This window comes from Euleptes europaea, chromosome 12 (genome assembly GCF_029931775.1).
Source record: "Euleptes europaea isolate rEulEur1 chromosome 12, rEulEur1.hap1, whole genome shotgun sequence".
NCBI lineage: Eukaryota > Metazoa > Chordata > Lepidosauria > Squamata > Sphaerodactylidae > Euleptes > Euleptes europaea.
Window position 1 is genome coordinate 43,984,580 of NC_079323.1, and position 72,089 is coordinate 44,056,668.

Below are 72,089 nucleotides of genomic sequence, written 5' to 3' on the forward strand. Positions count from 1 at the left end.
GATAGTGAGTTAGTACTGTTGTTTGTGATGTAGACAATGTTGTGTTGTTATATATGTGTAGCATTGATAAGATTTTTGCAATTTTGAATTATTTTTTCCTGTGCTGATTTTCTAACCTCCAGGTAACAGCTGGAGATCTCCTGCTATTACAACTGATCTCCAGCTGATAGAGATCAGATCACCTGGAGAAAATGGCTGCTTTGGCCATTGGACTCTATGGCATTGGAGTCCCTCCCCTCCCCAAACCCCTCCCTCCTCAGGATCTGCCCCAAAAACCTCCCACCAGTGGTGAAGAGGGACCTGGCAACCCTAAATGCTGGTCAAATGACCGTAATAAATGATTGAAATGATTGAGACCTGGCAACCCTATTGCTGAGGTGTGGGGGGCAGTGCATGCCAATGTTTCTATGCTACCATATTAGCACTGGTTGAAGAAGGCATCTCATTCTGTATAAGCAGAGGTGCTGAGAGCTTGGTGCCTGGGAGGATTCTGCGCTCCTGTACTATCCATAGCTGTGTAGACCTATCAGAAATGCTCCATATGTACATTCCCTTCCATTAGAAGAACATTTTCTCATGGGGACTGTTATTGTTGATGTTAATTTTAATGAATTAAACATTACTCTACATTCATTTAAACATTATACAGATTTAAACCTAAAAAGAATACATGTAGAAACACTCTGAGGCTAAACCATAAGTGAGACTGAAGTTCCATAACTGGATTTCCTAGCATGTTGTTGTTGATGTTATTTTCATTTATAGTCCACCTTTCTCACTGGGTCTCAAGGCAGATTATAGGTATGATTTAAAAAATTCAGTAGAACCTTGCATTGAACCCAGTGACTGATCAGTAACCAATGGAGTGTCTGCAGAAAGAGACTAATAGGCAATGACAATGACAATGACAATGAAACCTTTAATGGCATAATTATTATTACAGTTGTTACAAAATAATCATAAAACCTAATATCAATAGAATGAACTCAAAATCAAAGTTTGCAAGCTTTTGAATTTTCATCACATCCATCAGGAGACTGATAGGCAAATCTCACTTAATCTGGGCTTCATCCAAATTTTCAGTAATATTTCTGGCTCTTTTTAAGACCCAAAATACAGCCACAGGGGGATATGAATTTTTGAGATGAGGACATGGTTCTGGAGAATGAATGGTTTACTTCTCCCCATGGGATTTACCTGTATTGATTTTTTTCCCTGAAAAGGCAAACTCTCAGAAGCAATATGGGTGACAGTCATTTTCCTCTATTAGGTCTAAAGGTTGCTCAGAAAGGCCATTTTTTTAAATAATGGAACAGCACAAGGAAAGAGTTAACTCCTCCTTCCCTAGGTACTTGGGTCAACATTTATAATACCTCTTCCTCCCACATATACACACGCACACTGTAGCTTCTTGTTAGGGTCAAAATATAGATCTTGATACTCAGTCATATAATTTTGTGTCATGTGTTTACATGGATGAACCCTTGGTTCAGGAGAAATGACCAACAGCCCACAGTGTGCATCTTGCTTGAAAATTAAGACAGCAGAATAAAACCTGGTGTGTACATATTCAGATCACCATTCTCCATTTCAGGCTCAAAATCTAGCTTCAAAGAGAAGAATACAACCATAGTAATGTGAAATCTCAAGCAAAGCATATCAGAGAGTGACTAAAAGAGGTACTGGCATGCATTTTCTGGGAAAATAGCAGCAACAAGGCCTGATTCATATCGGGGCTATGGTGCAAAAAGAAATAGCTCTCTTTCCCCCTGCGCCGTTGTCCCAACTTCAAACAGCTCTCCAAAAAGCCCCATTGGAAGGAAAGGCATGGGCATGAATCGCTGTCAGGCCCTGCCTCTCGGACTTAGCCTGACATCGCTCCTCACAGGCTCTTGCTTTGAGCAGGCCAGGGTTTGGCTCGGAGTCAAGGCCCTAGTCACGTGCTCCTGGTTCTCATGCCTTTGTACAGTATCAGTATCCTGCATTCTATGCTCCGTATGGTATGCCTATCCTGTTTACCACATCACCCCAGCTGCATATCCATGTTATGTCCGCCTACCCTGAGAAAGTTTATCATGGATTGTAGCTGCCTGTGTACCTTTGCCTATCCATCTTTGAAGTCTGTCCTGCATTTTAACCATGTACCCATGCCTTGATTCCTCATTAGTAGCCTTGTATGCCCAGGAGGCAGCCAGCTTCTTACTTTGTCTAATGTTGCTCCTAATAAAGTCTAAACTGCTTCAGAGCCTTTGCCTGATGGGTTTTGCTTGAGGGATGCTAAGGACAAACACCTGAGTCTGACAATCGCCTGCCTGTTTCACCCAATGGGGCAAACAGCATCTCAAGTGACAACAGAGACTCCTTCCACATGCCTTAGAATGGACTGGGGGGCCGCCAACTTAAACGTACAAACAAACAAACAAAACCGGAGTCTACTCATGGATCTTCTAGATTTTTTTCCTGGTTGGACTCTCAAACACTGTGCTTTAATAATTTATTTGGTTTCCGTTTTTACGTTTTTCTCTTCTCTTGATTCTCCCCCATAAGCCTTTCTCCTGTGCTAATTTATATATAGGTTAAGTGGTTACTTTCTTTAAAAGCAAAGGTAGTACCACATAAACTCTGCCATCTTAATTTCAGGATAACAAGGAATAGATACATGCAAATCTTTTGGAGGCTTTTTTTTTTTTTTTTGCCTTTTATTCTTTAGGTTCCAACATGCAGCTTTGCCGTTAAAAACAAGGTCTGGAATTGGAGCTGCGCTCTGACAAGCCTTGGCTCAAATTAATCCTCCGTGTTGGGCAAAAGCTGGTCCTTTGTGATTTGGGAATAGAGCAGTAGTGCAATTGCTAAAGTCTCATTCTTTCAGTGGCCGGAGGTAGATGAGAGAGAATATAATAAATGCACAGAGCTCTTCAGCTACTGACTGCTGCATCTTTGCATCCATTCCATTTACTCTCAAGGGCTCCTCTCGTCTCTTCGTTAAAACACTCCCTATCTATACCACGGGCTAATGGAAAGAAGAAAATGAAGATTGTTTTAAGTACAGTTTTGGAAAACAGAAAGTGCATGCGCAACAAAGCGGTTCGGTCTGTAATCATTTCCTTCCTACTCAGGTTGGTAGAGTTCAGAAAGGGACTATGGGCGAAAACGCACGGTCGCTTTAGCCTCCTTTATTCCCTGTTTCAGCCAGGATTCAGCCAGGATCAAACGCACATTCGGTGAAAACGCATGTGTTCAATCCTGGCTGAATCCTGGCTGAAACAAGGAATAAAGGAGGCCAAAGCAACCATGCGTTTTCGCCCTTTGTTTAATGGGGTGGAATAGCCCCACCAACCCGCATACACTGCTCAGTCTGGCCCTCCAAGGTGTCTAGGCTCCCAACATCTGTCCCGAATCTCCATCTGGTGACAAACTGCTCTCCCTGCTCATCCAGCCCTCAGAAGGGTTTTCCTTTCCTCCCTTCTCTTTCGGTATGCTGCCACCAAGTGATCATTTTAGGAATAACTTCTGAGAGAGGCAATGCTCCCAGCTTCCCTTCCTACATTGCTGTACCAAGGCTCTGCCTAGAGTCAGGATCTCCTGCTATCCAGCGACCGCTTTTCATAGTGATGACTTACCACCCTTGTGATGACTTACCACATTCTGGAGAAATAGAAGTTTGACAAATAAATGCTTCCCTTCCCCAACTCTCATTTTAAATAGTGTGTTCAAACAGTGGAGGTCTATGCAGTATGGGGGAAACTTTTTTTTTTTTTGCTGTCAAGTCACATCTGACATATGGTGACCCCTGCTGGGGTTTTCAAGGCAACAGATATTCCGAGATGGTTTGCCATTGCCTGCCTCAGTGTCACGACCCTGGTATTCTTTGGAGGTCTCCCATCCAAATACTTGCCAGGGTCGATGCTGCTTAGCTTCTGAGATCTGTCAAGATCAGACTAGCCTGGGCTATCAAGATCAAGGCATGGAGAACAACTACCAGCATTCAAAATAGTAAAGAATTTATTAAAAATATAAATCCCCACATACTCTCTGCGTGGTGGACCTACATTTTTGGGACCCTGAAGCTTGAACTTTTATGGGGGGGGGGGTGCTTCGCAACCTGCAACAATAGGGCAACATCCAACAAGGTCCAAAGGGACTTGCTGCCCTTACAAGGACCTTCAGGCCCAAATCATGGATAACAGGGTGGTGGGGTGGAGTACTTGAAAATGGGCCATACAGTGAGCCCCTTCCCACCAGCAACGAGGTCTGAGTAACCACTGTTATCTTCTTCAGTGGGGTTGTTCTATGTCAGATGTATTGGTTCATGCTCTAATAAAGAGGTAGAAGGTAATCAGAGAAGGCTCATTAGGTTAAAAAGGTGAAAATCTGATTTTTGGTGTTAAAATGCACAAGCAAGATAAGTGCAGCCTGAATTGAGAATTCAGATGTCTTCTTTTTAGTTCCAATTGGCTGTAGCCTAAGGGCTGAGCTATAGAACTATTAACCCATGCACCAATGAAGGATTCGAGGATCCAGCTGCCAAAATGTAGGTTATGAATAGATTCTGGTGAGCTCAGTGAGCCCATACTGTAAGCAAACGGGTTGCCAATCTCCCGGACTGGTCATGGCAACCCCAACAGATGCGTGCCACCACCTTTCCAGACATGACGGCCAGCTCAAGCCTCCACTGGAAGGACTCATATCCCGTCCTGTGAAACAGACAGCCAAGGAACCATGGCCAGGTCAACCCCTCCTGTGAACCAGAGGGAACCCATTTTCCTGTGTGCCCGGTCCAGCAGAAGCCATCTCGCAGGGAATGGCCAGGCACACACGCAGTCCTTCCCCCCCTCCTTCTCCATATGCATGATTAATGGCCCATCGGAAGCCTCCGAGATATCAGCTCCAGAAAATCGCTCCTCTGGCTATGCAAAGCGACGTGCCCCGGACTCAGCTGTACGGGTCTTTGTTCCAGCTCGTTAATCCCATCAACGAATGACTCCCGGTTCTCCCGGAATTGCGCAAATCAATAGGAGTAGAATAGTGTGTCTCAATTGCCCTATTGCCCCACCCCGGCAGCCGACCATTAGTCTTTTTGTCACCTTTTGTTTCACACAGGAACCACGAAGGGGTAATCTAATCACCCCGCCCTCAGGAAAGGGTATAACTGGGGTCTCCTTTAGTCCATACTTTACCTTAGGTCTTCCCCTGGCATACTTGCTGTCACTCTGTTGGTTTGGGTTTTGCGCAGCCTGACCACGCTCCCCTCCCGCCTCGCTGGTTGAGTCTCGGGAACCCCTCTTCCTCTCCCTGCTTTCCTAGTATCTTAGCCCACGGAACCCCGGACGTCTCCGCTTCTGGAACAGGTGCACTATTGCCCATCTTCAAAGGGCCTGTCACATTGGCATATGTCTCTATACTCCTCTCTTTAATTCCTAGGCTCTATGTGCTGTTGTGCACATGCTATTTGAGTGACTGTGTACATACGAGTAACCAGTAAATTCCTTGAAACTAAAATCATTGACTCCGCTTTATTCTTTGAATCACGGTTTGGACTGCCGTAGACACAGGTTAGATCCTGCAGGTTATGCCCATTGCCGGTTACTGAATGCTAATTCTCCCATATAAATATTCATAACCGAGCATTTTGGCTAACAATACAGCTGGGGGGTCGGGTACTGCAAGCCCCCAAGAAAATTTTGAAATTTGATCAATTACAGGGACATTTTGAGGCCATATGAATTGGGTTTTAGAGCATAGTCTAAGGTCGAAATTAAGTACTTTACATTGGCTTATGATTCTATCACTAAAATAGTCTTATTTTAATAACAAACACTTTAAAAAACTCCATAAATTTTGTTGAAAAATTCACCCATTTTTTTTAAAAAAGTTGCTTCAGGGTCCCTCCAGGATTAGAGGCCCTGAAGCTTAAGCTTCATTAGTTTCATAGTGGATCCACCGCTGCTCTCTGCACAGCAATGGATTAAGCAAGGAATACAAAAGTAAGGTGCAAACATGCAGGTCCTCTGTCCATCACTTTATACCCACCCTAGCTAATTTTATTCTAAGGCAGTCTCTCTACTTTGGAAGTTACAGTTTTCTAAAAGCTTCACATTATGTTGGAGTCTTTGTTCAGCCAGCCAGACTCATTGCTGTTTCACATGGCAGTGGTGGCCATCAAAATGGAGCTCAGGCGTAAGAGCCCCTAGCTCCAGATATATTCAGCCACATAAGACCTGTAAAAATAGACCCTCTCTTTCTTTCATCACCTCATACTTACTCAATAATAGCTAATATTTCTTCTCAGGAGCCTTGCCCTGATATGTTAGGGTCATACTTGATGAGATACTAGTGGTTTCATGTTTGGTACCCCCAAGCATTTTTTACTTGGCATTAGTCAAGACTGCTGAAGAGGAGACACCAGGGATGTAAAATTCTGTGAATCCCTGGAGCATGACAAATCTTAGGATTCATTTACATATGACATTTTGGTTGGATCTGAAGGGAACACAGGGAACCCTTGACTGTAGACCTATGGTGGCTCTTAGGTGCCCTCTACACAGTTGCAGCTCCACTTTGGTTTGGACAATGGCATGGAAGTTGATGGAGGTGAATATTTTCTCTCTGCACCATTTCCCTGACCTGAAATGATCCTGGAGAGCTGCTATTTGCCCTGCTGAGGCAAAGTAACAAATAATACACAGAATGCCCATGCCAAGTCAGGCTCCACGGGGTTAGGGGGTTACCGTTATAAAAATCTGCCCCACGTCAGGCATGTTATACAAAAGCATACCCTAGGATAATAGTAGCAATAATAATAATAATAATAATAATAATAATAATAATAATAATAATAATAATATAGGTAAAGAATGTGCCAAACTGGAGATTTTATATATATATATAATCATTACCTTTATTAGGCATTTACATCAGTATACCATAAACAGAATTACAAAATCGGTTAAAACAGATTACATTAAAAGGACATTACTTAGAAGTACGTACAAACTGCTCGCGAATCCGTTGTGCAGACAGGAGAAAACTAGCTACTTGTTGGGTAACGGTAGGGTTTCTATCAGATAAAAGGTACATCACCGACTGCTGATCTGAAAGATTCTGTTCACTAGGCAGTAGGGGTTTAATATAAGTATTCCTCGGCCTCATGTAAAGCTGGCAGTACAACAGCATGTGAGTTAAGTGTTCAGGATCCCCAGTCTTACATGGACAATACCTATCAATAAAATACCTTTGTATCTTCCTTGTAGGATAGCTGAGGGAAGAATGTTAAGTCTAGCGAGCATGAAAGCTCTGCGAATGTCCGGTGACTCCAAATAAGACAAGTAGGAAGCTGCAGCTCCATAAGCCGGAGTAATACCATGAAACATGGGGGAACAGTGTCTATTAGCTAGGGAGGTTAGGGTCTGCATTTCTATGTCTAGTAGGTGCTGACGTATCAATCTAAATGCTTGCTCTTTCCCAAGCATCAAAAGAGAATCAAATGGGATACTGACAGACTTGATTTTCCTGATAATTAATTTTGACCACTGGCTTATGTAAGAATCTCCCAGCAATGCAGGAATATAGCCAGGATATTCAGTTAGAAAGTGCAGACATAACCAGAACTTAATGGTCTGAATCCAAGCTCTGGTCTCTAAAAAACCCTGTCCCGTCTCAAGGCACAGAGCTGCATACCCTACGCAATTGGGGACATCAAGAATGTGGCGTAAGAAGGTGGACTGAATCCTCTCAGTGCCCTGATTAAAGGCACTTACCCAAATAGGAACTCCATATAGGAGTTGGGACATGGATTTAGCCTTAAACACTCGTAAGGCAGCAGGAACTAATTGGCCACCATAAACATAATAGAAACAAATTGTGGCCTCGTTATTACGTTTAGCTGAGGACACAGCATAGTTCCTGTGGGTTGTCCAATTGCTGCTGTATTGGAGATTCAGGCCCAAGTATCTAAATTGTTTCACTTGTTCAATTTTGTGCCCTTTAATTGTCCAACTGTGACGTCTCCAAGATTTAGAGAAGACTAGGATCTTAGATTTCTTGTAATTGACAGATAATAAGTTGGCATTGCAATAGCTTACAAAAATGGACAGCAGCCGCCTTAGCCCCTTCTGTGTTAGTGATAATACCACAGTATCATCGGCATACAATAGTAAAGGGATGGAGGAAGGGCCCAGCTTGGGGAAATGGCCATCTACTGTTCTTAACATTGGGTCAAAGTCATTTATAAAGAGGTTAAAGAGATAGGGTCTGTCTGTCTGTCTGTCTATCTATCTATCTATCTATCTATCTATCTATCTATCTATCTATCTATCTATCTATCTATCTATCTGTCTTCGTGAGCTAAATATATATATATATATATATATATATATATATATATATATATATATATATATATATATATATATATATATATATATATTAGTAATAATAATAGTAATAGTAATAATAATATAGCTAAAGAATGTGCCAAACTGGAGATTTTATATATAGCTAAAGAATGTGCCAAACTGGAGATTTTATATATATATAAATCTCCAGTTTGGCACATTCTTTAGCTACCTTATTATTATTAATAAGAATATTAAGGAACATTGTATAAAGTAATTATAATTTCTCTGTGTGTGTGCCATCAAATCACAGCTAGTTTATGGCAACCCTGTAGGGTTTTCAAGGCAAGAGATGTTCGGAGGTGGTGTGCAATTGCCTGCCTCCATGTGGGCTGAGAGGGTTCTGAGAGAACTGTGACTGGCCCTAGGTCATCCAACAGGCTTCATGTGAAGGATCAGGGAATCAAACCCGCTTCTCCAGACTCTGCTCTTAACCACTACACCATGCTGTCTCATTTATAATCTACAAAGTGTAAATTAATTTGTAACAAACTATATCAATGTAAGTGCATTTTTCATTGAAATCTCTTCTCCCCATATAAAAAGTAAGATTTGCCTCCCCTAAATATTGTTTTAGAACATTTTCTTTCTGCTTTTATTCTTGATAAATAACCTTTCACTTTCGGCTCAAGTCAAGCAATAATTCTTGGGAAATAAGTTCCCATGAACTGTTCAAAATGGAAATGCTTTTAGGAGACATTACTCTGAAAAGCTCCATTCAAAACACTCAATATATATCTTCGTTAGCTAAAAATAGCACCCCCCCTTGTTATAAGTTTCTTTATGCTACAAACAGAAACCAGATGTGATCACGAAATTCAAGGCTGATGAGACTCACAGGGGCAGCTGTCAAAAGTCTATTCCGCATTGATGCTACAGAGTGCAGGGGCAAAGTGATATTGCCCCACCCCACCAGAACCTCTCCACCACCTGGCACTTCCTCCTGCTTGCACACCGGCTCCCAGGTTTGGGATGAGATGTAAAAGTGCAGTCTTTGGTGCCTGCTCTGGAACTAAGCTGGGGATGTACTAAAAGGAATGACAGGATTGCCCATTGGAAACAATGGGAGAGGCTTGTAGGCCCAATGGAGATAATGGGAGCCAGGAATGCCAATTTTGGTCACATTATGAGAAGACCTGAATGGCCCAGGCTAGCCTGATCTTGTCAGCTCTCAGAAGCTAAGCAGGGTCGGCCCTGGTTAGTATTTGGATGGGAGACCACCAAGGAAGACTAGGGTTGCTGTGCAGAGGAAGGCACTGGCAAACCACCTCTGTTAGTCTGTTGCCATGAAAACCCCAAAAGGGGTCGCCAAAGCTAAGCAGGGTTGGCCCTGGTTAGTATGTGGATGTGAGACCACCAAGGAAGACCAGGGTTGCTGTGAGGAGGAAGGCACTGGCAAACCACCTCTGTTCGTTTCCTGCCATGAAAACCCCAAAAGGGGTCGCCATAAGTCGGCTGCGTCTTGAAGGCACTATACCCACACACACACATGAGAAGACAAGAGTCACTAGTCGTGCCAGGAAAGGTTGAGGGCAGCAGGAAAAGAAGAAGACCCAACAAGAGATGAGTTGACTCAATAAAGGAAAATGACTAAACTGCGGCTATCGTATTTTGGTCCCATTCTGAGGAGACAAGAGTCACTAGAAAAGACAGTCATGCCAGGGAAAGTTGAGGGCAGCAGGAACAGAGGCAGCCCCAACAAGAGATGGACGGACTCAATAAAGGAAGCCACAGCCTTCAGTGTTACTGTCCTCCAGTGTGACTCCTCTGAAGATGCCTGCCACAGCTGCTGGCGAAACGTCAGGAAAGAAAATACCAAGACCACGGTCACGCAGCCCGGATAACCTACGAGAACCACCGCCTTCAGTTTGCAAGACCTGAGCGAGGCTGTCAAAGACAGGCCATCGTGGCGGGCTTTCATCCACAGGGTCGCCATGCGTGGGCAGCGGCCTGGCGGCGCTTCACCCCCGCCCATGCAGACGGGTCAGCGCCGGACGCGGACGCCGCCGCCCCCCCCCCGTCCAGACCCCCGGGGGCAGGGGCTCAAACTTCCCTCCAATCCGGAGGCAGGAGGGCGGGGCCGGCGGAGTCGGGACGCGGCCGCCCCGCGCTCGGGGCGCTGGCCATTGGAGCCCTCCTGGCGCGTATGGTAATCGGCGCGGCGGCGGCTCGCTGCCCGCAGCCCCTCCGCCCCGCGCAGCCCGCGCCGCCGCCGCCGCCGCCGCCGCCGCCGCCGCGCTTCTATATAAGCGGACTCCGGAGCGGCTCGGTGCGGCTGCTGAAGATGCCGGCGCCTCCGCCTCGCAGCGCTCCAGCCCCGCGCTCCGCCGCCGCCGCCGCCGCCGCCGCGCCCAGCTGGGAGGAGGCCCCCCGATGCCCGGGAAAAGCGGCCGCGCCTGCAAAGCCCCTTTCCGGACGGCGGCAGTCGCCGGCCCCGCCGCTGCCATGAGTTGCTCGGGGGTGGCCAGGCACTGCCCCGCGGGCCCCGGCCCCTGGCCTTTCGCGCACAGCCAACAGGTGAGAGCTGGGCGGAGGTGGGGGCGCGCGGGGCGAAGGCGGAGAGGGAGCCTCTTCGTGCCCGAAGCCGGCGGGGCGGGGCGGGGTGGGGCTCGGACCTCCGAGGGGCGCAGGACTGGGCAGCTTTGAGACCAGTGGGCTTCTCGGGAAAAACGCCACTGACAATTTATAGATATATATTTATTTATTTTAAGGTGAGTCTTAAAATTATATATATCTATAAATTGTCAGTGGCGTTTTTTCCAAGAAACCCATTGGTTTCAAAGCTGCCCAGTCCTGCAACTGACAATTTATATATATATTATTTTAAGACTCACCTTAAAATAAATAAATATATATCTATAAATTGTCAGTTGCGTTTTTTCCAAGAAACCCATTGGTTTCAAAGCTGCCCAGTCCTGCAACTGACAATTTATATATATATAACGCAACTGACAATTTATATATATATTATTTTAAGACTCACCTTAAAATAAATAAATAAATAAATATAAATTGTCAGTTGCGTTTTTTCCAAGAAACCCATTGGTTTCAAAGCTGCCCAGTCCTGCGCCCCTCGGAGGTCTGCGCGAGAGCTACATGAAACAATCAGGTGTACACTATACACATGGATTGTGCATGCATTCACTGTAAGTTGTGGATGGGACATCAGTCTGTCAGTTCTGAGGTTAGGCAAAGAAGGTGACACCTGCTTTGGGGTTTTTTTTTTTTTAAAGAAAGTTGGGAAATTAACAAGGCTCAGAGGATAGGTGCTGTGGATTTGGATCCCCCAGTAGTGGTGAACAAGTGAGCGCACACGGGTGACTTGTGCGTGCAAGTGTGTGTGACTGTTAGACACTAGTGGCACCATCCTAGGCAGAAGTCCATGAGCTTAGGAGCGTGCTTAGGGATGGCTTTATCAGGCCCGTAGAGTACAAAGCCCAAGTTTGTGGTGTGTGAGAAGACCCTCTCCAGTGGCTGTGTGACTGGGACACAGAGCGAATGTGCCTGGTGAGAAATTGGAGCAGCGACGACTCATGACATTTAGAACCGGGGAAATTCAGCCCCATCCCCAACTTGGTAAAACATCATCACCCTTGTCAACGTGTTGTCTTTTGGTGGTATCCCCAAACCCGCTGCCTTTTAGCCGGTGGCTTCACCTCCTTTTGGTAGGGTCCGCCTCGGGTATGTGGGAGGGCCTGCATTTGAAGAGAGGCCAGCCAAGTGGGGATGCGTAAAGCGTGCAGAGAATGCGCTGCTGCGGGCCTCCTGTGGCCATTTATGCATGGGAGGGTTTGCTTTGGATTTGCTGCTCTCAAAACTCAAAAATAAGCCCCCATGCAGAGTTTTGAGAATTCAGATGGGGGAAATGTGCAGTTAAGAAGCCGGCAAATCCAAGGCAAATCCTCCCATGCATAAATGGCCCAAGGGAAAGTGGCGTGAAGCAGCAAAGGAAGAATAGTGTTCACGGGTTTGGGGAAAGCGCGTTGACACGACGGCCTCCAGGAGCACTTATGAGGGCCAACTCCACACTGTCCCCTTGGCAATGACGAGCATGGGAGGGTTTTGCCTTGGATTTGCCCCTCTCTAGATGTACATTTCCCCCATCCAAATTCTCAAAACTCAAAAATAAGTTTTTTGAGAATTCAGATGGGAAAAATGTACATCAAGAGAGGGGCAAATCCAAGGAAAAACCTCCCATGCCTAAATGACCTCCGTCTCTCCTCTGGCGCCTGAAGGAGGGAAGGACGGGCCCACAGTGGGCTCAGTTGCGGCCCGAGGAAGGAGCCTGTCCGCATGGGGTCAGGCCGCTGCAGTTGTCCGCCGGACACAAAAAGGCGTTGCAAACGAGCTCAGATTAGGCTGAGAATGGGGAAAGGCATGATCTAGCCAAGGGTCAAGTATCAAAAAGGGATCCTTGGGCTGGAGACCAAGAGAGTCCTTACTTGAGTAAGGATTCCAGAAGGATATTCGTGTGTTGCAGGAAAAATATTTTTTTTAAAAAGCAATCTTGTGGCGCTTTAGAAATCTTTTGAGAGAAGTGTGACAAAAGTACGCATATTGTATTTAGGGGTGCATGCACTATCCCAGTCTAAATTCTGGTGTACCTGTTTGTGTGGGGGAAAGTCAGTCTTTCACAACACCCAGTATGTCTCATTACTAACTACTAACTTCTGGCTTTATTCCTTTTTAGCCCAAACGTTTATCTGTCTCCAGTAAGGTAAATGTTCACAAGTAAAGCCCAGTGTTTACGCCAACCTATAAGCAGCTTTAAAACTCTTCAGTGTCTCATTGAATCAGTTGCCCATTGCAAAAACTAACAGTACATTCCCCCCCCCCGCAATATCTTACATTGGCTGAGACAAAAGGACCCCATCCCCATGTCAAAATCTAGATTTTTGAGGGCTTGTTTTGTGACCCCAGGTACTTCTCTGTTTACAGAAAGAAACTTGTAAGTGCTTGTGCTTTGCAGGGACATCATTTACTAATGTGCATACACTAATGTCTAGGGGCAAAAATTTTAAGCCGCCTTTCTGTGCATTCTACCAAAAAGAGTACAACCGGGGTGACTTTCATCCAAATGATTTTGTTTTAAAGGTTTTGTTCCAGCATTTTTGTTGCGGGCTGGAGTCCAGTTGCCAGATACTCTAGTTCACAAACATTTAGGCTGGCATAAAATACCTTTGTCTTTAAGGTCCACTAGATTCCTATTTATTCTTAACTGGGGTAGCTGACACTGTGTTCATCCGTGTTGCCAAGAATTCCAAATGAATGCTGGGTATTTCCCTTAGTGAAGAAGAATTCATTTGTTAGTCGCTTGTATCCTGTTCCTTCACATATTTACTCACAAATTGTATTGGAACTTGTGTGTAAATATGCTTAGAATCAAATTGCCAAACTTATTAATTCAGAAGCAAAATTAATTGATTCCAATAGTGTCATATTTTAATGCCATTTAAATCAATAGACCTTACTGTTACTATTTACGATCATGGGGTGTAGAGGCATAATTCCAAATAAATGTACCTAGGACCAGTCCTTAAATTGCTAGCTGTCAGTTTTACATGTCTCCATAAATTCACTTTCAAAATGAGTTCCAATGAGTTCCTCTGTGCTTGATTAAAAACCATACTTTCTGTGCATGGACAATAGATTGTGTTTTTGGTATTTTTGTATAGCACACAGCACATAAACAATGGCATATTTAGGCCTTATCCATGTCTATATTAAGTCAGACTCTGTAGGATACCTTCCAATTAAAGCAAACCTCCCACCCCCCAATTCTAACCCTTAACTTTGTGCTTTCTCCAAAAGCTGCTTTATAGTACCGGCAATCAGGTTTTTTTAAGAAGCCCAAAGGCAGGGAAGGGCGGGTGGGGGTGGGAGCAAAAGTCTTGTTTTTCTTGAGATTGATCAAAAACTGTTTTACACTTTAACTTAAGTATCTGATATAATGAAGTAAACCAGAAAAATCTTATCAGGCTGACAGCATTTTGAGACTAAGCTGTGCGTGGGTGAAGTGGGACTAATATTGACTTGGCCCCAGTGTAGTCATCTGAGAATACTTTTTTTTTGCTGCATTCCATAAGGTTTTATCATTATTATCCATGAAAACTGTTTTCTCCGTACATGGGAAGAGACTCTTCATACCAGTTTGCCTGGGACACATAAATATGGCCTAAAATGCAAACCTTTCTATTTCTATTGTATTATTTCTTCTTTATCTGTTGTCAAAAACTTCCAGCAATATTTGGTTAAACTTTCAGGCCTATGGTACAGGAAAGTAAGATTTGTTCCTATTTAATTGTGTTAGCTTAGGTCTGAAAGAGAGCCAGCATGGTATAGAGGTTAAGAGCAGTGGACTCTGCTCTGGAGAACTGGGTTCGATTCTCCACCCCTCCACATGAAGCCTGCTGAGTGACCTTGGGCCAGTCACAGTTCTCTCAGAACTCTCTCAGCCCATGGGGAGGCAAGCAATGAGAAACCACCTCCGAAGGTCTCTTGCCTTGAAAACCCTACAGGGTTTCCATAAGTCAGCTGTGACTTGATGGCACTTTCTACCTACCAGGTCTGAAATTGCACTTTAACACAGTTTAGTGAGTCATGTTAGTGTTTATGCTTTGTTTGAACTTGATTCCAGCTTAGTTTTCAAATTTCTGCAAACCAAACCCTAATGCATTGTTTATTGGATGTCTCATTCCTGTTGGTTTAATTTTATTGTGCTGTGTGTTCCATCATGAGTCTCCACGAGAAAGGTAGATTATAAATGATATACATACATACATACATAAATACATACATGCAATCATAGAGTTGGAAGGGACCACCAGGGTCATCAAGTCCAATCCCCTGCACAATGCAGGAAATTCACAACTACCTCCCCCCCTACACCCCTAGTGACTAGAAGATGCCCAAGATGCCCTTGAACAGTACATGAACAGTATAAAAATGGAACTGTTGCAAACCAAAGGTTTTAAGCACTTTTAAGAATGTGTATCCATTTACTTTTTAATTTCACTTTGCACATTAGGAAGCAATCCTAAACAGGTCTACTCAGAATCCTACTCAGGTCTGTACTCCTAAGGAAAGTGTTCCCATGATTGTACTGTTAGGCTGGAAATATCTTCAAGTATCTACATTTTTTTTAAATAATTTATACTTCTATAACATTTGATAGATAGGAAAAAAAAACCTGTATCTTATATTCCTTGTCACCCTATCTATAAAACTTTTTGTTGATATTTCAGTCACACAGGGATTAAAAAGAAGTATGTTATTATTAACAATCTCAGTTGTCTTTGACAGCCTTAACAGAATTATCTGTAAGGAACTGTTTATTAGTTCTCTTTTCCTACTTTTTAAAAGCAGAAAGAACTATAAGACTGTACTTCCTTTTATTAAGAGAGTTTCAAAGTGTAGCTGCATTGGTCTGTTGGGAGCTTTGATTCTCAACAGCTTATACCCCAAAAATCTTGTTGGTCTCTAAGGTGCTACTGGTCTCTAATCTAGCATTATTTTATTAATAATCTTTAATGTTAATATATGTTGAATACTGTATTGCTAAACTAAACGTTAATGGAAACCTGAACAGCTCCTGCCATTGAAGGGCAATCTGTATGCAGCTTCCACATATTGTTTCCCTTGCTGAATTGGTTGATCATGCAGCATCTGCGGCTGAAAGTACGGTGCACATTAAGTAATGCCATTCTAAACAGGTGCACCCTTAAAGTCAATAGGATTAGAACAGCGTAACCCTGTTTAGGATTGCATTGTAATTCAGGTCCGTGTGGATATCCCTGGCTGTGGCAGTTGTAACAGATTTGAAAGCATTGATCACTTGTTGAGGAAGAATGGAATATAGACCCCCTCTCACCCCCTCAAGCAGATGTCAGTCACTCTCAAAAGTGATCTTGCCATCCACCTGTTTAACACGTATGCATGGTCAATTTTTCTCAGACATGGGAGTAAGCATGGGTACAAAATGGGACTTGTTGAATCAGGGCTGTTGCCATTGACTAAAATAAAACAGTAATAAAAGTTTCCTTATATTTACAAATTTTATTAGTTATGAACGGACCAAGATTCTAACATTTGAGGTAAATGTATTGCAAATTATTTTGAGAACTGAAATATACTTGTTTGAATGTGTAATGCTTTATAAGCTTGAAACGAGCAAACAAAATGGCTGTGTAAATCTTAATTAATAAACAGCATTTTAGACAGTTTGTTTTAATTAGCTTTGCCTTGTTTGTTATGCTTAGCCTATAGCTCATACCTGAGCCTTTCAGCGACCGGGGAACGGCGTAGCCGAGGTGCCACCGCGGTGCCTCTAAAGAGGTTCCCTGGCTACCACAAAGTTTAAAAAAGCCTTTTCTTTTGAAGAAAAAAAGAAAATGGGGCTCCCCCCCCATAGAAAACAGTGATGCTGCGGCAGGAAAAACTGGGTGCAGCAATGCTGTTGCTGGAGGGGGCATTCCCAGGTTGGAGGGGCTTTAGAAGCTGACTACCGTCAGCGCCGCCCACAGGAACATCCCCCCCCCCATGGTGGTGCTGCATTTCTCTTCCAGGATTTAGGTCCCAGAGGGACTGTGGCAATGGAGGAGCAGCTTGTAGCTCTGTGGCACCCAGGCACAAACGGAACTGCCCTCGCCGCCAGCGTAAGTGCCTCTTATTTCGTGATAAAAGGCTGCTTACGCTGGTGGCAGGGTTACGCCGCCTCCAGAGGACTTTCAGCCCCCCACCTCAGGAATGCACTGTTTGTCTGTTAATAGAATAATTTAAAATTTATTTTCTATTAATTATAATTTAACTACGTATTTGCCAAAAGGTTGATGATTTTGCTTATCTAAATTGAAATGTATACTAGATTATGAAACACTGAGGTATTTATCGATTACAAGTTAATTACTTTGAAGTCCCAAGTACTTGAAGTACTTTAAAGATTGTAAAGTACTTTACATTAAATAGAATGCTGTAGTTTCTTTTGCAAAAATAAACAAATTCACAGTATATATATTACATACTACTTATGCTACATGTCCACTGATGTTACTGTGGGATGGATGGCAATGGCCAATTTGTTGTTATTGTTTATATTAAGGGTAACAGCCTACACTTTCTTTCCTTTTCCTTTAATGTGGTATGTCCGGAATACCTCTTCATATATATGTATATAGTTGCCCATCCTTGCTTGATGAGGCTTTAAATTTCCAGCTAACGATTAATTGGTGTAAACAGGCAGAAAAAGAGCACCAGTAATCAGGAATGTAACAATGAGGTACAGAAAGGAAATGTGACCATACTAGTCAGGAGAAAAATGCTTAAAGAACTGGAATAAAGTTCAGGAGTCTAGCTACTCTCATACATGCATTTTAAAATTAATAAATACATAATTTCCCTTGTACTTTTTATACACAAGCAGGAGGTTGTCTGTCTTTGCTTCTTCCTGGGACTAATAGTGGTTTGTATCAGAGAAAATGCATGGATGCTTAGGGCGAAAACGCATGGTCGCTTTAGCCTCCTTTAATCCCGGTTTCAGCCAGGATCAAACGCACGTTGGGCGAAACACATGCGTTTGATCCTGGCTGAATCCTGGCTGAAACAAGGAATAAAGGAGGCTAAAGCGACCATGCGTTTTTGCCCTTAGTGTTCTTACATGAAGTTAGAGTTCAGAGTTGTCAGATTCTAAGCCAGCAGTTTTTGCTTGCCTGGAGGGATGATGTGATCCCTGATCTCTGACTTCTCTGGTTTGGTGAGGATTTATTTACTGTTGGAGAGGGTGAAAGCCTTGGCCTCTGTCTCCACCCCCTCTGTCTCCAAAGCAGGTGAGCTATTTGGCAAGGGAGAGTTTGTGCATTTGCTTGTGTTCCTGCTCCTAGTTTCCCTTGGCATCCCTAATACCTGTGAGGGTATGTCTCCCCTCTTGCTGCCTTGTGGAGCTGAAATATAAACAGCATAAGTGAGATGGCAGATAATATGCACAGGGTTACCAACTTCCTTCCTTATTCCTGAATGTAATTTTTTTCCTGTTCATATCAGTTAGCAGATTTCCAACTTTGTTGAGCTTGTGGGATATTTTGGAATTTTCAGATAGTATACTAAGAACCACCATAAAGTATTTGTCATGGGGTCAGACAGTCATAGAACGGCTCCTATGTGGGGCGAAGTTGGTTCTTTGTTAGGGAAAAGATATTGGCCATTACACACACATTTAGTTCACAGTCCCTGCTGGACTGCTCTGAGGCTTCCTTTGCATTATTCATGATTTTACTGACCTTCAGACGTGACTTTGCTCTGGCCTCGTTCTTCCCCTGCAGTACTAGGATCCTGTTGTAGAACGAATTTAAATACTGCTTCAAGGCAAGAGCACCACAAATTCCCCGCCAATTCCATGCATAGCTCTTAATTTCGGGTTTCTCTCCCTACGCCCATTTTGGCTTCTCCCTCCCACATGTCTGTCCCTCCCATCCAACCCCTTCCCACAAAGCAAAGCACAAAAGAGGGAGTTAAATCTTCATGAAATGTGCAGGAAGACACTGAAAAAGGCTGCAAAGGTTGGAAGGCAGCTCCCGGCAGAGAGCTGTTGAAGAAAAGTGGGGAGGAAGACCCAGCAAAAGCACACACAGTCCCTTTAAGAGCTGACCCGCCCCCTCCAAGTAAAGTGCAACAAGGCTGTGTTTTCAGGGGGAGGGACTCAGAAGCTCCGTGATCCACTGGGAATGCCTAATTAATCACAAGTTACTCCTGGAATAGGGGTGGGGGGGAACCCTCATGCATATGATGTTTGAGAATTCGGAGAAGAAAACTGCAGCAAACCAAACACAAATTTCCCCTGCATAAATGACCATTGTTTGGCTTTTGTTTCCATAGAAAGGGGAGAGCTTATATGACCACAGGGAGAGGTTGCCAGTCCTGGAGAAATAAGCAAATCTAAGGCAAGGACAAGGGTGCATGACTGATGCACATGCTCAGGAAGGGCTCATTGCTTTGACAGCTGTCAAGAAGTGACCCAAAACCCATTTCTTTACTCCTCCATTGAAGAACCTTTGGATTTTATTCCCAAAATTGAAGCTGCAAATGGGTGCTAAAGACTCATTGGCCAGCACTATGAAGCAAACGTACTCATATCATTATTTATAAAAACTGAAACTGTCACTGATAATTGTACATTTTCTAGCATTTTTTTGGTACAGGGTATTGGATATATAGCTTGGTAGTAAACTTCCTTTTCATGTATGATGAATCATAGAATCCTAGAGTTGGAAGGGACCACCAGGGTCATCTAGTCACAACTACCTTCCCCCCACACACCCAGTGATTCCTACTCCATGCCTAGAAGATGGCCAAGATGCCCTCCCTCCCTCCCTGAGATTACGGCCAAATAATCACACAACTGCATTTCCTTGATTTGTGCCTAGTGATTCTCGATTGATGTTTGGTACCATGAGAGGCTTGCATGCGAGGAGCTTATACTGGTGATACACCATGCGGGTCTAACAGTTGGGTTTCAAAGAAAACAGAATTCTATCTGTTGAGGATTTTTAAAAAAAGGTTTTGTAACCACTGATCTGATTAATAATTAGAATGTTCTTTTTGGAATATTGAAAAGATACCAGAGCAAAATCAATTTTTTCCTAAACATGATAGCATTTAGTACAGGGGGGAGAGAGAGAAACAGTGCAGAAAAAAACAACACATCCTTATAACCCATTACTTGAAAAAGGCTTGTGGTTGTCAATTCTTAGAAGCAGTATAAATGAATGCTGCTTAACTGACTTAATGGGTTTCCAGAGTTTGTGCAGTAGGCATATAATTATCTATCACTCTTTCTTATGAGGTCGTTCCTATCTTTTTATAAGGTTACTAATGTTTCTGATTTTTCTTTTTTTCTTTTAAACCTGAGCCAGAAGAAAGATGGGTACTTTTTTTTAAAGTGTGGTATTCACCATGTATGAGTTTGATAGCATTATAATTAATTTAAAAAGGTGTGCATCTGTGAGTTATACCTTTATCCTGCAGGTGTGTTCATATGTGATCATGAACAGATTTCTTTCACTGCCAGCGCTCAGTGGTTTTGTGTGAAACATTGAACGTGTACATCTAGTCATGCTGTCTCCGAGTCGTATACTTATAAAATATATTGCAGGATATCATTTCGAAAAATTGTGTAATTTTAACATTCTTCAGGGTATCATGGAACAACTCTTGTTTTCCTCTGTGCCTACTAGTTGCCTAGTGTTAGTTGCTACAGGGAGGATGAGAAACAAGAATGAATGAAATGCAAATGCTAACAGAATCGAAAAGAAGAACATTCCTCCATAGAGCAGCAGCTTTGGATACGAGCTTTAATTTCCTGAATTCCAGTGTCTGTATACAAACACTAAAGGACTTCCAGGCACCAGCATCTGGATCCCAGCAACAAGATTCCACATTCTCCTCTAATACTACCCTTCACCTGAGAATTTTCCCTATTCACCTTTCAGAAATGATCACAACTAGTTGAAGTTCCAGACTAGTTGCAGTAAATTGATCTTCAAGGAAGACAAAGTGAAACAATTAACTCAAAGGGGGCACAATAGTAAAACTGGGGGAGGTATAACAATAAAATGCTTCCCCCCTGTTTATTTTTAAAACTTCTTGATGTTATTGATATATTATTTGAAACCGCCATTTTAATGCACAGAATACTTCCTAGAAATGTAGGGTTGAAGCAGGAAGAGAGAGAGATGGAATAAATATAAATTCTTAAATTTAGGTAGAAAAATGATCAAAGTTACAGGTATAAGATGGGAGGGACCTGGCTTGGCAACAGTACATGTGAAAACGGATCTAGTTGTCTTAACTGATCACAACCTGAACATCAGCCAGCAGTGTGATGTGGCTGCTAAAAAAAAAAGCTAATGCAATCTTGGACTGCTTTACAGAAGAACCGTGTTCAAATCTTGAGAAGTAGTGATCCCTATTCTGACCTTTGTAATGGGAACATGTGCTACACAAAATTCTTCCATTATGCATAGTGACCATTTTGTGTGAATGGGAAATGTGCATACATGCAAAGGTAACTCAAAATTTTTGAGAGAACACATGTGTACCAAAGTTGTATGCATATTGAAAATATAGATGTTGTGTCATACACTCAAAATGTGAACTGTGTGTATAGGGACAGTTGCTCATAAAGTATGCTCCCACTACGCATGATTGGTACACTGGAATTTACTATCTGAAAAGGGCTATATTTCAGCCCTGTGTTGTTGAGGCCATCTAAAGTACTTTGTCAATTTCTGGACACTACATTTTAAGCAAAAGTCAACATATACATTTATTAATTAAAGGATTTATACCATTCCTTTCCTCTTGACATACTAGAGGAGGACAACCAGGGTGATGAAAAGCCCTATGAGGAAGGAACATTCCCCCCCCCCTCCACACTTTTTTAAATAATAAAATTTTTACTCAGTAAATTCAGGAAGGAATTTTTATTCAAGAAGGAAAATTTCAAATAGCTGGGTACATTTAGCCTGGAGGAGAGAAGACAAAGAGGGAACTTGATCACCACTGTCTTCAAATATCTCAAGGGCAGTCTCACAGCAGATGAAGCAGACTTGTTCACTCTTGCTCCAGTGGGCAGGACTAGAACTAATTGGTGGAAATTATAAGGAAGTAGATTTTGGTTAAATATTAGGAAAATCTTCTTAATGGCAAGAGCTGCAATAGTGGAACAGACTGGAGGAGGCGGGCTCTCCTTCACCTGAAGTCTTTATGCAGATGTAGGATGGCCATCTGTTGAATATATTCCTGCATTGAGCAGGAGGTTGGACTAGGTGACTTCCAATGTTCTTTTCATCTGTATGATTCTATGGACTAAGCTACCTATTACCTGTGGCACAGTGAGGCAGATATGGCCCCCCACAACCATATCACCTCAGGAGAACAGCACGGGAAAGAAGGCTGAAGCCTGCCATGTCACATTCCTGTGCCGAATTATGTCAATCATGCTCAGAAAGGTTAACTTTCCTATGTTACATCTTTGTGCAGAAAGGACACAGTAGAAATGGGTTCCCCCAAATCGAGTTGTGTCATAAGTAATGTAGTTTGGCCCTATGACTAGTTATTTATTTTTATACATGCCGTTCCCTTCCTCTGATCATGGTCAAAGTGGATAAAGGCAGATGAGAATTTGAACAGATGGTTAACCGATGCAGAAGAGGACAATATAGAATGATTAGGAGTGCAGGATTATGAGGATCAAATTCTGCAATATTCCCTAAAAGAAAACAACAAGCAAAAAGAAGCAGCCAAACCTTTCTCCCTATTTTAGTAGTTTTCTGTTTGCAAAGACTTCAGTGTAAAGTAAAGTTAAAATCCATCTATGAAGTGTTGCAGTCCATTCTATGAGGGACTACTCATTAAATTTGCAGATGACACCAAATTGGGAGAAGCAGCAAACACACCAGAAGATAGAGATAGAATTCAATGAGATCTGAACACACTGGAAAAGTGGGCGGATGTAAACAAGGTGCAGTTCAACAAGGATAAGTGCCGAGTTCTACATCTGGGTAACAAAAATGAGGGACAAGCATACTGGATGGGGGATACACTTCTGGGTAGCAGTGTGTGCGAACAAGATCTTGGGGTTTGGGTAGACCATAAGTTAAATATGAGTAGCCAGTGTGATGCAGCCGCAAAAAAAGGCTAACGTGATCTTGGGGTGTATTAACAGAGGCATAACATTCAAATCACAAGATGTCATAGTTCTGCTGTACACTTCATTGGTCAGGCCATGCCTGGAGTATTGTGTGCTGTTCTGGAGATCTCACTTCAAAAAGGATGTGGACAGAATGGAGTGGGTGCAGAGGAGAGCGACAAGGATGATCAGGGGCCTGGAGACCAAGCCCTATGAGGAAAGGCTGAGGAAGTTGGGAATGTTTAGTCTGGAGAAGAGGAGGTTGAGAAAGGACATGATTGCTCAAGTATTTGAAGGGCTGTCACTTAGAAGAGGGCAGTGAGTGGTTCTTGTTGACAGCAGAGGATAGGACTTGCAATAATGGGTTTAAATTGTGAGCAGAAAGGTACAGGCTGGATATTAGGAAAAATTGTTTACAGTAGGATTTGTTCAACGGTGGAATCAGCTGCCTAGGGAGGTGGTGAGCTCCCCCTCACGGGCAGCCTTCAAGCAGTGGCTGGACAAACACTTGTCAGGGATGCTCTAGGCTGATCCTGCATTAAGCAGGGGGTTGAACTAGATGGCCTGTATGGCCCCTTCCATCTCTATGATTCTGTGATCACATTAGACTCTGCCACATCCTTCTCACCTCATTCTTCTGCATGTGTGAATCTGGCCTGAGTTTTACTCAGAATTAAGTGAATGTGTGTTCAACCCTTCCCAGCACACTTTAGAATATCTGTTCGTCTTCACAGAGTCTTAAACATTATGGCATCAGTCACCAATCACCTTATGGGCAGTCAAGCAGTCTAATAGCTAGGCCCTTCTCTTGAACAGAGCACTGTATCTACAGTTCTAGGAATGGTGAAGTATTTCTAAGACTGTAAAAATATGAACATCTGAATATGAGTCATTGTGATATTGTTGAGATTCTGTACATTTAATGAATGATTTAAGAATATTTTATTTTTTAAAAAATCCTGTCCCTAACAAAATTCTGCCCCGACAATGATGCTCTTAAAAAAATAGAGATGTTTAGTTTGTTATGTATGACATCGTTTGGTTTAAGAAGGTTTGAAAGCACCATGTGTAAGAATTAATGACACAAAGAGCTTGTAGCTTGACCTATGGAACAGCCACCAGGTATTTGGCACCTCAGGGCTCAAATTAGGAAGTTTAGGAATGAGAAGCCAAGTTTTACTCAATACAGCACCAGGACGTGTGTGAGGAAGGGAAGCTGTAGATCTGTCAACTCCTCTGAGATCTGATTTGGGATCAGGAAAACTGGTTGCCAAGGAACTTCCGGTGCTGAGCTGGGCTGAGTGCTGCGTCTTCCCAGGGGCTCCTGGGGAGTATCCAAGTTTGCGTGTGATTTGGGGTGTTTTATTGCACCCCAACCCAGCCCTTGCAAGTGGGCTGAGAGGCAGGAATTCCCTGCAGCCATATATGCGGTTTGACCTCCTGAATACTCTGAGGTAGCTTTAATAAGCCCCCCGGAGTTTCAGACGTTTGGTCCCGTGGGCACGAAGGGATTGAAATCGCCAGCGCGCAACTTCGGCTTTAGACTCTACCCTCCAGCACCCTATAAACATCATAAGGACTACATTAAGATTAAAGCCTCACCTCCGGGCGCCCAAGTGAGTAGATAAGAATCCTTCGTCTTTCACTGGCGTCATCGAATAACAGGGGGTTGAAGAAAATATTCCTGGTAACCGTTTTTCTCCCTTAATTGAACTGGATGATTTTGTTGTATGAGATCCATCAGATAAAGCAGCAGGAGCCTTATCAAACTGATCAACTTAAATTAAAACAACGAGCTTGAATGATTGATGTAAGATCTGCCAATCCGACGCGTTCTTAAAGGAAGGGGAGGGAGGAACTTTTGAGAAGTTACATGAGGGAAAAAAAGGTCCTCCAGCCACGTGTACAACAAAGAGGATCCTTTGACCGGAAGACTCTGTGCTTTACCTCTCCACTGCTCTACAAATCAACAGGAAGAAGGTCGTAAGACCGGAAATTCGTCTTACTCGTGTTACACCAAAATCACTCCTGAAGGTAATAACCATAGAGAAGAGACGATAGAAGGTCTACGATTAGGTAATCCCTGGAATACTTCCTGGCTCAGCCGATCTAGAGCGTCTGGTAAAACTCGTTGGTATTTTTAATTTTAAAAAGTTTTTTTAAGTTTAAATACTTATTTTTTCAACCCGAAAAATATATTAAGTTGGACAATAAAGTATTTTCTATTAACTACATGCTGGACTCCTGCTAGATGACCATCAAATTTTTAATAAAGTTACATACTCTGGAGCCTCTCCCTGATCTGGCTAACATAGCCCTGCTCTTATGAAATCAAAGGGAATTCTACTGAATTCAATCATGGAAAAAAAAGTACAGGACATGTTTGCTAAATATTCTGAGGCGACAATTAAACAATTAAAACAGATTTCTACACAGATGGCTCAATTGATTTCAGTGATGACGACTCTTGACCAATCATCACTGGTATGTAATCAGAAGTTGAATCTGGTCACAGAAGACATAAAAGTCTTGAAAATTCAAATGATGACTACAAATATGGACTTACAAGCAATGGATTCTTCTGCCCAAAAAGTCACGGAAGAATATCAGGATATAAAGAAGAAGACAGAAGTCCAAGAAAGTAACCAGCCGGCGACAAAGAGACCAGACATACAAGAAATGGACTTTTCATTTAAAAAAGACATGGAAGGACGTGTGGATACAAGGAAGAAGAGAGCAGATCAAGGAACACAGATTGAAGCCACGATGGGGATTAAGCCCAGAAAGAATTATTTTTGGATATACACCTTGCCTGAGGAAATGAGAGAAAACAAAGAAATCTTGTTCCCATACCTGATTGACTTATTTCAGTTACAGAAGGAAGTATTAGACCATGGTTAAAGGATTGACTTAAATATGATTGCTGGATTGGAAGGCTTTGACAGTGTGGACGGGTGGCATGGCTATTTTAAATTTATGTTAAATGGAAAGGGACAAAGGTTTCAGAATAAAGGGATTAAATCATTTTAACGCTAGAACTGGTGGAGTTGGAGAAACTGGGGAAAAGGGGAGTATTGAAGGAATCATTGTGATAATGTACAAGATCTGGGAATAATGGAAGGCTACTTTTTATTTTGATCCAGAATGTAAAATTTTATAAAACATGAAACTTTAGAATGAAATTAATGTTAGGATCAGTATATGTTAACGAAGGCTAATAATACTTTATTAAGAGGTAGATGGAGGTGATGGGGAAGTTGTCATATTTTTTATGTTTAATGGTAATTAAGACAACAATCAATATAATTGCGATTGTGATATTATTTTTACGCTGTTGTCAAAATTATGGAGAATTTATAGCTTTAAAAAATCAATAAAAATTTATAAAAAAAAAAAAGGAAAACTGGTTGCCAAAGATTGGCAAATAGCTTCATTTATTCCAAGCCCTTATTCCAAACGTTGAATGCTCTGTATAGGGTTACAAGGCATTCGGTGACTACTATGCCACCAGCAGAGGCACCAGACCTGTGGCTGAGTAGGCAAGCAAATGCATAGCCAGACAGAAAGCCAACCAACAGGAGAGTGGGTGCCAGATAATCTTTCTCTGCTGTCTACCTAGTTGGCCAGCCACTGCTGCTACTAGCTCGGCACCAAAGTAATAGTAGTCACAACCACAGCAAATATGGTTAAGAGTGGAAGGACGACAAGGTAGGGAAGGAGGAAGGGCTGTACTTTGGTAGCTCAGATAATACAATTCAAACTCACCTTTACTTCTTACCCTTATTGAAGATGAGCCCTTTGAGCTGCCAAAGGTTACATTTTTAAATAAAGTTAAGTTGGTATTTCTAAAAGAAACTGATCTCTGGATAGGCACATGTAAAGAGCAGGTGAGAAGCAAACCAGGTGAGAAGCACCCCTTTATTCCTAAACTGGACACTGAGGTAGAGAAATCTCTGTGTTGCTCCATGTTGATAGCACTATCTCCCTGGCCAGTAAATGCTAAACCAGCAGGCTGGACCATGGGACATCTGAAGTGGGTGGTATGGCTGGGAACTATGTCTGAAGCTGAGTTACCACAGGTGGATTATTAAATGCTCTGCCATTGGAGAGGGGCTGTGGCTCAGTGGGAGAGCATCTGCTTGGCATGCAGAAGGTCCAAGGTTCAACCCCCAGCATCTCCAGTTAAAGGGACTAGGCAAGCAGGTGATCTGCCTGAGACCCTGGAGAGCCTCTGCTGGTCTGAGTAGACAATACTGACTTTGATGGACCAAGGGTCTGATTCAGTATAAGGCAGCTTCGTATGTTCATGTATACCAGTGCCACCGCTTAAATGACCACCACTTAAACTCCTTTTCCTTCCCATCATGTTAGCCAAAATGGGGTACCATTGGGAATGGAACTTCTTGGAAAACATTTATAAAGTGCAAAATCTGAAAAATATGTTCCATGCAAAATGGATCTCCACACATATTTATTTTGACATTTTGGTTTGATTTGAGGAGAAAAAATGGGAATAGCTATTCAGAGGCTTCCATCCAACATAGCCTTTTGATTATTTCCCTTTCTTCTTATGTTTTTCAAATATTTTGTTTATCACACCAATCTCATCACATTTAATCATCTTTTCTATCTGATGTTTTTATAAATTGGTGCTATGTAAAAAAATGAAACAGTTGTTTGAAAGAGTGAAGAACCCACATTTGTTTTGTATCTTTGGCAATGTTTTACTCTCAGAATTTTTTTTCTTACAAAAGGCCTAATTCTGTCACCCACATCTCCATGGAGTGTCACCCTCCTCCACATATGATACTGAGCCCAGTGAAAGTAGAGAATGCCTAGACCAAATTATGAGAATAGAATAGTTTGTAAAACATAATTACTCAGAAGTGTTGTAAATTGAACAAAAGTAATTATTCATATGACAATTGATAAGGACCACATTATTATACAACTAATATGAAATGCAGACCTAGCATGGTTTGTCGGTATACTTGAGAGAATTTAGGATGCTGCCAGCTCTCAGGATCTATTTCCTCACCATACTAGCTTTGATTTGGTGTACCTCTCTACACCCTGTATTAAATAAAGGTTAAGACCTGTACTCATAGATCTTTTTTCTTTAGTGAATGGGGGCTGTTAATTTGTTCTTGCTTGTTTGTCATCTACAGGCCACCTATTGTACCGGCTCAGGGAGAGGGATTGTAAAAGGAAACTTACTCTTATTAGAAAAAACCATCAGAGGGGACTGTTACTTTTGGATTAGGTGAATTTTCTCCCCTATCCCTGGAATTGGGGAAACTGCAACAAGATGTAAAGGGAGCACAAGCTGGTTTGTCTACATGATAGCTCCTATATGATCAATAACAAATATTTCATTTACAAAACTGGTGGAATGGCCCTCAGTGAAATTGGAAAATATATCTAATTTACCATGAGATAACAGCATATATGTTTCCATAATCTATTGTCTATTGTTTTATTCTATTTCCTTGTACCAGACTAAGTTTGCTGTTTATAGCAAGATGCAGGAATCTCTGGACGCAGTTCCTCCTAACAAACAAGAAGAAGATGAGAAAGACCAGCCTGCTGAGATGGAGTATCTTAACTCTCGCTGCGTCCTTTTCACTTACTTCCAGGGAGACATTGGGTCAGTAGTGGATGAACACTTCTCAAGAGCATTAAATCAAGCTAGCAGCGTCAACCCAGAGTCTGTAATTTCCAAAAGCAAGACAGGGCCAAACCCACTATGGAAAGGTAAGATTATAAGCAATGGCTTAGTTAAAACGTTTTTACTTTACACAATTAATTTTGTGCCATATGCACTGAATTTGATTTGTACATTAGGGTGTATTCTCATGGCATTTTTTTTTAAATGACAGATTTGCACAAGGTATACACATATACCTGGAGGACTCATGCAGACATGTATAAATATACATAAGATATCACCTCACCAGATATGTCTTGTCAAAATGACATTTTAAGTATGGAAAAACAACAAATATTATTAAGTTTTTAATTTTCAGTGCAGAACAACATAAATAACACTATATCAAACAGCCCTGAATATTTTTGTTGTTCAGAACTGAAAATCTCCACTGTATCAATAAGATATATTATTATTATTTTTAGTTTCTCAGTTTGGTTCTAAAAGTCTCTCTAACCTGGTTACCTGACCGTTCAGTTGTTTATACAGTAGTTGTACAAGTTCTATGATATGTGTATTGTTTGTTTCATCAGAAAATATACCTGAGTAGACGAGTTTCATTTTTTGGTGGGGGGTATTGAATTATTTCTGTTGTTCCACTAAGGCTACAAACTAACTTTTTACTGGTTAGTCAGTCCCATTGAACTCAATGACGGTTGCTTCTGAGTAACCATAGTTACTACCATGCTATGGATCAGTTTACTGAGATACAGCAAGTTACTCAGATTTACCAACAGATCTGTTAGTGCAAAATGTTGGGAACCTTCCATTTCAGAGCACATAAAATTGCATATTCTATGAAGTGCCTTTGCTGTGCACTGTGGGATAGTTTTATCATATTTTGTAGTCTGAGGGAACTATACATTTTCAAGGGGAAATAAGATGTAATGAACTTAGATGGTCATCCGAAGTATATCAGTTTGAAAGAAGGAAATTGAATGTCACCTTGATGCATTCTAATTCTTTCAGAAGGTCAAAGTGCCTCAGTTCTGCTGATATATATATATCTATATCTATCTTTATATAGAATTCATTAACTGAGGAAGTTGCTACTTTTGTTAAATTGAATATCTTAAAAATAAAAAGAGAAGACTATCCAAGGTCAATCGGAAAAGCCATGTAATATTTTTAGTCAGCAAGGCTCTTCAAGGTTATTAAAAATAGTGCATTTGCAATTACTGGTTGGAAATACAAGCTGGGGACCCATGAGGCTCAAGGTAGTGGGAGGAAAAAGAAATGACAATTTGGAAATCCCTCCTCTAAAAATCTGCCTGTTTGGAACTCTCTAAGCTCTAAAAGGTGTGATTTCTTTCCCATAATTTAACCCCTTAAACTGGTACTCAGCAGCTCTCAACATTCCATTCTTTCTGGAACGTATTTCTTATTTACCAGTCATATTTGAGGGTTTTTCAGCTTTTGATTAATTTATAGTCATATTTAGTGCATTCACTGGGGAGTTAACTGAGTAGTAGAATCCCATGCCTTGTCCATAGGTGATGTGTTGCTATTTTTCTTGTCTCTGCACAGACCAGTAACTTCCTTATTAAATGGAATAATATGTACATAATATGTAGATAACAGAGATGACACAATCTTTCTGAGTACCATGCTTGGTTTGAGAGGAAAATATTTAGAGTCTACTTGCTTCTCTACCATTTACGTAGTGCTGCATTTTTTCATTTTAAGCAACAATCCAGTTATTTTATGGGTATAGCAATCCTAAGGGGGGGTAGTTGAGGCATGCCTGGGTACAGCGCATCCGCACCGCCTCCTGAGCGGCTTGCCGGCCTGGCACAGCAAGCCAAAAATGGATTTTCCTCCAAGCCAACAGAAACTTCTCATAGAGTTTCAAGGGGCTGCACCACCATTTTTGCAGGTGTAACTTTGCACCAGCAGAACTGGGCATTCCCGGGGCAAAAGGGCTTAGGGAGCCGACTAAAGCTAGCCCCGCCCCCACCCTTTGGTGCCATTGCAAGTCCTTGCATTGGAGGAGCGCTGCTGCAGAGGCATTGCTGGCGCCCGTGCCTCATGCTGCTGCAGTACTCCCCAGCACCAGTGTAAGTGCCCATGTAGATGGCACAAGTAGCACTTATGCTGGTGTGGGGGTCACACCGTCTCCAAAGGCCTTTTGCCCCCCCTTCAGGATTACACTGTTAGTCCCCCTATTGTAATATGTTACGTCCCAAAATTTAAAATATATTCTCTGAGGGTAGAGATAAACTCAATGAGATTAAAAATGTGAATGGTATTGAGTTTTGTTGGAATTACAGAATTATTGCCTTATTCAGAGCATTAATTCTCACATACATGTTCGTCCCTTGATAACTTTGCATCAAGACATCATTTAACTAATGAAATGACCCATGATCAAGTAGTGTATGTACAAATGTGAACTGGGTCAAAGTTTCTTTAACTATCGTAACTGGGAATTAATTTAATATATGCCTAGCCTTTACAGTGAATACAAGATGAAAAATCTGAAATGGAAAATAAATCTTTATTGAAAAAGTAACATGTTTTGAGAAGATGCTCTTTTTCAGATAACAAATAACAAACATCGTTCTTTAAATATGTAAAGATTTCCTCATGCTCCTTTTATTTATTCTGCTGGTAACTTCCTCCTACATTAGCCTTACCTTTCCTTTTATCCCTTAGAAGCTCCTTGATCAATTGATCTAGAGCAGCATATATCTAGTGTTGGAGGGATATAAGGACTGAAACAAATCTTGCCACTGACAATGTAGCCTTGGGGTCCCTGTCGCTTAGTAAAAAAGGCATTATGTCAGTCACAGAGGCATTGGATTTGTATATTAAAAGGGGGGAAATATAGTGCGATCGAAGTTCCTCGTAAAAGCGGCATTCCAAAAGGGCATGAGCCAATGAGTCAATAGAGCCAGAAGAGCAAGGGCAGATCCTGTCTGAGTATGGTATATTCAGAATTCTGCCCTGCATTACCATAGAAGGGTTAGCATTCAATCTAGCCAAGCAAAAAGCTCTACAGAGACGAGGAGTTGTCAGATAATATGTATAGGCAGGCAGACCACGTGGAGGGGGTATTCCGAAGAACTGGGATGAACAGACGCGACGAGCACGAAAAGTAGTGCTGTTATAATCGAGCTCTTTAATGCGCTTTTTAATTTTGGCAAAAGCTTCAGTTTTCCCAAGATCTGATAACATATCCTGCGAGAAGCCCAGCAACGCCAGTTTCTCATCTAAGATTTTTTGCCATGAGGATTTGAAAGGGTCATGCTTCAGAGAAGCTAGGAACCCCTCAGTGCTAAAGCACAGTTTAAGGTGGAGTTTAAAGGCGGCCAACCACGCCCTAGCTTCAAGTGACATTTGGCCAAACTCGGAACTAAAAGTAACCCCAGCAACACATTGAGGGGCATTTAGGAGTTTTCGTAAGAACTGAAGCAGTGGACGATCTATAGATTCATTGATGACTGTAATCCAGATGGCCTTACAGCATTAAAATGAAGTGACATTATTGAAGCAAGCTAAAATTCTACTGTAATAAATTTAAGATATTAGTAAAAAGAAACTACAAATAATAATTTTATAATAACATTGGACTAGATTACGTATATTTGTTAGGCCTGTAGCTTTAGAAGGCTATATATCTAATTCCCTCTGCAGTTAGGGGGCAGGCACACTTACCCCAAACAGATGTTTTTTCAAACTTGGGGTATTGAAGCACTTGCTAATCTAAAGGTATTTACAGCTGAGATCTGTAGGGGATTACTAGGCAAGCATTTTGTATGGTCATTTGATAACATATTGTTTGACTGATCAAATATTTCCCACTTTAAACTGTTCTTACATTTGGGGTACTTAAAGGGCTTTGCTTCCTAATAACCAAGTATAGGTCATACCATACTTTGTTTCAGTGTCTGGTTCCTAAATTTATTCTCAAAGTTCTGCAAAGATGTTTTCTTTTAACCTTTACTTCAAATGAAGGTTTTGGCAAGAAAAGTAATGGAAGCTGTGCAAGCATAGTACAATCACTAACCACTCCTTAGAAAGATGGGATTTAAAATATGTGATTTCACAATCCAATGGAATTGGAGTTTTGCTAAGTGGAGTTGTAAGTTCTGCCAGTTTGCCAATTTCCAAATATGCTTACTATTAAAAGGCTTATGTTTTATTAAAATGCTTTTAGCCCCTTTTAAAGCTCATCTAAAGAGAAATAAGGTGAATAAGTAACTATAGTGGTAAAAAACCCAAATATTAAAGTGTGGGTTTTTCCTCCTGTAGATTTTGTCTGTTGTGATTGTCTCCTGTTTTCCATTATTTGCTTTAATGCATATCTTTGGTACAAATGTAACCTATGCTCCTTTAATATGATCAATACAACTTTGTTACTGAAGCTACATTTGAGAACTGATCCTCATTTATACCTCTTTTTATTTTTAAAAGAGAACTCAACAATAGCAAGCCAAAGGAGTGGTTTCCCAGCTTCATTTTGGACCAGTTCTTACCAAACTCCACCTCCACCATGCTTAGGTGGACTTCATCATGATTTCCCAGTTACTGCACCAAGCACCTTTGATCCTAGCAACTGGCCAGGACGTACCCTGCATCAGACTGCTCCACCTCCTCCTCCTAGCATGTCAGATTCCTGGCATTATCCCTTAGCATCTCAGGTGAGTCCTACATATGGACACATGCATGATGTATACATGCATCACCATCACCCCCATGCGCACATGCATCACCACCATCCGCCGACTTCACACCTTGACCCAGGGTACAGACCTTTGCTGATGCCTTCAGTTTGTACAGGCAAGATTCCTCCACCACATTGTGATGCAGCCAAGACAGAGTCTACTGCTGTCACCAGTGCTACCTCAGCATGGGCAGGAGCTTTTCATGGAACAGTCGACATTGTTCCAACCTTTGGGTTTGACACAGGTAAGCTGTAATTTGCTCTTGTCCATTCATTATATTATTTAAAAATACATTGCAACTGAGCACCTGATTTTTGAACTGGTCTGCTAGCTATGAATTCCAGAAACAGTTAGATAAGGCTAACTTTGCAGGGATGCCAAGATCTGCAGATCAACCCCAAAGGAATCAGCTTGTCACTTCCACTGAAATAAAAATATAATACTTTATTTAAAAGAGGTGAGCAATTCATGGATACTGATAATCCCATGACTCAGAGGTTTGTCTGTTGTACTAGAATATTATGGCCAGCATCCTATAGTCAAATGTAGTTATTGGGAGTTGAATCCATTATGTTCACACTTTCTTGGAAATAGGTTTCTGTCAGATCAGTGGGCATTGCATACAAAAGTGCATGCATTTAGGATTGTAGCGTTGACCTCTTGCTGTTGCAGGTATAAGCAGCTGTTACGAATCTGGTTTGTTAGTGAAGAAGTAGAAGTTCTCAGTTCGCTTACCTCATGCAATATATTTGAAATTCCAACCCAAATGCTATACAATCACACACACACACACACAAACAAATGAAAATCTACCATAAAGCAATATACTAATTCTTCAGGACAAATAAATATTTAAAGCACTACAGAAGCCGCGTTCCTGCTATAATTGAATACTTGGAAATAGTGGTTGGGGTGAGCTCCAGAAGCTCCGTGCCCTGCCCCATCCCCCTGAAACTTCACAGTTCTTCAGCATAAAGCTGGGTGATGCCAGTGAATCCCTTTTCAAAATATGGGCTTTTAAATTTGTGACATAAAGACCTTCAATTTAAACAATAGGAACAGTTTATATATGTCAGTGGGACCAACATACTCCAAACATAGTCCAAAATTGTCGCCATCTGACTTGCCCAGGGTGTCCTACTGCAAGTAAATCACCCATTGGTGTCTTCCACACAGGGACAGCATTTTGTGGTTTCACCATTGCTGGTGCAGCTGCAGATAAAGCGCAGCAACACTGGGGCTTCCATATGGCAGGTTACTCCAAGGTTTCCCTGCCCCAATCCCCTGGAATTGCCCCCCCTCCCCTGGGCCTCCAGGGCTTTTGCCAAAAAAATTTTTAAAAAAAAATCAGCATTGGAATATCATTATATTGATTTACCATTGTACTGATAGGTATAGCAGTTTATTTAAATTCTCAGTAGGCAAAGCAGATGGCTGCCCCTGGGGACGGTCTGGGAAAATAGCTGCTTTGTGGGTCAGAAAATCTTAATTTTCCCATCCATACAGCAGCAATCCAGGCTTTCTACTGCAATCTTTCTCAAAACTTCAGAGCAAAGCAGGTTTAAGAAAGATTGGGGGGAAAACCAAAGAAACCCCCTGAAGTGCACAAACAGGAAAAATACCCACTTCCGAAAAGCAACGAACTCAGGCCAGATAACCCATGTGGAAGACACCATAGTAAATGGATGATAAAAGGTGGATTTTTCAAATTCATTCAAGCATGAAGGTTATCTTTAAAAATTCACACTGTTAGCTACTATGAATATAAATATAGAAGGATGCTTACACTGATTTTGAAAATATCTATTTTTAAAATAATCCTGCCTTTCATTTCCAAACAGCCTGTTGCATAGGGTGATCATATGTATATGTACTCAAAATTGAAGAGCTTTTTTCTGTTTTTGTTTTGCTGATTTATGTGACATCTTATTCCTTTGAAAATAGTTGCAGCGTTTGAGCTGGTACTTCGATACTTGACTTTTACCGTAGAGTTTTTGCCCAAATACCAGAGCGCCCCTGCATTGCCGACGATAAGTTAACATCACTTTCGGCACACACTGGAAGTGACATCACCATGTTGCCAGCAATGCAGGCCTAGGCTTAATTTCCCCATTGTCACCCAGCTGTGAGCCAGCTGATGGGCGCTGGGGAGGGTACTCAGAGCAAGGGATCGCCCACCCACCCCCAGCCGAGGGCCTGGCAACCCTATTTGAAATGTGTGATTTTGAATACTGAGATAGCACAATGAAATTTGATATACGTACTTAGGACATTAAAATACCACCACGGTCTCCTGATGAGTCTACAGCAATGTTAAGGCTGAGACCAGAAGCTTCATTCCAAACCAGCAATGCCAATTTTCTGGGCAAGTCAGTGAAGTAATAAAACAGGAAATTCACAAAGGCAACAGCCCTCCCTCCCTCCCTCTCTCGCCAGTATTTTGGTATTCAGAAGAACAGTGCTATGACGACCCCACTCCTTCCTTGAAGATAATTCACAGTGGGTCGCCGTGTTAGTCTGTCTGCAGTAGTAGAAAAGGGCAAGAGTCCAGTAGCACCTTAAAGACTAACCAAAATATTTTCTGGTAGGGTATGAGCTAGGGTATCTGAAGAAGTGAGCTGTGGCTCACGAAAGCTCACACCCTACCAGAAAATATTTTGGTTAGTCTTTAAGGTGCTACTGGACTCTTGCCCTTTTCTACCATTCCTTCCTGTTATCTCCCAGCTCCCCGAAATCAGTATTTGGTGCTGAGGGGGTGAGAGAGGGATCGCCTTCCTTCTTGTTATTTTGCCAGAAAGTGTCATGTGGAGATTATTTTGCTCCTTCTCCAGCCCCCACCAGATTTCACCCCAGAGAGAAATAGGACACAAGAGGCTTCTTAAAGTTAACAGTAAACAGGGAAATGTATTGAACAGTATTCACAAGATGGCTTTTGAGGCAAGGCTGAATTGGAGGGAAAACACCAAACCATATATCTATACACTTCAGAGAGAGAGAGAGAGAGAGAGAGAGAGAGAGAGAGAGAGAGAGAGAGAGAGAGATTAGTTTAGATTTAGCTTAGATGTTACACAAGATGTCTTTAGCTTAGATGTTTCTTAAGTTAAGTTTCCTCAGCTCTTAGGTTACAAACTTAGTTCTGTTCCTCAGAACCCACACAGATTCAGTTTCACTGACTCTGTCCCCAGCCTAGCTATCAGGAAGGAAGAGACTTTCAATCTCTGTTCCCAGAGAACAGCAGAATTATGGGGATTTACCAAAATCCTGACGCGGATGCCAGCGGATTGGCAGTCAGTCCAGGATAACACCATCAGAAAAGTCCTCTGCTACTTAGAAAAGTGTAGTTTATTTTACAGTGCAAAGATATATTACAGATACTTGTCGCACTCTCTCCTCTCATAGCATCCCACACAGAGCTTCAGTTTCACTCCATTATATACACCTGGTGGTCGCAGCCACCAATCACAGTAGATGCTTAGTCATCCTGACATTGCTCCTGTATTGCATCAGCCACCTGGCCATAACCAGATCAGGCCAGCTCCCTCTAGCTCTCCAGAGACTTTCCAGGCTGATTGCATCATTACCAGATCTATCCGATCTATCATGCACCTGTCAAACTAATCTGACAGCCTTGTAATATTGACAAATCCCTCTTCCAGTTCTCACTGGACTACCCCACACCAGTGGCAGTAATCCTCTCTGCAACTGGAATAGCTCTGTCTCAGAGACTAATTCCCCTTTCTGACCTGAGAAAGGGCCTTTTTCCACCCAATCTCAATCCTGCCACTCCACAGGTTGTGTGTTCCACTAGCTTTGGCTACACTGAACCCTTGGGTTCACAGAGTTGCTCACAGCTTCTTCTCATGCCAGTTACCAAGCTCTGAATTCCCTCTGTCGCTCAGAGTGTCAGCTTTTCGGCGCCAACCACTCTCAGCTTCTGCTGAAGATTAACCCTTTGTTCATCACAAATGCCTTTGAGCATAAGCATTCTCTTTAGTTATCATGACTATATCTTAGCTAAATTACAGGGCAGGTGCCTTACCACGTTCCCCTGGTCGTGTTGTGATAAACACCTAAAGTGTGAAGAGCAACCATGTATCCCTACACTTGTGCCTATAAGGTATTCTCATCCATCTGTTTAACTTTTGATGGGGAAAAAATACTCTTCTGCCTTCATTCTTGTATTTCTGCCTGCACCCTCCATTGATCAACGTTTCACACTGTCACAACCTCATAAAAACTCTTAAACACATCATATTAAAGCTCTTAGGGAAGCCAGGCAATCGGTGCTGCTCAAGGTAGCTACTGTCCCCATAATTATCTGGGCTTCAGTGTTTCCTTCAACCAGCAGAGGAAGAATTGGGGCTAAAAGAACAAGGTTCTTTTAAGTGTTGGCGCATGGAGGCTAATTGTCAATGAGCACAATGTTTAGAATGTTTTCACTGTTTACATGATGCATAAATGTATTAATACAACAATTTATTATCTACAACTTTTTTAGAGAACAAGTAAAATGTTAGTACATTCCCTCTGTCCTGGGACCCCTTTATAATCCAAAGGGATTGATTTTAGAATTTCTTTAAAAATCATTTTATTGTAATTTTATGTTTCAGAAAGGTACCCTTCTACATTTGTGTAACACACAAATAAATCCATTCTGAAGGCATCCTTTGTGTGCTGAATATATATAACTATATATAACTATATAACTATATATAACTATATATAACTATATATATATATATAACTATTTTGGGCATAGAATATGTTAAGAATGGAAGGATTTATTTTGTTTATGTACAGGAGAATTGGTTTCTTCAGCAATATAAAAAGAATTTAAAAACCTCTCAGAATACAATCCTACATACCGGTATATTGCCACACAGGAGCTTACTTTGCAAAGGAGTCAAAACATTGGGATAATACCAACTTTCCCTCCTGGATCTCCCTTTCCAACTAACCCTTTTGCTTCTCCATATTTTTTGTGGCATTTTTGTTTTCAGCCAAAAAAAAGAAAAGAACCTCAGCTCAGCAGGCTTGCTTTCTATACAGGCATGCATGCTTAGCTTGCCCTTGCTTGAATTACTAATTTAAATGGGAACTCTGAATCCTCACAACATCGTGACTATATAACAGCTGTTCAACAAACCAATAAGAACAAGATCCTGGGAATATTTTTGAGTTTTTGTGTGGGAAAAGGATAAGCTGAAAATATGTTTTGGATGTAAAAAAAAAATCAGTTAAACTTACTGAGCCCTGTAGATCAAAGCAAAAATGTATTCTTTTGCAGTTCAGCCATTCTGTGTTGGACTTTATGAAATGTGGGCAGATTATATCACTTTTAAGGTATACTTTCTATATGCTTAATGTTAAACTAATGGGACCACTATCTAGATTTTATGAATAGTAGAATTTTTTGGGATTTTTAATGGGGAGAACATGTAGTTGTGTCCTCTCATTGTTGGGCGCTGCAGTATTGTTGCACTACAGCAATCATTCACAGCTGGATTGTCTTGCCCATACATGATAGTCAAATTGCAAATAATTTCTGAATTGCTACAATAGCACAATATCCAATGATGTGTGGATGTAGCCTAAATACAGCTGTTGTTACCACTGTTTCAGTTTTTAGACTGCCATGTGTGATTTTTTTTAATCATTAAGCATAGACGTGCCCTTCCTTTTCCACACATATTTTATTATTATTCACAGGTTTAGTGAAGTTTGTGGGAAACTGCTGTTGTTCCATCCGTGTCACAGAGCTTCATTTAATATCTGTATCCCTTCATTATTATTATTTTTGGCATCTGTTTCAGCCAGAACTTTTTTATCCATCAGATCAGACGTTCTGGTGCAGCTCAGCATCTTTATATGCAATTATGCCATTTAAATAGAATTAGATACTTCTGCCCTTCCTTTTTTGGGTTTTGTTTTTAGTGGATGAGAGCAGAACACTTCATTTCTGGGGAGGGTTTGTAGAAACAGTGCGAGGAGAGGGGCTGAGAAGACTTATTCCTTTGAAATAAAAATAACTTGAAGAAAATCTGGTGATAATGAAAACTAATGTCAAAAAGTATATACTTCAGGAATTCTTCCACAGAATTGCCTTTTCTAACTCCTCTATCTCACGTTTCTCTATTATCTGCTGTATTCCAGAATCTCACTCCTTTATGCAGTGAGAAAGTCAAATGGTGCTACTTGCTGCCTCAAGAAATTAAGAAAAATAGCATAACTGCATCCTTAAAAGGTCTGGACAATTTTATAGCTATTAATAATGTTTGCAGCTGTACAGATGATAAAAGAGTAATTAAATTTCATGCTCTGGGTTGCAAAGTGATCATCTGCCAGGACTGGGAGCAATTGTTTTTCCCTTCATGGGGTCTGCCTTTTGGCAAGACATATTCATGAAGAGATTTCAGCTTTCTGTGAAACTTGTCACTGCCGATGATAGATAGAAAGGTTCCTCTAACATGATAGCAATTCCAGATTTTTTTTAGTTAGGCATCTAGACTGTCTCATTCTTAGTTTGTCTGCATAACGAGCAGGAGCCTTGTTTTAAGAAGAAAATTAATCTGAAATGTTTTAGGCCAAAAAACTTGTAAAAGCTGCAATTTGTTCCTGTGTACCTGAAAGCAGCGATAGTTAACCTAATTGTAGATGTGGTTTTATATTTTAAGGAGGGAGGCATGATGTGTAATTGAGGACTAAGCAGCCTACTGATTTGATTTTCATTTTTAAAAGAAATTGAGCCAGGAAAGAAATATGGAATTTTGTTTAACTGTAGTGGTTTGGCCTTATTTCAAGATGGCATGCAGGCTAAATATTTTGCACCAGATTAAAAAAATAGATGTGTATCAGTCTCTGGAGAGTAATTCTCAATTTGTGTTGAAACCCCTTTCTTGTGTTCCTGTTTCACACTGCTGATCAATGCACAGAGGATACATGTAGGATCAGGGCATAACAAGGGATGAAGATGCATCAAGAAAAAAATGCAAAGTGAGGAAGGTGCAATCCTATGTAAAGCCCATTGAACAAAATGGGAATTATTTTTGAGTAGATTTACATAGAATTGTGGTGGCAGTCTCACCCAATTCTAGGGCTACTAGACTGTACTGCATATAGAACTCTGGATTTCTTTGCAACTACAGATGTTATGGCACTCACTTTGTATAAGGCAAAGGAAGCTGCCAATATGATATACAGTAGATGTTCAGACAAAACTTTGGGGGAGATGGGAACTGTGTAGGGGCATATGTCTAACCAGGCCAGTCTGCTTTTCTAAAGGAGTAAGTCCCACGCTGAGAGACCACCAAAAAGAATTTACCAAGGTAGTGCTCTGTGGGCAGATCTAGTGTTTACGTACACCTTTCTGGATGCATTGCCCCAGTTACATGCAATATGTGCTGTATATTTCTCTTGTACATCGCTGGTAGCAACATTAAGATCTTCCACCATGTGACTGTGCCTCTGCATGGAGCACCACTGTGTAGATTCCTAAGAAAATGATTCACGCTTTTCTGGACATGATTAGATGTTTATCTCAACACATGAGTGTGCAGGGACCAATGTGGAATTATTGAGAAAAGACACACCATGTCCCCAATGTGGATGTTTTTCATCTGGTTGAGGATTATTCTTACCCTTCTGAGAAAAGCATCTCCATGAGCTGAGGAGCCAGTCAGATATGGATCCTGATATGGATCCTGAATGCCCTTACATAACCATGCTGATGATAAAATATTATAAAAATGCACATAAATTAACTAGGAACAGCCCCTTTCAAAGCACAAGGAAATGATTCAACAGTAAGTAATTTCAGGAATGTTGTACATCGCTTTCAGTGTAAGACCCCAAGTACAATTTTCAGTTTAATGGGAAGGTTTTAGCTTGATTTAGCCTGGAGTAAGATAATAACAGGTCTTTTAAAGAGACTTTAAAGCCATTGAAGAGAGATACAAGTTCATTTCCTTTGTCCCCCTTTTTTATCTGTGATAAAACAGGCATTGCTGGTTTCTGAAACAATACAGAAACCTGCCAAATGTTCTCAAGGCAAAGCATTAGCATACGTACTTCAAGCAAGGTCTCACAAACCATCCTCAACCCACCCTCATCATGTGTCTCCTAGAGTTGCCAACTTCCAGATGGGGCCTTGGATATTCCAGAACTGTAACTGATACCCAGGCTATAAAGATCAGTTCCCCTGGAGAAGAATGGCTGCTTTGGAGAGTGGGCTGTACAGCACTGAGATCCGTCCCCAAACCCTGCCCTCCCCAGACTCCACCCCCAAATCTCCAGGAATTTTCCAACCCAGAGTTGGCAGCTTTACTCTTGCCTTAGATAATACCTCAAGAAACTAATAGTTGTGTTCTGTTGACGAATGTTGTTCATCTTAGAAGTGAATGTAAATCAATATATTTTAAAACTAATATTTCTTGTTGAAGTTAGAGAAACTTCAGTCTACTGTCTACCACAGAGTTAGGGCTGGTCAAACATGCTGTGCACCTAATTATGTGCTTGTGCACCTAGTTCTATGGTTCTGTCGGGAGTGCTTTGATTATGGGATCCTGCATGGCAGGGGGTTGGACCGGATGGCCCTTGTGGTCTCTTCCAGCCTTGTGAACTTGTGAACCTATGATATTCCTGTTTAAATGCTGAAACATTTGTCAGTGTATACGCTTATATATTTTTTCTCTTTCCTTAAAAGTAGGCATACAGCACCAGGAAAAAAGTAAAGAGACATCATGGTTTTGAAGTACAAGTGGATCTTATCCCGTAGCCAGTATTAAGAGTCTCTACCTTTGTGAAGGGAGCGCTGCAATTTCTTTTCTTTTTCACCATTTCTGCACAGTGGCAGTAGACCTACTGCTAAACAGATGGAAAGATGACCAGCCATGATTTTGTGATTGAGTCTTTACCACTAGAAGGACATATATTATTATTAGGACATTAAAAAAAGTCTTTCTATTGTATATTGTTTGTCATCTGAGCCTGTGGCAGCATTTCTACAGCCTAACTTCTTTTTGCTCCTGTAACAGTGTTTTGCTTGGTTGTTTGCATTATGTATGTATATGTATGTATTAAAGGACAGCCTTGATGGTCAGGAGAGACCTAGCCCTGACTAGTTGTCATCCATTCAGGAATACAGCTTTTTGTAGCTCTTTGTGCATCTATTTTTTTTCTTTTTTTTGTAGAAATACAGAAAGTCAGCATATGCATTGATGGGCTATTTTAGAACAATGTATTTTTTTAAAAAAATATAAAATGGTAAAGTTCTGTTTAAAGAACTTCCTCTCAGAGAAGCACTGGCAAAATGTGTAAGATTTGTATTTTTTAGATGTTTGACATGCTTGTATGAGATTTTGTTGTTATTGCTATCTGAAGTATCAGTCATGAAATGATTCAAACATATATGTAACAGTTCCACAAGCTCTTGAATGTACTTTGCTTTTTGCTTAAGCGATAATTCAAATGTAAAATATTTTCTATGACAGTGCTCTATCACTAAAAACGATTATCTACTTTGCTGCTTCTGAAGATAACTTTGAGCTGTGCAACCCATGAGAAAATACTGTTGAAACAAGGCACAGATGTTATTTAAACTATAAGGCTACATAGGTGGGTAGCCGGATCCTTTAAACTGATTTCAGCGTCACTGTTGATAAATGCCACTGCTTCTGAAGTCAGAGCCAGTGCCTGGCTCTTGAGGCTAAATTGCCTTTTGCTGGCCTACGTTTCGGCAAACCTCTATGTCTATAGGTAGGCTGGAATCTAGTTTAGGGGTCCCCAAGGGTGTTTCCAAAGGAATGTTTCACTTTTTATCCTGGAATGGAAGACTTGCATTCCCAATCGCAAGCTGGAATAGGCCTAGTAAAAGTGGATTGTAAACTTCATTATTAGAAATTCATTACATACCAGCTATTTATATTTTTCTAGCCAGAGATGTGACTGGTATGCATGGGATGGATCCAGCCAGCTTTTTTACTCAGTCTCAGCCAATCCCCTTCCTTATCATAGCCCCTGTCCCACAGCTTTTATTCATGCAGTTCCGATGATCCTCAGCGAGATCTAGATGGTTAGACAGCAACTTCTCCTTTTTTCACAAGTGGAAAAACTGGTTGAATAGTATATCTTGTTCTTTGGAGAGTATGTTTTCATATGGACCCAAGCATGAATAGCAGTTTGCATTTGACAAAAAACAGAAAGCAAACAGATTTCTCTTTTTGTCCACAAAAAGTGTTGAAAATGAACAAAAATTGTTAAATACAGATAAGAGTCCTTTGCTTTGAATGCAGGATTGTTTCAATAGTGAGGGTAGGATACTCTGTACATGCTTGGTAATATTTCAATTATAATATCACTCAATATATATGGTTCTTTAAAGAAAGGACATGACCACAGGGGGGAAGAGTGCTAAATGGGTGTGGTTAAAATGAGAACAAGCGAGAGTATTTGCTGTACATGTAAGTATTCAAGATATACTTATGCAGTTATCCTTCATGTGTGAAGGCCCTTTGACTTCTGCACACACAAAGGGGGATTTTTCACAGAGCTTTGCAGCGGTTCCACAGCCGGTTTGCGTTGCTGCAAATTTTTGGTTATTCATGGCTGCTCCGATTTTTTTTTTTGATTGAGCAATAAAAGCCGCGTTATAACTGGGGCAAGTCAAACCACTTTTGCGCCGTTCTTTCCTGTTGCACAGTTTTTGGCTCGGAGCTCCATGAAAAAAACTGCCTTTGTTGCTTGGTTTGGAACAATTGTCCCTGCCCATGCCGGCTAATTTCTCCTCCCCCAAGAATGGCGATTGGCTGGGGGAGTTTCGCACTCGGACAAGAATACCGCTCCTTTTGCTGCCTGCCTGCCTGCCTAGAGTCCTGGCACTTCTCTCCCTCCGTCCCGGAGGCTGGCGGGCGGGCACGCGGCACGCCTTCCCCGCCCCTCACCCGGGATGGGCCTTAGAGCTGGGCCCACATCTCAAGCCCAGGGGGACGTCGGACGGACGGCTCCAGGGGGAGACCGGCAGGGACATGCCATGTGCTCCTCTCGTGCTGGTGGTGGTAGTGGTGGCAGCTCAGTATAGGGCAGCTGGACCCGTGGGGGGGATGTTCAAGGGAGTGGGCTGTTGGCCCCTCTACCCCAGCGGGGAGGGGGGATTTTTGAGAATTCGGATGGGGAAAATGTGCATCCTGAGAGCGGAAAACCCAAGACAAAACTCCCTCCCATCACTCTTCTGAAGAGGGGCGGCCAGTCTGCTCTGGGTCTCCCTCCTCTCTCTCGATGCACTGGGGCCAGATCAGGGTGGCGCGCAAGCCAGGGACCTTCTTTCCTCTCCCCCCCCGCCATGCACACTAGCTGGTTAGGGGCCGGTGTGCAAGCCAGGAGCCCTCCTCTCTCTCACAATGCACTGGGGCCGGATCAGGGCCGGCGCGCAAGCCAGGGACCACCTTTCCTCTCCCCCCCACCATGCACACTGGCTGGATCGGGGCTGGCACGCAAGCCAGGAGCCCTCCTCTCTCTCACGATGCACTGGGGTCAGATCAGGGCCAGTGCGCAAGCCAGGGGCCTTCTAAGGGGAACATACTCTGGGAAATTGCTTTAATGCAAGAGGTTTACAGTGGCCATTTATGCACGGGAGGTTTTTCCTTGGATTTGCTGCTCTCTAGATGCACCGTTTTCCCATCCAAATTCTCAAAACTCAACAATCAGCCCCCAAGAAGAGTTTTGAGAATTAGGATGGGGAAAATGTGCATCTAGAGAGCGGCAAATCCAAGGCACACCTCTTGAAGCGGCACAGGTTGGAGCTGCTCCATTCCCACTTTCAGCTAAAAGGCACATGGATGCAATTCCTGCCCCCCCCCCCCCAATCCTGTCTGTCATTAAAGGGCAATGGGTTCCACACCTATAGAAAATAGAGGGAAGCTTTGAGGAAAGCGCTGCCTTGCCCCCCCCCCCCAATTTGGAATCTGACTGTTCCAAAAGCAGAACAGAGCGAGGGTGGAAGAAAAATGGAGGAGACCAGAGGGACTGGTGCTTGTTTTTTGTGCTGGGGCTGGTGAACCGCACGAGGTAATCTGCTGGGCGGAGTTGGGGCGGAGTTGGGGCCAGGCATAAACAATGAGCTTGTTGGAAGGGGAGGCCTCCTGCAAAAGGGACAGACCAAACTGTTGTCAAATACAGTGTGCTTTGTTCCCATGAAAAACCAAAACTACATCGAGATTGACGGGGATAAATCGCGGCCATGAAAAAAACATTTAAATCGGGGGGTTTTTTTGGTCCGTGGCAAAAGAGAAGCAAAATCTACCGTGAAAATTCAATGCTTACAATGCTTACAACTCTCCTAAGATATGTACCACCCATTTTACTGACTAGGAACTAGGGAGTTCAATATAGGTGGAGGGAATTCCCTCCCCCTCCTCTTTCTTATTATGTAGGTCTGTTAAGTAAGCCTACAACAGGCTTGAAGTGCCTACCTTGAACTTACTTACATGTGACTAACAGTGTAATTTTAAACAGAGTTACACCTTTCTAAGCCTGTTGCTTTTAATTGACTTAGGAAAATGTCATTCCACTTCAGAGTGTACTGCATGACTGCAATCTTAAGCACCCTTATTAGGGTGTAAGCACCCCTGAATTCAGTGGGTCCTATTTCTCAATACACAGGTGTAAAACCATGCTGTTAGCTACCATCTGCACTAACCCTTTATTGATAATGGAGCTGGAAAACAAATAAAATCAAGTTTATGATAATGGCTTGTGCCTCTATTTTAAACCATGAAAACTCAAAGAAGAACAAAGTCATTCGACAGAACTAGTTACATTTGATGCGGCCAGTTCAGTGTAACAATATGAATGGTGCAAAGCTACTAATTAAACATCTGGATTTGTTATTCATTGCTGGAAGGAGCAGAATGTTCTATCAAAATTTCAGGCACTGACAAACAGTAATACTAGAGCTGATGCAAAGTTCAACTTCACAAAAGTGTTGCAGGTTTGTATTTGTGAAAGTTGTGATAGCACAATAGCTATAATTTCCTTCAAAAAGTACAAGTAAATGCATGCACAAGTGGAATATCTTATTTTTTGACATTTTGGATTTAAATAGTTGTGTTTAAAAACCAACGTATTTCATAAGATGTATTCCACAAGAGTGGATGGAAGTCTGTAAATGAATTTGGCAGGGATTGTTTCATCATTCAATAGAAAAATATGCCTTTTTTTTGCAATTTCATATTCGGTCTGGGCCTGATAATCAGTCAGGTAATAATCCAGTTCATTTGTTCATTATATTCAACAACATTTGCATGAAACTCTCTACATTCAAATCACCTGTACAGATTTAAATCATTCAGAAGTGGGAGGACAGAGAGACTGCCGTTTCGATATGAAACTGAGTGTACCTAATTTATCACGTGATCAGCAGTACTGGTACACTCAGAAGACACCCAGAGCCCACAGATATATTTACACTGATGTAAAAGCATTAAATCAAGACTGTGACCTAAAGAATCAATATGTACGTTCACAGAGAGCCATAGACACAGCCAAAGCTTTGTCTGACATCTTTGCCACAGCAGTTGTCACTGTCAAAGACACAGGTGTCAGCTCAGATTGAAAATCTGCTTATCTCTTTGGCAGCAGGAGGTGTTAAATGTGGCACCCCAATGAAAGATCTGGTTGCAATACAATGCCAAGTACAGTCACGGCATTTGAAGTCTGTGGGAGTTAATGGGCTTAGAAGGGTGTTGTTCTGCTTAGGACTGGACCACCAGTCTCTAACACACGCTTTTCACATGTTCAGGTTGTCCTGGCAAGTAAAACTGAATACTAAATTAGGACTACAGTGTTTGAGCAGAAGATCCACACATTTCTTTTTCAATACATTGATTTTCCCTTTCGCTATTTGTAACCTTTGGTGAGCACCCGTGAAAACCACAGAGATGCTTCTCTGGTGTGATTTAAAGCCTCACTTGCAACAAAATGTATACGAATCCTTTGGTATGCCCTTTAAAATAATGGAGGATATTGTCTTAAGAATTTTTGTATGATGAAGCACCATCATCATAGCTTAATAAATAATGTGAATGGTATTGTTACTCCCCACCACCAAGTAACCAAGATGCTGTTGGTCTTTATACAACAGGGATGGCCAACTTGTGGGCTACACCATCCTTTATGTAGGTCATATAGTCTGCAGAGTAGGCAAGTACTCTTGTTTCTTGATAAAAGTTGGCATGCATGCAAAATTAAAAACAAACGACATTAAAGTTCTGATTCCTCATTTCATACAGCATGAAAATAGGACAAGCAGGAAACATACAATTATGTCAGGTCTCCACACACAGACTGCTAGATACCCTCGGTCAAGAGAAATAGCCAGCATACTTGATTGTTTTGCTCTTACCTAAGAATGAAGCATTCCACTTCCCTTTAAAAAAAAATGTTTCATACTCTGCACAAAACATTAAAAATACATGCAAAATGTACATTGTTTCTGGGAACCTGTTCAAAAACACATAAATGCTACCCAGAGAAGCCATACTTGAATCTGCTAAATTCCATCCAAATCATTGCCATACTGAGATCAAGTAGAGAGCCAATGGGGGGAAGTGATTAGGAGCGGTGGACTCTAATCTAGGGAACCAGCTTTGATTCCCCACTCCTCCGCATGAAGCCAGCTGGGTGACCTTGGGCTAGTCACAGTTCTCTTCAAGCTCTTTCAGCCCCACCTGCCTCACAAGGTGTCTGTTGTGGGGAGAAGAAGGGAAGGAGATTGTAAGCCGGTTTGATTCTCCTTAAAAGGTAGAGAAAATCAGCATATAAAAACCAACTTCTTCTTCTAGACAGGCAGCCTTTGATATAAGAAGCTCTACCTAGCCATGAACAAAATGATTCTGTTTCAGTGCTGCTTGTGTCTGGAAGACACAGCGGCCATGTTATTATTAACAGTTGTTAATGAAGGCTGCACTTTTGCTGTTCTCAGGCTCTCAGGTGGCCTTCCTAAATTATTAATGGGTACCAAAATAGGGCCCACGTGCAGTGCTTTTAATTTTAAATAGAAATGGGTGAGACTGCAGGGAATTCTCGAGCGCTGTTCTCAGGCCGTGCCTGGCTTCCATTAATGCTGAAGCCGCGGGTGAGTCCTATGGATGCTCAACCACCTATCATTGGGGAGGAAGGCAAGCTGTGACAGGCCACAAACACTGACAGATGGCACCGCATTTGCCTGTGCACTATAACCCAGAGGTGCCTGGCTTATGAGGTACTTTGGTAGCTGCTTGGTCTCAGAGAAAACAAAGATTTCTGCTTCCTGTCATCCCTGTAATTTAGAGATTATTGTGGGGGGGGGGGGAGCCCCATAACTCAAAGCATGATCCTGCCTTTATTTGGACAAGACAGTAAGTCGGGTGGAGACCAAGACATCTGGTAAAAATTCTTCCCTGCCAAATTGCATTTCTTTTGGGAAAATCGGATTGTTTTATTTTGCTCTTGGAACACATATCCACCCCGAATGCGAAGTTTTCAAAGACAAATGAAACTCCCAAAATTAAAAAAAGCAATACTTTACAACCTAAATTTTGTAAATCAGAAAGACTTTGCCCTTTGATAATACATGCACACACGTTAAGATACATGTATTTCAACAACAGTTGCATGTGCTCGGTTGCGTGCTGTATTATACCGAGTATTGGTACATCTGCAACTGGTTTTGTTATTGTTTTGTCATCCTAGGGAAACATTGAGTCAATCTTCTGCTGTTTTTCAAGCCATTGTATGCGAATGCTTATTATGCATGTTTCCTTTCTATAATACACGAAGACAATTGCTTCTAATTCAGAGTTCTCTTTCATTTCTAGGAGCCATGGTGCAAATCTCCAAAAATTAAATAACGTAGCAAAGCTTTCTGTACGTGGAAGCTTGAAATCTGTTCTCCCTTAAACTTGATGCATGGTTTTCTTTTTCTGGGTGGAATCAAAGAAAAAAAGAAATGATCTTTAGCTGGAATACAGCTGCTTCTATTAAAAACTTTTTAAAACAAAATATAGATTTCTTATTTACAGAGAAACCTCTTTCAGTAGAAGGCAAGAGGAGGAGGCAGTGTCCTTTACAGAGCTTTTTTTTTTTTAGCCTTTGAGGGAGGACTAATTGGGTTGCCAAGTGCCAGGTGGTGGCAAGCAAACCCTCTCCAATCCACCTGGCTGCCCGCTGACCAGCTGAGGGTAGGCAGGCAATGCGTGCACACACGCCTGCCCGCAGCGGTACGTCACTTCCGGTTTACACCGGAAGTGCTGCATCGCAAGAGGCCTTTCCCACTCAAATTGGGAGTTTGAGTGGAAAAGGCCTCTTGCGATGCAGCACTTCTGGTTGTAAAACACATCACAAAGGGCCGTTTACCACTCAAACTGGTTTTTGTTCTTAAAATGCTTTTTTATGTGGCAGTTGGGTCTGGGGGGAAGGAAATCTCTCATGTGGAACACTTCAAGTAAGTAGGGTTGCCAACTGCCAGGTAGTAGCAGGAGATCTCCTGCTAATTCAACTGATCTTCAGCCGATAGAGATCAGATCACCTGGAGAAAAATGGCCACTTTGTCAATTGGACTATATGGCATTGAAGTCCCTCCCCTCCTCAAACCCCGCCCTCCTCAGGCTCCACCCAAAAATTCTCCCAGCAGTGGTGAAGAGGGACCTGGCAACCCTACAAGTAAGCCAATTACAGAGCAGCATTTAAAGGGGTGGGACTTGATTTGAGTTTGGGAGACTGCTTTTCTGTATTCATGGTTCGATTAGCACACAGTTTCATCCCTGATCATTCAAGCCAATGCATACAGTTTTCCCCAACCCGGGTTACTTTAATGTGCAATGAACCCAGATCCAAGCAGGGAGATCCAACCCATGCATAAAAGACCATACTCATCTGAACTTATTTTACAGGATTATTGTGAGGATAAAAAAATAGAACCAGCCACGTAATCCAGTCCTTTGGAGGAAGGGCAGGATAAAAATGTAATTAATAATGGAAAACATTATCTTAATCACTAGAATTCATGCCATAGTAAAGCTGCTAGCTACCTTTTTTTCACTTGGGAGAAACTGATTTGAAAAACTCTGAACAACCCAACCTCAGGCTCTTTGGTCCAAAAATCCCTTCTTCTGCTCATCGACAAAACTGCCTCCTTGTTTGTTTAAATGTGTTGGTTTTGCTTTGACTCTACTGCAAGCAGGGCTGAATGTACAGCTTATTTTTAAAACAGGATCCAACAACATTTCACCCAGGGAAAACATATCCACAGAGGTCTGTGTTGCCAAACGTGTTAGCGATGGATTTTAAAATAAACACTGGGATGTTTGGAAATATTCGGTGTATGCAAATATGTAAAACATGCAAAACAAGGCTAACAGCTGTGGAGTGTTCTCCCAGTCCACGTGAGGAAGATTTGTGCAATCCTCTGTTGCTTCTCCTACATAACACGCAGACACTTTTAATATGACAGACAATAGGAGCATTATACAGAACAGAGGCTAGAATGAGCTTGAAATGCAAAAAACAATCCAAAATGAACTGTAGAATGGAAACATAGGCCTTTTAAGCACGGTCTGTTTCCACTGGATCTACTGCTTTCTAACTGCACAGTACTTGCAGATGAATTTTCAAAACACTGTGCACAGGGGCTTTTTCTGCTGTCGAAATTACAGGAGTACCTTGTGATCAATTACGCATCCCCAGTGAAAATCTGGAGCTTCTGTGTCCCTCCCCTCTGAAAATGCTGCTTTCTAACTGGCTGTAGTATATTTTTTGAAAATATGTCACCAGCCCCCACCAGCCCCGCAGCGGGATTCATTCAGTGTAACTGAACCAAGTATCCATTTTACAGCCAAAGCAGAGAAGGGTCCAGACAACCCCCCTCCCCAGCCAATTTGTGTCCTGCTATCTCAAAGCAGGGGTCATATAAACATTAAAACACTTCCATGGTTATTTCCATTTCATTGTTCCATTGGTAATCTAGCACTGGCAAACGGGGGTGGGGGAGGCTTTCATGCCTATAAGAGGATGCAGATAAGGGGAGGGTGGGAAATTGGCCTGTTCAATCCTAAAACATGGGGGGAGAGTGAGGTGATTAGTGACGCTCTGAAAAATCATGTATAATTCCAATGAATACCTGAAGTAATCCGGTGGTGATCACGACACAAAATACCCATGCATAAAAGGCCATAGTGCAAAAGCTTCGACATAGCTGGTTCTCAGTGTCTATTAGGTATTAGAAATCTCCTGGTGATGTGATACAGGTCTTGAATCATTGCCTTGCTGTGGTGGTTAACTGGCTAAAAGTGAACAAATTGAAAGTAAACCCTGAAAAGACAGAGGTAATGCTGGTTGGGAAGGAGGAGGTCTTGAAGGACTTGGTACTCCCCACTTTTGATGGTGTTCAATTTACCCATGCAGACTCAAAAGCCTTGGGATCATAGTGGCTCCAGCTTTATTACTGGAGAAGCAAGTTAATGCAGCTGCAAAAAAGTCTTTATCCCAACTCAGTCTAGACCGTAAGATGGCCCCTTACTTTGAAATGGCTGACCTGGCTACCTGGATCTACTCCACAGTAACACTGAGACTAGACTACTTTAATGCACCATACATTGGTCTCTTCTCAAAATCAGCTCAGAAATTCCAGCTGGTCCAGAATGCCATGCCTCGGCTATTAACCAGAGCTAGACAGAACATGCACATTACTCCCATTCTGCAGATGTTCCAACGGCTTCCCATCAGTTACTGGGCTCAGTTTAAGGTATTGGCTATCACATACAAAGCCATTCACGGCCTTGGCCCCTTTTATTTGAGGGACCGCCTGTCTCTCCATGTTCCACCATGACAACTTTGCTCAAGTCAGCAGGGACTTCTGCAGGTGTGAACCTGCAAATGGGCAAGACCAACAGCTACCCATATATGTGCTTTCTCCATTGTGATTCCATGTGGAATGGCCTGCCTGAGGAGATTAGGAAAGCTCCCACTCTCCTGGCGTTCCGCAAACTGTACAAAACTAACCTATTCAAGAGGGCTTTTCTGCATTGATAATACGGTTGCACTGTACGAAATTACTCAAGAGGGCTTTTCTGTGCTGATAATAGGGTTACACTGTACAAAATGACTTTACAAACTTGATTGCATAAAAGCACTGTGGTCTATACTGCCATGTCTAGCTTATTGTAAGTAGGATCCTATTTATGTAATTTCTGTACCACTAACCATGTATTCCTGAGATTTGGTGTACGAGAATGGCGGGGAGAAGGCGCAGGCGAGCTGCCTCAGAAGGCCGTTCCCCGTACGCTGAAAGAAAGAAAAAAAGCCGTTACGCGGCTTTTTTTTGTTTGTTAAATGGGGCCTTTTGCTAAAAAGCAGGCGCAGCAACGCTGTTCCCGGCGCCAGCATAATGAGGCGAAAGGGGAGAGGAAGCTGCCTACTGGCGGCTCCTCCCTCTGGCCCACCCCAGGAACACCCTGGGAATGCCCCCCCATGCCGGCGCAGCAATTCTCCACTGTGGCCTGTGCCACGGAGAGCCCATGCTGGCGGAGGGGCGAGGTGCAACTCCACGGCGCTTGGGCGCCAACAGAACTGCCCTCACCACCAGCGTAAGTGCGTCTTGTTGCGTGATTAGACACACGCTAATTAGACACACCTCTTAGGAGGTGGAGAGGTCACGCCGCCTCCTAAGAGGACTGGAATGCATGGTTAATGCGTCATGTGAATACTTAACACTATGCTTCAGTACTTTCTGGTGATTCCAGACTTCTGAAATCCTAATGCACTGGTTATTGAATGTCCCATTTTGTCAATTATACTGACACACTATGGGTAATCCTTCCGGAGTCCCTGTGAGAGAGGCGGACTAAAAAATCACATAAATAAATAAAAGGTGTTCCTAATACATAAATACCCAACTTTCTTTGGAATCCTAAATGTCCTCATTTAATCTAATCGAGGGCTGTTCGTATACATGGTAGCTCTACAGCATAGAAGAAGGTCCTGTCCTTGCAAAGCAATGCTTTTCTCATGGTCTGATTATTTTGAAAATTCTTTAGGTTACTTATAAAGAAATTTGATGACATTCAATTATTGAACTGCATAGAACAGAATTTTTCTTGGAAGAAGAATGGCCATACATCCACACACAATCTATGAAATGAGTGCCTGGGTTCTTCATTAGAAGGGTGCAGACCAGCTGGTCTCTCCCTTTCTTTCCATTTCTGGTATCCAAAGGTGGCATCAGAGTGGGGCCAAAACAGACAAGACAGAGGCCACGGTAAAATGCTCACCTTTGTCAGAGTGCATTATGTTTTGATACTCTAGGGTTGCCAAATCCAGATCAGAAAATTCCTGGAGATTTAGGGGTGGAGCTTAGGGAGGGGAGGGAACTCAGTGGAGATGTGGCATCATGGGGCCCACCCTCCAAAGCTGCCATTTTCTCCAGAGGAGCTGATCTCTGTAGTCTGGAGGTGAGTTGTAATTCCAGGAGAACTCCAGGCTCCACCTGGAGGCTGTTAACCCAGTAATTGTCATCCATGAACGGCTATCTCTTATTTCATCAGGTGCTTCATGCCCTGTTGCGCTTTGCTGGCAATGAGAACTTTCATCCTAGAGATTCTGTGACCTTATAGTTTCACTGAAGCCACATTTTGTTTAACAGTAAATGCAAGACTACTTGTGTTAAAAAATGCAGTCTATTTAATAGGACTTTTGTATGTAAGTCTATGCCATTCTGCAAAATATTTAAACCTATCGCTATTCACTTCTGGAGGATTCCTTCCCCACCCCCAACCTCCATATCAAGGCCAAGAGGCAAAGAAGTTTGGGACCTGTGGCTTTAGAAACCCTAGACCCTTTGCTTTCCAGCTGTGTTGAATCTAGGCACTTCAAATTATTCTTAGTCCAATTGACTGACATCACAAAGAAATAACACACGCACAAATAAGAACATAAGAAAAGCCATGCTGGGTCAGACCAATACCCATCAAGTCCAGCAGTCTGTTCACACAGTGGTCAAGCAGGTGCCTCTAGGAAGTCCACAATCAAGACGACTGCAGCAGCATCCTGCCTGTGTTCCACAGCACATAATGTAACAGGCATGCTCCTTTGATACTAGAGAGAATAGGTATGCATCATGACTAGTATTCATTTTGACCAGTAGCCATTGAGAGCCCTATCCTCCATGATGCACAGTGAAGTCTTACCTGCCCCAACCCTCCCATACACCAACCCCCAACCGGCAGCCCAAGATCAGTATCATGCACAGTGATTTTCTGACAATAACAAACGTCTATTTTCTTTCTTAGAAATCAACATAACTGTCATTTCCTTTCAGCATTAAGTCTCCCTCCCTTTTTCTCTTTTACTGAAATGTCTATCTTGTTCGATATATCAGGTTTAAGCCATCTGCTAGTAGAGGGATTGTTTTCCCTGGAAATTTTTGCAGCTGTCCGGGTGTGCGTGAGATTGGTCTGATGGCTGGAAAAGATGCCTGGACGCACTGTGCCGTCGGGGTGCAAAAGCAGCAGCAGAGCTCCTTGTGGCCAGTTATTCTTTGGAAAAGATGAGGCTAAATGAGGTGATTAAAGTATTACTGAACAATACTGAAAAGCTTTTTTAGTTGAATGTTTATCAGGGAAGGTCTAGTTTACAGAGATAATCAGGTCCCATGAAACTAAGAGTCAAAATGTGCAACTAAGCTATGGATGAATACTGTGACAGATTTAATGGTGAACCTATATGGCTCGGGATATTTCCTTTCTCCTTAATCCTGGAGACTATTCGCTTAGCTTAAGCACTTTCATGCCAAGTCCTCCCTGGCACGGCCTTTGCCATCTAATTTCCATGGTTTTCATTGTGATACTTGGAAGTACTGCTTACTTTTCCAGTGGAAATTTGGCAGCAAACCTAGTTCTAGATTGTTCTAACTGCAAACCAAGAATAACTTGTGTGTGAAATGCCATGCACTCCAGAATCTCCCCTCAACGTTTACAGTAATTGGGTCTACACTACAGGGTTGTTGTGAAGAAGCAATGGACATCTCTTAGGGTTAGTTGATGCCCCAGGAAAAGACTAGCTGTGTGAGTCATTCCCCAGCCTCAGAGCAAGCAACCCATGGACATGCAAATGGAGCTGGCCAAGTAACATAAATGGTTTACCATCTCACACATTGCTAGAGTCTCGTACCCGGGTGGGGGAGAGACCAAGACTTTGACAGCCAAATGGCTAGAAAGTTTTTCTTCTTTTTGAATAGGAAGAAAATGCTGAGGGGGTGCGCAGGGGGGGATTATCTATTCCCAGAGCACGAGGAAGAGTTAATCCGTTGCTTAGCCATTTTGTCTCAAATCATTCAAATCATAATATCTATACTTTACTTTTGCCTTATTACGATGGCCTACAAATCCATTTATGATTACTATCAACTTATATATATTCAAAAGGGATTATACAAAGCTTTACCAATACAGTCTTATATCTAGGCATTTTCATCTCTATTTATACTTTACACTTGCATAATAGTTGTGTATTTTTATTGTTTTATTCTGTATGCTTGCTAAATATTAAGCTTGAGATTGTTTTTAAAAAGAACAACTGTGAAACTATATCTTCACTGGTGTTGTCAGTACACTTTTTAGAATCATTCTTGAACCTCTTTTTTAAAAAAAATGATTTCTTTTACCAACAGTGAATGATGTTCAGCACAGACAGCACAAATACAAAAAATATTTTCCTTTTATTTTCTGATATCCTTCTTTTTATGATCATAGTACAGATTGCAAAGTTCTTGCCTTGGGTGAAGATATAGCAATTATCTAATTTTCTTTCTGTATAGCAAGGAGCCCCGTGGCGCAGAGTGTTAAGCTGCAGTACTGTAGTCAAGCTCTGCTCATGACCTGAGTTCAATCCCGATGGAAGTCGGTTTCAGGTAGCCGGCTCAAAGTTGACTCAGCCTTCCATCTTTCCGAGGTCGGTCAAATGAGTACCCAGCTTGCTGGGGGTAAAGGGAAGATGACTGGGGAAGGCACTGGCAAACCACCCCGCAAACAAAGTCTGCCTTGGAAACGTCGGGATGTGACGTCACCCCATGGGTCAGGAATGACCCGGTGCTTGCACAGGGGACCATTACCTTTACCTTTTTATAGCAAGGAGGCGGACAATCCTTTGGTTCTTCTCCTTTTAGTGTATATATAAAACTCTTGTAAAAAATGTTGTAGGATTGATCTGAAGGAGAATTGAATTAGCTTGAAGACTCTTCACAGGAAACAGATCTACAAACAGATATCTCTGTGCAGAAAAACACATCTTGGGAAATGCAGACTACATATATAATCCCTGAAACACTGTCAACATTTGCATGCTGCTCTGTTTGGTATTTTCTGAAGCAGTGATGTTATTACATCATTGGGAGATTGTTCTGTGATAATCTAGCTTCATCTGTTCATTTCACCACTCCTCCACATGAAGCCTTCTGGGTGACCTTGGGCTAGTCACAGAACTCTCTCAGCCCCAACTTCCTCACAAGGTGTCTGCTGTGGGGAGGGGAAGGGAAGGTGATCGTAAGCCACTTTGAGATTCCTTAAAGGTAGAGAAAAGCAGGGTATAAAAGCCAATTCTTCTTCTCACCAGTTGGCACCATGCAACTGGCTGCAGCCCAACATCTGGAACTGCTGAGTTTTCCCAGGGAAAGGTCACCAAAGGAGGGAAGGAAGGAAAGTTGAAGACAGGCAGGCAGAAAAAGGTAGGTTGGCTGGTGGATGGGTAGGAAACAGAAGGAAGCTGAAAAAAGGGAGAGGCTATGAGGCTTTCAGGGAAGGGAAAGATGAAATACTGGGGGTTGGGGAAAGGAGATGCCCCCCAGAAGTCGTTGTGGGTTTCCTGCTTGTGTGCATGTGTGTATATACACACACATACACATGCACTAACACAATGAAATTGAATGTATACATCCTGTCAGTGATTATGAAAATACAAAATGTCAGTCTAATTCATATGCTTGCCCTGGTACCACTTGTGTGGTAGTTATTTATGGGATACAAAATATTTGGACCTTTCAGAAGTCTAATAGCCCTCTTGAAAGTAAAGTTCCTTTATGTCTTTTTTTTTTCATTCATTGTATTCTTTTTGCCACTTTTCAGCTAATGGTTTGATCTCAAAATGGCTAGGAGAGCAATCCTAAGCAGGTCTACTCCAAATCCTGTTTAGGTTTACTTAACAGGGCTTAATCCCAGGAAAGTTTACTTAGGTATTCACTGTTACAGTAATAAAAATCAATAAACATATCAATTACAGTGTCATACAAGGGGAGGAGATTCTCAGTGAGGTTTTTTGTCTAAGCATGATGACTGGTTGCTGCCTCTGCTCCCTCTGGCTTGAATCTTAGCTGTGAAGATGGGGACTTTTAGATGGAGCTTGACAGAAGCCTGACTGACCATTTCCTCTGTTAGTAGTTGGTAGTGAAGAGAGTGTGGGCTTGCAACTGGAACTGGATCCAGGCATAACGGAGGGATACCTTGCTGATGCTTCTCCTCACTTGACTACAGAATCTAGTGAAACCTGGATGTATGTGTGGGCAGTCACCGATATTGGTGGTGGAAGTGGCATTCCAGCCAAGTCAAGGTGACCCTGTTGGGTTTTTAAAGCAAGAGACAAACAGAGGTGGTTTGCCATTGCCTGCCTCTGTATAGCAACTCTGGACTTCCTTGGTAGTCCCCCATCCAAATACGAACCATGGCTAACCCTGCTTAATTTCAGAGATCTGACAGGATTGAACTATCCAGATCAGGGCATCACCAACATTACATCACAAACCTCTTCCAATGCACTACTTTTCAATGGTATAAATTCACACATTCATCAGTCAGTTGTCACAAGTAGTATTCACAGAAAGGGGAAATGGTTGATCTATCTGTATATGAACTCAAATTGTAAGTTGAGAATAGGAATTAAAAGGTCTCTCTCTCTCTCTCTCTCTCTCTCTCTCTCTCTCTCTCTCTCTCTCTCTCTCTCTCTCTCTCTCTCTCTCTCTCTCTCTCTCTCTCTCTCTCTCTCTCTCTCTCTCTCTCTCTCATATATATATTCTTTTATTTTCTTACAAAGGACCCAGTTGACAGAAGTAAACTGCCAACTGGGGAAACTTTTTATTCTCCCAGGAGATCATTTGTGCCAAACAAGCAAACTTGTCACTGGTCATGTGAGATTCAAACCCCCCAGCAATTTGCCTGCTTTCCTTCCCAGCATGAAAGCAAGGTATGACTAGACACTTACTGTATTCGTCTGAATTATTTTGCCCTGCTGTGAATAGATACAACAAATCCCACCCATTAAAGAATAACATTGGCCAATTAATTGCAATTTTACAGTCTCTTCCTATAATCATTCCCTGAAGATCGTTTGTTTTAAGCATAGCAAATCTAAGGTCAGACATAGCGCTCCATAGAAAATGGGACCTAGTGTTCATTACTGATTCAATTTTTGTTAACCAAGAGAACATCTATGACAGCCAGTTATAAAACATGTGCATCTAAGCTTCATCATCCTCTATCACAAGAAACATTAATGCAAATGGAAAGCATTAGATCAAACTGACCCCTTTCTATTAACAGATGCCTGATTGCTGGGGCTATTTGGCAGGGACAAACATTGACGTGTTCTCTTGTTGTTGTTGGGATTATTAATGGCTGACACAGCTCGAGAGCGCCTATTCTCTGTTGTGTCATAAAAGTCCAAATGTCTAATGATACAGGGTAGAGGGAGACACTGTCTTATATTATGTATTATATCCACTGTGGGTTTTATATTACTAGGTAAGAGTCTGTCATTAGAACAGCAGCATGTGCAAATCGGCCGTTTGTTGCAAGGGCCCCTGTTGCAAGGGTAGGTGTGTATTGAACACATGTTGCATCCTCGGTGTTGTTCTGTCAATAAGGGCCAAGAAGCTGATGTCAGGGGTGGAGGGCAGGGTTTGCCCTTACCCCAACAATGTCTCTAAGTGCAGTGTTTTGTCTTTCCCTGCTAGAGGGAATAGCAAGCTTCAGTTCTGGGGGAAGTGAAGCAGCCTGGAAGCTAAAACTTGTTTCTCTCCCTGGAGATGCCTACAATTGAAAATCACGCCAGCTCCAATTGGCAGAGCTCCGTCTTATGTCCTGTTTCTTGGTCCCCCAAAATAACCTCAAGTCCCAACATTCACATTTTATTCCTTTTTACAAGTAAAACTTAATCTTCTGTGGCACTATTTATGTTCATCAACGGCACAGGGAAAACATCATCTTTATAAGGCAAACTGGTATGGTGACTAATGTTTTATATTCGCATTACCGATTAATCTGAATAAAAAAAGCAAATGGATTTGGTCTATTAAATATATGAAAGAGCAGAAAGGATTCAGTTTTGGATTCTGATTTGTTTCCAAATACACAGCTCTACAATTACGGTTGCCAACCTCCAGGTGGTCTATGTGAGAGGGCAGCACGAGGCTCAAAAATAACTTAAATATATATAGAAAGACAATGCTAGCTTAGAAGGCCTTCTAAGCTAGCACTGTCTTTCTATATATATTTAAGTTATTTTTCAGCCTCGTGCTGCCCTCTCACATAGTCTAACTATTTCAGCATAGGTTATTTCTTCCCTGAGTTTACTAAACCTCCAGGTGGTGGCTGGAGCTCTCCCACTATTACAACTGATCTCCAGGTGAAACTGATCACCTAGAGAAAATGGCCGCTTTGGCAATTGGACTCTATGACATTTAAGTCCATCCCCTCTACAAACCCCACCCTCCTCAGACTCCACCCCCAAAATCTCCAGGTATTTGCCAGCCCAGAGCTGGCAACCCTACCTACGATATGTCTCAGTCAAACCCTCTTCCAATCCATCACTATAGCTAAATTAGTAAACTGGACTGTGGCAAAAGTCATACAGTAGGGCTAGTCGTAGACAAGCTAAAGGGTACTATCTATTCCCCAGGTATGCAGAAAAATATAACTTTGTAAACTAACCAAAAGAAACAAAATCCTTAATGGTAGCCTGATGTGGCCTAACTATGCTCCTAAATGCTAGGTACCACTTAGCGTCAGTGCAAAGGGATGAAGAGAAAACACCCAGCTCTGTCCCCTGACAACTTATTGAATTTTGGAGGAAAGCAGAAATTTGAATGGCGAGGTTTTCAAATTGTTCCCCTTTCCTGTAATTCCTCCCAGGCTCACAGTTCATAACATTGTAATCCCTTCATAATATTATAATAGATTAAATCCCCTCCCACAGTCTATGCTAATAATCTCCCCTTGTCATGCTTCCATCTTATCTGAATACTGCGCTAGATTGCATCCAAGGCTGATCAGTATCAGTGCGTTCATTTCAGTAACATATCGATTTGCACAGGTTTAGAATTTAGCTGTAAGGCCTTGTCCACGGGAAGTTAATGGCGGCGTATCAGATTTATGAATGGCTTTGCATGTGTTTGAACACTGGCATAACACTGCAAATCCCAAAGCAAGGTCATGAGCCAATTGACAAAAGAATCATTTGCTCGTGTGTCCCAAGACAAAATAATTTCTTTGGGATGTAGCAATCAGTAAGGCTGAAATTACGGAGAGACATCAGTCCATATTCCATCACTGAACAGATCATTAATTTTTTTACAAGTTATTTTTTTTCTGGAGCCTAATTAGTTGCCTTTTGGGAAACATGAACCCTGAGCTGTCAAAACAAAACTTTTGTTGAAAGCCACATTCCAGTATAATTAGATGTCTGATTAGGCCAACAAACACAATCACAGCTGTTTGAAGCCTAACACAACTTAAGCCCCACCATCTTTTCTTTTGACAACTACTAAGACATATGGTAATCGTACACCATTTCCCCTTCTTCTGCCACTTCAGTTCTGATGTCAAAGCTAAGTTAGGAGAAGGGAAAAAATTAAATAAACACCTTAGCGATTTGTTCCCTCTCATGCGATTCTTCTTCTTTGGCTCTCCCTTTCATTTTCAAATGTGTGAGTGATCTGGGGGAAAAATCAGTTGGTATAGCTGGGCTTGCATTAATTTTCTTAATGCTTGCAAGCGTCACCTGTTTGCTAACCAGCTGTGCAATACAGAACCTCTGTTACCCAAAGGGGCCCATGTATAGGGCCAGTAATATGTTCAGCATCCTCCTTGTGTGTCCAAGGCAATTAACTAAACTTTCTAGTGTATACTCAGGTCCCATTTTGGGGCAGCACTCTGAAAGAATGAGAAAGAAAATAAGTAGTTCATAGAATCATAGAATTGGAAGGGACCGCCAGGGTCATCTAGTCCAACCCCCTGCACAATGCAGGAAATTCACAACTACCTCCCCCCACAACTACCTCCCCCCCAGTGACCCCTACTCCATGCCCAGAAGATGGCTAAGATGCCCTCCCTCTCATCATTTGCTTAAGGTCATAGAATCAGCATTGCTGACTGATGACCATCTAACCTCTTCTTAAAAACTTCCAGGGAAGGAGAGCTTACCACCTCCCGAGAATGCCTGTTCCACTGAGGAACCGCTCTAACTGTTAGAAAATTCTTCCTAATGTCTAGACAGAAACTCTTTTGATTTAATTTTGACCCGTTGGTTCTGGTCCGAATGAGAAGATTCATTCATGCAGTTGAATGAGAAGATTCATTCAATATTCTCTCTAGCATGATACAGAATGAAAATGGAATGGAAATAACAGCACAATGAGACAGTAAAGCAGTGGTATGCAATGAACCAATGAAACCTTTATACAAGGCTATGAGCTATTACCTATGGAGGGGAGGGGGGTGCTGGGAAAAGAGCTCACCAAGTTGAGCTGGGGGTGCTTTGGGGGAATAAAGGTGACAAACAAAACACATGAGCCTGATCCCAAAGAGAAGACATGGGTGAGAATCCAGCCCATGGACAGGTGATGAAAAGCAGGTCCAGGGATAAAATTCCAGGGTCCAAAGGACAGGAAAGTTCAGTGATTTCAGCCAAAAAGTGGGGCTAGAGGACCAATCATAAGGTTGGGGAAGCTGGTGTAGGTCCAAAACCAGCTACAAAAGTAGGAGGCCTGGAGGGGAGATTTTTATACACCTTTAATTATATTAGCAGGGAGCTAGTGGCTTGCTGAGATGGGATTGGATTTAGGGGAGAAGGTCGAAACCCATTTGAGGGTGTAATTCTGCTTAGGGTGGCACTGTTAGTCTTTTATCTGGAATCCCTCAGCCCAGGACAAACCAAGTGTGACAGACAGGGGGCTGCCCTGCCCCTGAGAGGTGTAACAGCCAATTATTTGTAAGTGCCTCCAGGTCCCACGTGGAGGCTGGTGAACCTACCGAGAAGTGTAGTTGTGATTCCATTGTCTCCCGTTTACTGGGGAACGGAATACATTCTCATCAACCTTTATTACTCTACCCATTCAAAATCGGTAATATATCCGATATATATAAAACAGGGAACTGCCAGCATTAATTCTGAGATGATCAAGACTAGGTTCAAAAGCTACCTAGCTATTCAAGCATTAATTTATATTTTTGCATCAAAGGATTCATCTGAAAACACTTTTACCTCCTGGGATCTGCAGTTACTGTTCTTTTAGCCATACAGTCATGGAAGGAAATGCCTAAAAGGCCATATATCACTCAGTGTAATAGGAAACTAACTGGTCCTGTTTGTAAGATAATGCTACACACAACAGGGCTACCCACAAGCAAGGTTGGCATCCCTTCTCATTCAGACTTGTTAGCTACGCAAAATACTATGATGAAAGGGGGATCCTTAAAAACAGCCTGATGTAGCCTAAATACCGCTGACTATTACTTCTAGTTGGTCACATTTACTGCAAAATACATGGGAGGAGATTACATAGCTTAAATATGGGCCATAGTGAGGTCTATGCAAGGTTTATGGCACAAGAATGCAATATGTGTTGCTAACATGGAACAAAATGGGCTACTCAAAGCATGTGGAAAATATGTTTAGCAAATACGATTCATCAGATGTCAGAGATGCAAAAGGTATAGAAGGTATTTTTATACACATCTTAGATACATTTACTTTTGGATCAGAAATAATCTTAAAAATTATTCAACACATAGACGTTTCCCATTTGCTTCTCTGACATAAATCCCTTGATAGAAAGATTGTTTATGTTTCTTTGTGTTCAAAAGGCACACAGCCCTACTCTGTGCAAAGTACATAATTTTTATTTGCTTATTTGTGTTTTTATTGTTTTTATAACAGTGTAATGTATAATAAGATATACTATGTAGAGAACATTCCAGAGAAAAGGGGAGATCTGATACAGGTTCTCTTTGGATGAGAGAAGACTATTATAATGTTTCTTTTATTTCCATATATTATATATTAGTACAGCGTAGGTGGAGCAAAAAAAGCTTGCCTAAAAGGCAACAGTGTGGTGTACTGGTTAACAGCCGTGGACTGTAATCTGGAGAACTGGGTTTGATTCCCCACTCCTCTACAGGAGCAGCGGAGGCTAATCTGGTGAACCAGGTTGGCTTCCCCACTCCTACACATGAAGCTGGCTGGATGACCTTGGGCTAGTCACAGCTCTCTTAGAGCTCTCTCAGCCCCGCCTACCGCACTAGATGTCTGTTGTGGGGAGAGGAAGGGAAGACGATTGCAAGCAGGTTTGATTTTCCTTAAAAGGTAGCGAAAGTCAGCATATACAAACCAACTCTTCTTCTACCATGCATCAAACATCTTCTTCAACTAGTTCTCATAGAAGACAACTGAACATTCTGAACCACAAACCTAAGAAATAATTACATTCTTTTGTCCCATGGGCCCTGACTCTTATCAGGGGTCCAAACTCATAGTGACAGACAGATCCGAAGCACAACAGTTTCATGACATGACTGTGTTTATGGATCATAATTCATTTTATTTTTTAGAGCGAAAAACAATTAACCGTAAGGCACACTGGAAAAAATATTAAGGCAAGAGCCTCTTTTACGTTTTTTTTTCCATTCTCAATCAAGAAAACTGCATACTGCTGCTGTTGAAAGCGTGTTCCGCATTAGAAGCTGGAGGGAGAGCAGACTATGCTTCTTAGATGTTGGCAAGGGTGTGACTGACTGTTGTGGTATGGGCAGTATGCAAACATGTTAGTAATTTTGTGTGACTGATGAGTTTCGCTTAGAAAAACAGAGAGCTTTTTTTGTGACTGAGAAGAATTCAGTTTGTTTGCCAGATACACAGCCTTTACAGACAGCTTCAGGGATATGTATGAGCCAATGTTCCATATTTTGTTTCTGAACAGTTTGGTTACCTCAGCTTTTTGCTATTTGTTTCATAGATTCATTTGTACTATGTACACGTTAATACAGTTTTGATATGAAATTTGTATGATACTTGTACAATGTCCCTCATTTATGCATGTAATATAATAGAGGGTTAAAATAATATCATAGTGATTTACAACACAAAAACATTGTTTTTAAATATAAGTACATTTTACAGGGGTCAAAATTAGACTGGCCCTGACCTGGATGGCCCAGGCTAGCCTGATCTCGTCAGATCTCAGAAGCTAAGCAGGGTCAGCCCTGGTTAGTATTTGGATGGGAGACCACCAAGGAATACCAGGGTTGCTGTGCGGAGGAAGGCACTGGCAAACCACCTCTGTTAGTCTCTTGCCATGAAAACCACAAAAGGGGTCGCCATAAGTCGGCTGCAACTTGACGGCACTTCACACACACACACACACACACACACAATTAGACTAAGAGAAAAATGGTTTTGTTTGCTTAAGGGAGAAGAAAAACTAGCACAAAATTTTTGAGGTTGAAACAGTAGAAGTGAGAAATTCAAAAGCATCCCGATTTGAGATGTGCCATGATATATGGTTCCCTAGTTATTTAGTCCCCTGGCAACACACCACCCAGTCCTTGTCCAGATGAATCAAGTGTAAATATGTGCAAACAAAATCAGCCCATGCAACTGAATGTATAAAATGCAACTGCTGCAATGCAACATGCAGACAGCATGCCCGTCTTCCACTCTCTTGGCACAACCCTTGTCAGGAGAAGGGTTGGCACGCAGATCTCATGATGGATTGCCTTCTTTGAAGTGGCAATTGCCAAGTACGAAGCAGCAATCCAAAGGGCAGTCAAGCAGCCTGGCTCCCCTTCTCTTGCCAAGACAGGAAGCGAGATCTTAACCTTCGTCACACTTGAGAACAGAGAGATGGAGAGGAGATCCTTTCATGGATTACCTTTTTTAAAGTGAAAATACAACAGAGTTTGCAGCACTTTAAGGACTCACAACCTTTTATTCCAGTTTATACTTTCATGGACTCCTTACAGATTCTCCTTACAGATTCTGGATTTAGCGGCAATCTAATCATATACAACTTTGGAGCCCAAGTGAGAATAAGGAACGATTGAATGGATGCCAGAGGAGAAGACATAAGCATCTGATTCTTACTTCTGTTTGTTTCTTGAGTTCTTGCTAGTATGAAGCAACACGACGGAAACACAAAATCTGACTAACAATATTGAAGATAAATAGTAAAAACTCACAGAGGAATGTTGAAGTTTCGTATTTCTGCTATGACTTGGATATATTCATAACAATTCAATATTCTGGCCTGTCCCCAATTCCCACACGACCCATCCATATTGTTCACCCAGCTTCACAGTCAAAGGTTACTTCCTCCCCATTTAACTTACAGCTTTTTCACATCCAGTACTGCTCTTTTTCCTAAATCCCGACACTGAAAGCATGAAAAGTGCACCCACATAGCTATCCCTTAATAGCTGGGAGAGAGAGATCGAGCAAGGGAGGAAAATGTGAATCTCTGCTTTATATCTTTGTGGTCTCACAGTATATCACCCTGATCCTGCATTAAGCAGGGTGTTGGACTAGATGGCCTGTATGGCTAGGGTTGCCAACCTCCAGGTGGTGGCAGGAGATCTCCTGCTATTCCAACTGATCTCCAGCTGATAGAGATCAGTTCACCTGGAGAAAATGGCCAATTTGCCAATTGGACTCTATGGCATTGAAGTCCCTCCCCTCTCCAAACCCTGCCCTTCTTAGTCTCCACCCCAAAAACCTCCCATCGGTGGCAAAGAGGGACCTGGCAACCCTATGTATGGCCCCTTCCAACTCTATGATTCTATCCCAGAGACCAATGTTTACAAGACCAAGCAGCATCAAAAAACAAGAGTATATATATATTTGCTTCCCAGACTGAAAAGATTATAACACTGTTTTTTTTTATTATCAGATTTTTTAATGTGAATAATGTCCCCATAGCCTGAGGAAATGTCAGTGTCTTCCACAGAGGCTTGAGACTTATTCCAAGAAGCTGGCTGGCTAGCCAGTCCTTCTGTCGACGTGCAAGACCCTACAGGCAGATGGGCAGTTCAAGCTGAACGTCACTTGAAAATGTGAACGAAGTCTCCATGCACTCGTTAAAATATCTTACCCTAAATAAACCGCAAAGCGGGGGCGGGGGATGGATCCTGGTGGGCCAAACTCCTGAGTATGTTATAAATGGTGCACTCCAATAGGAAGTCACTGGATATTTTATTCCTCCAGCTGTGGCTCAGAATCTGGCTGTGGAAGCTCCTTCTGCACTTGAGAAAGTCATGAATTCTCTCTCTCTCCCTCCCTTTACATCTGTTGAGCATGTTGTGCTTCTCAATCATCCAACTGGGCTGAGCCTTGAGCCCTTCACAATGAGTTCACTGTTTTCAAGCATGTTCTGGTGGCATTTTGTCAAGCAATGTGTGTTTGTTGGGCTGGGGGCAGGGAACAAGGAACAAACGTTGACTGCAGTTTCACAGGACCGCAATCGACTTCTCAGCCTACGGAAAACTGTAAGTGACCCCTTCAGTAAGAAATATTCTTTGTTTATTCTTTTTGAAGCAGCCTGGCTGCCTACAGAGGAAAAAACAAGAAACACCCCCCCCCATTGGATTCAGAACCCTTAAAATAAAATAAAAAACCTTCGGATCATGAGGCTTTCTTTAAATTGGATTTCTCTGGCTGTGAAGATTTATTTCTATGCCAGCTGGGTGGTATTTTTCACATCATATTAATCTATGAAACATGGGAAGCCCGTAAATAATTTTCTCCTAGAGGAAGGGATTTGTTCCCTAGTCCTCAAAATAGTCTGCTGGTGCTAAACCCACTGAGACAAATCTGGGTTGCACTTGCAGCCAGGATAAGGAGAAAGTTCCCAATGGCTCACTTCCTGTTGCTCATGGTTTGAACGAAACAACAGCCTCCTATTGAAAAGGATTTAAACAGGAATGTGTGAACTCTGCTCAAATTGCAGTTTGGTTTTCAAGGCAAGAGACGGTCAGCAGTGGTTTGCCATTGTCTGACTCCACGTCATGACCCTGGTATTCCTTGGAGGTCTCCCATCCAAATACTTGTCAGAGTCAACCCTGCTTAGCTTCTGAGATCTGATGAGATCTGGCTAGCCTAGGCTATTTTTTTAAAATAAGAACTTGATGTTCTAAATTATGCTGCAAATGTTTTGTACATGTACAAGCACAAAAGGCTTTCAAAGGGGATTAGACAAATTCATGGAGGACATCAAGGCTACTTGCCATGGTGAGTTAAGGGGACTTCCGTATACAGAGGAAGTAAACCTCTGGATACCAATGCTAGGAGGCAGCATCAGGAGAAGGCATCAAGCAACATTGAATGGGGATGTCATGAGGAATCTCAAAATATCACCATGCCTCCCTCCTGTAACAGCAAAAAAGCCAATAGGATTCAACACTGTATGCTTTTGTTGTGTTTTTCCAACTTGATCTTTCTACTCACACACACAAAATGTAGCTGATTTTAAATAATCCATAACCTGTCCTTGATGATATTGGAGCATATATAATTCCAGCTATCCAGTAAATTTGTGAGTATGAGTGAATAGTGGGTCATATGCAAACCCACTCAAACGAATGCCGATTTTGAATTTTCAACAAATCATCAATGTAAGTGTGTGGGATTCAAATCAAATCAAATCAGACCTTTATTGGCATAAAAAAATACATATTAAGGTTAAAAGGAGGTTTTAAAATTTTGAGCAGGTCTTTTTCTTAGATCATATGTGAGGTTTAATTTTTTTTTAAAATAAGTCCCAAGAAGCTAGCAACCCCTGCAGTAACCTGAGGATAGCTGTCACTTAAAAGAAATCTAACTAGCTCCTTATCGGTGCCACCAGGGCAATCTTTCAGAAGGGGTTCAGTGATCTGTTCCCGTAAGGGTGAGACATGCTCACAGTGTAGCAATACATGGGCCACGGTTTCGACTTGTCCAGAGGCACAGGAACATAGCCTTTTCTCGTAGGGGACCCTGGCATATCTGCCCATGGTCCAGGCCGCGGGGAGGAAATTTAGGCAAGCTTGCATAAAAAGGCGTCTCAAGAAAGGGGAGGTCAGAGTGTAAAAGTAGCCAGGTAGAGAGCTCGAGGTCATATAGATACCATAGGTTAAAGGTGAGCAAGAGCTTGTAGCTCTAGCAAGGAGTGTTTGTTTCCCAATTTCGGTGATCCTTAGTTCTAAGGTTTTAAAGGCTTGCGCCTCGTTTAAGGGGAGTAGCGCCTCAAAGGACACCCCTATGGATTTAATTTTATCACTGATGGTCTTGCTCCAGGATGAGACAAAATGGTCTGATAGCATATGCCACGTCAAACTCGATGGGGTGGCTCTATAATGGAGCCTCAACCAGAACTTAAAAATAAGCAGCCAGGCCCTAGTTTCTAAAAGATCTAGCCCTATCTCTAAACAGAGAGTGGGGTATGGGACACAGTTGGGAATTCCCAGTAGTTGTAGCAGAAAAGAAGACTGGGCTGACTCTAGCTTCTGGTTGTGGATTGCCCCCCAAATAGGGATTCCATAGAGTAGCAAGGGGAGCAGCTTCACTTTATAGATTCTAAGAGCGGCTAGCACGTATTGACCACCCCTGGAATAAAAATTTTTCGCGACAGCACCAGATCGAAGTCTCATGGCATTAACAGCCTGGTTGGCCTGGCTATTCCATTTTAAATTGCTCTGGAAGTTGACACCTAGGTACTTGAACACTTTAACTTGCTCAATACTATTACCTTTCAGTGCCCAGGTCCACATCTTATGGGACTTAGAGAACACCAAAATTTTGGATTTATCAAAATTAATAATTAAGGAGTTTTCTTCGCAAAAATCCACAAACCTCTGCAGAAGGCGAGTCAGGCCTACTCTAGTGCGGGATAAGAGTACTGCATAGTCTGCGTAGAGAAGCAGGGGGATAGCCTGGACATTTAAAATAGGGGGATGGCCATCAACTTTCTCCAAATAAGAGACAAGGTCAGCTAAATATAAATTAAAAAGGTGGGGAGCCAAGACGCAACCCTTCTTGACTCCCTTGTTAGAGTTTATATAGAGAGTAAGTTGGCCGGATCTATTGTACTGAATTTGGCAGCTGTTAGAGAAGTACAGGTTTTGAATCAGAATGAGTAGGCAAGGATCAATTCCCATACCAGCCAACTTGCGCCAGAGGTGCTCCCTGGGGACTGAATCAAACGCGCTTCTTAGGTCTAGAAAGGCCGCATACCCCCCCTTTGTGGCGGCTTTATTAGCCAAGTGAGAGAGAACAGCACAGTGGCCAAGTGTGGATTTCCCCAGTGGCTGGCATATAACTTGCCAGCCACTGAGAGCAAATTGATAGGGTGAAAGTTTGAAGGATTCATTGGATCCCCTTTCTTAAAAATTGTAGTCACTATGGCCGTGGTCCATGCCACTGGTATTTGGCTGCATTTATCAATTTTGGTAAAAAGGGCAGCCAAAACTGGGGCCCATGCCTATGGGAATACAGAGAATATTTCGCCTGGGAGGCCATCGGGGCCCAGGGCCTTCCTAGGTTTCAGCTTGGCTATCAGGAATCTAATTTCATCAGTTTCGACCGGGGGCCACATAGGAAGTCCTAATGAGGTCAGACCGCCAGGGGGAGACTCCAGACTGTTTGGGTCATATAATAGTGCTGTGAAATGGCTTATCCAAGTTGGAGCTGAAATTTGGGACTGGGGCACAATTTGATCGTGTGTGTATGGGATTCTTGACAAATAAAAATGCACATTGGGAGTAGGGTTATCAGGTTTGTGCCTGGCAATTCTGGGAGCTTTTGGAGGGTGGACACTGGGGAGGGGAAGTGTCATGAATGTAACAGTTATCACAGTCCACCCACTGTGAGGTCACCCCCCATTTTTTTCTCCCACTGCTCTATTGATGGAGGGCGTTAATTTTCACTTTGGAAAAAAACTGTTTACAAAGATCACTGCCTCAGTAATTTTAACTCTCATTTATTTGATGGTTCTGTTTGCTCCGTTTGGTTGTCATTCTGCTGGGATGGTAGGGAAACAGCATGGCTCTAGTGCTTGCTTTCTAGCTTTGCACAGTTTGCCCACTCAATTTATAAAGCCAAGTACGCTTATCTTCCAGTCCTGATCACAAACATTTTACATGTTCTCACACTGCTGCCCAGAAACTGTAATTCAACCCAATAAATTCTAGATATCTTCCAACAAGAACATGATGAACGCTGCTGACTACAGAGGCACTAATGCAGAATATGGGGTTGGATCATACTGCCCTTTAAACACAATAAGAGAATACAGGGCAGTGATCCATGGTCAGTGAGGCACCCTACTGTGGAATGACCAGAACATTAATATGTTTACCTTGAAACATACAAGGCCACTTCAAAGATCTTTGGACCTAACAGTTCCTGAAGTTGAAATAATTGTTGACATCAATGAACTTCAACAATATGGCATGGGCTTCAATAATATGGTGAGGAATGCTTCTGTCAGGATCCAGTAATTATACCAAAGGAGTCCAGTTCCATCTTTAATTTGCCATAAAATGATGCGAAGAATGTCACTCCTGTGTATGACCCTTGTTTGAGTTCATGTTGTCAGTGAATTCCAGTAGAGCAGTGTGTTGGACTGGTACCTGGATTCAAATCCTTATAAACCATGACAGCAATGGGAAAACGTATCAGCAATGGGAAAATGAGGGGCAGACAAGAGCCAGTAGACCCTGCTACCAAGAAATGTTCAACAGGTTGCTTGGGATGTAGGATTGCCAACCTCCAGGTACTAGCTGGAGTTCTCCTGCTATTACAACTGATCTCCAGTCGATAGAAATCAGTTCACCTGGAAAAAATGGCCACTTTGGCGATTGGACTCTATGGCACTGAAGTCCCGCCCCTCCTCAAACCCTGCCCTCCTCAGGCTCCACCTGAAAAACCTCCTGCCGGTGGCAAAGAGGGACCTGGCAACCCTATAGGGTTGTGATAATGGGATGTGATAATGAACTACTCAAAGAATCAAGTGGTATCTGAATGAACACACTGAGGAGCCAGAAGGAGAAAAAACAACAACATTTAATGCCTATTTTTATCCCCAGGAAGAAGCTGTAAAGCATGTAGGTAAACATGTTGTGCTGCTACTCCCCCCACCCCCCGGGTTGGAAAAGTTTCCATCATCATTTCAGAAAACTATTCAAAACACCAGGAAAGCAAACAGACCCACTTTCTGTTTTGGAAATCTTTCCTGGAGGCATTTCAGAAAACTCACAGCTTTCATACTGGGAGAAGGCCCAGTGAAGAACAATGATACCATCTGACATATTTATTCAGTCACAGAATTT

General features: G+C 42.2%; 1 protein-coding gene across 1 annotated transcript; it reads left to right on the plus strand.

Annotated features, from left to right (window-relative positions):
• Window positions 1–16,984: 16,984 nt before the first annotated feature.
• VGLL3 (vestigial like family member 3) lies at window positions 16,985–42,378 on the plus strand. The gene is made up of 4 exons (XM_056858201.1): window positions 16,985–17,047; window positions 28,572–28,827; window positions 33,197–33,691; window positions 42,152–42,378. The coding sequence occupies exons 1-4, from the start codon at window positions 16,985–16,987 to the stop codon at window positions 42,193–42,195; spliced, it is 858 nt and encodes a 285-aa protein (XP_056714179.1). The 3' UTR covers window positions 42,196–42,378.
• The last annotated feature ends 29,711 nt before the right edge of the window (window positions 42,379–72,089 follow it).

What these genes read in the sequence shown, in the direction of transcription:
- VGLL3 (XM_056858201.1), top strand. Translation starts at nt 16,985, where the DNA reads ATGGAGGAGCAGCTTGTAGCTCTGTGGCACCCAGGCACAAACGGAACT. An exon ending in GAACTGCCCTCGCCGCCAGC is followed by an intron (nt 17,048 to 28,571) that starts GTAAGTGCCTCT and finishes TCCTTGTACCAG; the next exon opens with ACTAAGTTTGCTGTTTATAG. An exon ending in AACCTTTGGGTTTGACACAG is followed by an intron (nt 33,692 to 42,151) that starts GTAAGCTGTAAT and finishes CCTTAAAAGTAG; the next exon opens with GCATACAGCACCAGGAAAAA.